At 42.3% G+C, this 72,089-nt stretch overlaps 3 protein-coding genes across 3 annotated transcripts; 1 reads left to right on the top strand and 2 right to left on the bottom strand.

Moving 5' to 3' along the window:
* Positions 1–17,179: 17,179 nt before the first annotated feature.
* On the bottom strand, positions 17,180–18,157 carry LOC135496489 (piggyBac transposable element-derived protein 4-like). Its single transcript, XM_064785850.1, has one exon. The coding sequence runs from the start codon at positions 18,155–18,157 to the stop codon at positions 17,180–17,182; it is 978 nt and encodes a 325-aa protein (XP_064641920.1).
* Positions 18,158–28,145: 9,988 nt separating this feature from the next.
* LOC135496488 (uncharacterized) lies at positions 28,146–32,508 on the top strand. Its single transcript, XM_064785849.1, has 4 exons — positions 28,146–28,177; positions 28,902–29,204; positions 29,403–29,519; positions 30,195–32,508. Exons 2-4 carry the CDS (start codon positions 28,902–28,904, stop codon positions 32,412–32,414), a joined length of 2,640 nt encoding a protein of 879 aa, XP_064641919.1. The 5' UTR covers positions 28,146–28,177; the 3' UTR covers positions 32,415–32,508.
* Positions 32,509–58,843: 26,335 nt separating this feature from the next.
* LOC135497268 (putative nuclease HARBI1) lies at positions 58,844–60,385 on the bottom strand. The gene is made up of 2 exons (XM_064787034.1): positions 59,806–60,385; positions 58,844–59,322 (listed from the first exon to the last, which is right to left on the bottom strand). The coding sequence occupies exons 1-2, from the start codon at positions 60,377–60,379 to the stop codon at positions 58,844–58,846; spliced, it is 1,053 nt and encodes a 350-aa protein (XP_064643104.1). The 5' UTR covers positions 60,380–60,385.
* Between the last annotated feature and the right edge of the window lie 11,704 nt (positions 60,386–72,089).

The raw sequence follows: 72,089 nt of genomic DNA, 5'->3' as shown, positions 1-72,089 counted from the left end.
AAATAAATCAACTTAAATGTAACTGAAAAGGACTTGGAGTAAATGAATCCGGCATACCTAGCCAATGCTTATAGCCTCCCTTTAAATATGTATCTAGAAAAAAAATTAATTTTTTCCCATGAGGATATATCTTAAGAACAATATGGTATAACATTTAAAACTTTGCACTCAACCTGCTTTTCAATTTTTAGTGCGTCAAGGGCAGCCAGCAAATAACAGTATTTTCACTATCCAGGTTTAATGAATAATAACCAGTATGCATTTTGTCTTTATTCAGATGTGGCTGGAGTGAAGAAATGTGGCAAGAAGATCCAACAGGAGTGTAGATTCGAATCAACAAGGTGCCTTCACTGTGGAAGTGAATTTGAAAACTTTGTGGGATTTCAGCAAAGCAATGGCTGCCTTCAATACTATTCCGAAGGAAAACCTATTATTATGACAGCTCAGATGAAAATGGAGAAGACAATGATGACAACTGAGGTCAAATTGTATAGTTTGACTTTCACTAATTTAACGACAATTCATTTACGCATCAACCCTTTAGGTGCCAGACTTATTATGATTAATTAAAGCTTTTGTCCCTGAAAACACTCCACCAGGAGTCTCAAGCTTTCAAGCTTTGTTCTTGCCAGTCTCGCTCTCCTATATACGTTTTGAATGGAAATTAACCATTTCAAAGTGCTTTTAATTGGTCGATGATATCTTGCGCATGATTTAGACTGCATCTTTTGTTTGAATCGGAAAGTGACACTTACCGTATTCGGATCAATTACTTTTCTTCATACATGTATTTACTGATTGAGAACATTCATGGAGGTATTATAGAGACATACCTCCATGGAACATATTACTGTGTATGTAAGTTTTGGGGGCTAACTGAGCAGCGTTTTGAAGTACATTTTAGATTTATGATTTATTATCTATCTTATAAAATTTCACCATTTATGTACATGTAAATGGCCTTTTGTGCACGCTAATACAAAAATAGCCTTCACTCAATACGTAAAGCTACCCCGATTAAAATGTGACATGAGTTAACTTCAGTTATAGAAGTAAGGTGTGTCATTGAAAAGGATTTTTTGTGTATTGCAAATTGTCTTATCACCACATATTGTTCAATTTGTGTTAATTTTGAAATTAAATGATTTAGTAGAATTAGGTTGTTACATTTAGTTCTTGTAGCCTATATGGTAATGATCACTAACAGAGGATATGAGGGTGATCCCTTATTAGATGACATAGACAAGAAAGAAATATTGCATCATTTAAAACTGTTATATTGCTGAAATGCATAGGCCTACTCTGATGATAATTTGTCTATTGACATGATTGAGGTTAATCACACCTATACTTTACATCATCCTGAGATTCAGGTTTTTGATACGTTCCGTCCCAATATCGAGAACCGGAGCATATCGCAGTTATGAGAGGGCCTGCACTTTTCGTATGGAATATTCAGCAAACGGCACACAACACGCGAGGCATTATGGAGAATGGGACCCCGGTAATGACTGTCGACATTATGTATTTGAAAATGAAAATGAAGACAGTGCATTGTCATCCGTCGACCAATAATGTATTGCATCCTTGGAGTAGCATAAGATGCATCTTTATAAAGTTTTACCTAGAGATGGTCCCTGAATCTTCAATACATGGATACATTTGATACAGCAGAATGCCCGAGGTGAGCTAAAAATGGCGACACTGCCATTGGTGAAAAAGTGCTTTACTTCAGTGCTGGACTTAAGGGCACCCCTCAGTACTGGGTCCAACGGTCTAAGGAATTGGAATCTCTCGTCCTGTACCAGATCACCCAGGGCAAGGGCTTCCCACTTTTTTGACATTGGCAGTTTTGCCGAATTTTATTTCAAACCCTTGAGGAAACTTTTACATGACTATATCCTGGAGGCCAAAGGCGAAGTTCGGGATTCAGATGACAAATCCCAAATTTTTGTTGCGCTGCAAGAAAACAGCCACATAGTTGGAAAGTTCTTCGACCTCCGTACTCAGTCGTATTTCAAGCATGTTATGAAAAAGGTTTTTGGGGTGGAGGCATACTGGTATCGCTAAGAATTTGCCAAGAGCAGAGGCATGATTCATTGGCATGGCCTCTGTTGGCAGAATGACCAGCAACCGCACAGAATGCTCTTCGATGCCATCCAAAATGAGCTTAGTGAGGAAGATACGGCAAAGGAACTATCAGACTGGGCTGAAAGCATATTTGGCATGACAGCCATGCATCCAGCAGGCAAGGACGAGCAGGGTAATCCACGCAAGGACCTCTGGCCCCCACTCCGAGCCAGGTAAGTTAGTGCGGGTACAGCCTGCAATAACACGTGACCGACACAATATCCTGAGACTTGAGATGGAGCGGGATCATCCAGTCCTTGTCCAACACTCACGAATCCATACTCAAGCATGGCGGGCAAATGGAGACATTTCCATTATTCTCTCGCACAGTGACCCAGAACATCCATCTGTTGATGAGATTGTTGGCGTTCGACGCTATATTTGTAGCTACGTCTGCAAAGGCAATGAGCCAACTGGAGCAGCATCTACTCCTTTTTAACGACCTGGTTAATTGCATGGACAACGAGAGCACATCGAAGACCATCTGTACGAAACTTCTAATGAATACACAAGGGATGTTTCAGCCATGGAAGCAACATACGAGTTGTCCAGGTTGCCTCTTTACAGATCCAGCCATCAGTTCCTGTCAGTGAGCACAACTGGATCGAGGTTACTTGAAATAAAGGGTGAAACTCTCACAAAAAGTACACCCTTGGACAAGTACCTCGCCAGAAAGAACGAAGACAACTGTTCATTCTACAATTTCATCTCAAGGAAAGGACGTGTTCCTGTGATGGCTGGCAGCATGAAGGCAACATGGGCACTTGCTGAAGATTACGGTTGCAATAATGCTGTTGCTCCACTGGCCGAACTGGAGAAAAATTCCTGACATCAAGGATGAAGCAGGAGAGAATGCTGGAGTTTCTCAACATGGAGTCCTGCCCAACCTTTGTCAAGGCTGATGTAGAAGAAGCACGACAATACGAGCACAGAAAAGCATCAGACTTGGAAAAGTTGTTTGTGGGGACGAAGCTGAACAGCCCGATTGGATGGATCTTCTTCGACCACAAGTCGATTTTGATGTGGTGACTGACTTCAAGTACAATGATGGAGGACCTGAACATGACTGGGGAGTCACATCCATGGAGTACCCATCAAACCTTGGGATTACTGGGCTGGAGAATATCTCGTCTGAAGAAGGGAAGGAAAGCGCAAATGAAAATATAGTGAGTCAATCTCCAGAAAGTGCCACTTTTAAGTCCTACTTCTTTTTTGTTTGTTATATCACATATTTGACTGTGATATGTCACTGAAATATATGCCAGTCAATTAAATCTTTCTATAAAAAATGATCCATCATATTTGATTCATGTTTTAAGGAAAAAAATGATGAAATAAGGCTGAAATGTCATTGGTGTAACATGTCCCAATGCCATATCACTTATGTAATCACCCCAAGGACATGATCAGGATGTGACAAAATCATATATTATTTGTCCTCAGAAATGTACATAATCATTGATTTTCACCATGATATACATTAGCTGAATTCGTTTCATTAAAATATTTACTTGCAGTCCTGATATTTTGTCCATTGTTTTTGTGTCATTGGTGTAACATGGAACAAATTTGGGGGGAACAAAAAAATTAATGCTCTTATTTAGAATTTTCAACACTAGATGACAGCACTCATAACACACATTTTAGAAGTGGAGGTCATTTTGAACTTGGTGAGTAGTTTTTCATCAAATAATCATAGAATGTTGCAACTTTAGGGGCGTGCCTTAATTCTGTGTCAGTGGTGTAATGTGGTGATGAGGCTGAGCAGTAAGAGGATTAGTCCAGTTCAGGCACAGTTTTGTTTGATCTACCTACTCCTTTCCACAAGCAGGAGGTGGGAGCTGTTGGCCAATGTTGGGGGGAGCATTCATTATTTTTGTCTGTTTTGTCATTGGTATAACGGGTCATTGGTGTAACGAGGTACAGCCAGGACAGCGTTACACCAATGACCATAGATAACACCAATGACGGACTCGGCTGTTTCCACCATTCAGGCAAAAGGTTCAGGTAAATGTTATATTATCCAGTGGTTGATAAGGAAATGCATTGTGTTCAGCTGCTTTTAACTTAATTTAAGCTCACCTCCCAGGCGGTGGACTAGCTTTTGCATTGGCGCAGAGACGTCACCGTCGTCTGCATGGAGCCATGACTTGAAACTTTGTATAGGTACCCAGGTATGAAATGAGACCTTATAAAGACCAAATTCCGGTCTGGTTCGATTCTTTGTTTGGTCGCCAGGTGGCTAAAACCAAAAAAACAAAAAGTGCTATCTCCTTTACATCAAATGAGGACAACTTGTCACACATATTTTAGTATTGTCCTTGATTTCAGAATAAGCATCAGGATGCCTCCTAAATCAAATAAAGAAAGGCAGCGAGCATTCAGAAAAAGACGCAATGAAGACCCTGAGAAACGGCAAGCATACCTTGCAAAGAAGAAGGAGAAATACCAGGATGATGTGAAATCCAAGAAGAGAAAACATATAGGCGATACTAGTCTGACAAATCGTGAAAAAAGACAGCAAAGGAAGAGTTGGCGTAAAAACAAAAGAGCAGAACGAAAGAGGACAAAAGTGACTACCCTTAATACCCCTCCACCAACCCCAGAAAATGAGCCTTCCACCAGCAGGTAATACTTGTAAATCACTCGTATTAGAAATTAAATCGACAGCTCATTTTAAAATAAATAATAATAATAGAGTCTCTTATAGCACTATTCCATGGACAATGTCCTTGATCACGGCGCTACCTCTCCAAAAGCTCTCCTGAACAGCCAAGTCTTTGCTAGTCTTTTAAAATGCCATGTTCATGTTGTGCATGTAAGGTTTATAGAATTATTCAAGTCCATGGATTCAATTAGGCCTGTATTACAGGCCTATTGCATCCACGGATCCTAGTCTGGACTTGTAAGAAAGCCAGCGTGAGAGTTATTCAGTTGCATCTGAGTTTATAAGAAGCTTGCTTTCTGTTTTCATTAGCAACAGAAGTCGAGGAAGGAAACAAGTAAAGTGAGATAGAGCAAAGTGCCATCGGGATAACAGAAGGTTGCAGTGCGCCCTTGAAGCAGAAAAGAAGGCAGCTGATCGATACAGAAAAAGGTATGAACTGTTACTGAAGAAGATGACAGCAACACAGGGGAAAGCGACAGGGACACCTAGTCCTAGATCAAAGACCAAGCACTTGCTGCGGCATTGGCACCAAAGCAAAGAAAAGAACAATGTTGCCAGGACTTTGACTTTCCATTACAGTGTCCTTTCTGACTTCAAACAGAGGTACAAAGTGAGCAATGAGCGTGACAAAAACTCAGCGGCACGTTCTGTCTGTGGAAAGATTGTTCGCAAGTACAAACTTCTGAAGATGGCGCAAGACCAGCTTTCCATTGACACTAAAGGTTGGCTGTGGACACCACAGGGTTCTGCAGAAGAGCACAGCAGACGAAAGATATTAAACTCGATCCATTCCAAAGTTAGAGAGTTCTACACCCACGATGATGTTAGTCGCATGACTACAGGAGTAAAGAACACCATTACCAGATGTAAGATAAATGAAACGGCCAGGGGCCATTGTGCTCACCGTAAGTATTTTTAGTAGACAGTTACAGAAAGTGCTACAGTATGTAGCCAAAAATTGTTGTCTTCATTTTTAACTTTGACCTCAGTGACCCTGACAGGTAGGTCAAATAACAAACCAGGGTGATATGTGATGTAGACACATCCACCTGACCATAACAATTTCATCACTCGTTACACTACAGCAATCGGCAAAAAATTATTTCCAAGATGGCCGCCTCATAAATCTATGGCACCAAATAAATCAAAAAATGAAGAAAATGTAAGATAGAACTCAGAAAAGAAAAAAGGAAAAGATGAAAAATAAAAACATTTTTGGCTGTCCTTGACCGGGGTTTGAACTCACGACCTTTGGATTGCCACAATACGAGGAAAAACCCACAAAACATGCAATTTCGGCCATATTTGAATTCCGATCTGGCTGAAACTTGGCAAACAAATCGTGGCTTCTTAGATGCATCATTACACAAAATTAAAACTCTTTACATTGAACAACGACAAAACGTACCAAGAACGGTAAAGTTTTCAACTTTGACCTCTGTGAACTTGAAAGGTGGGTCAAATCAAAAACCCGTAAGATATGTGATGTATCCTTGCTAGGAGTACCTACCATGAAACTTTTATCAAAAACAAATCAGTAATAAGCGAGAAATCACACTTTTTGAGTTTTGAGTTTGGGCCCCCTGGTGGCCAAGTCAATAATCAGACCGAACCAAAATTCAGTGTAAAAGGTCAACTGACCTAGGGGGTCATTTGTTCAAAGTTTCAAGTTCATAACTGTTGCGGTTGAGAAACGTGCCACAGTTACACTCAAACAGCAAATTTACGCCATTTGACCTCTGCGACCTTAAAAAGTAGGTCAAATTCAATAAATCGTGCAACATCTGAGGTAACCTTGTTGGGGTCCCTGCCATAAAAAAATTTCATCAAAAACAATTTGCTAATAAGCAGGCTATTGCACTTCTTACTTTTTCTGTTTTGGCCCCCTGGTGGCAAAGTCAAGAATCAGATCAGGCTGAAATTCAGCACCAGAGGTTATCTGATATAGGGGGTTATATGTACCAAGTTTCAAGCTCATAGCTTTGGTGGTTGAGAAACGTGCCATAGTTACACTCAAACGGCCAATTCACGCCATTTGACCTCTGCGACCTCGAAAAGTAGATCAAATTAAAAACCCGTAAGATATATGATGTATCCTTGCTATGAGTACCTACCACAAAAGTTTTATCGAAAACAAGTCACTAATAAGCGAGATATCACACTTTTTAGATATCCACATTTGGCCCCCTGGTGGCCAAGTAGAGAATCAGATCGGATAGAAATTTAGTGTCACGGGTCATCTGACCTAGGGGGTCATGTGTACAAAGTTTTAAGTTCATAGGCCTAGCGGTTAAAAAACGTGCCACAGTTTTTGAACTAGGATACGACGGACGACGACGACGACGACGACGACGACGACGACGACGACGACGACGACGACGACGACGACGACGACGACGACGACGACGACGACGACGACGACGACGACGACGACGGACGACGACGGACGACGGACACTGCGGTATTGTATAGACTCCCCTACGGTGAGCCAAAAAGCAGAGGAGACTGCTGTTGGACACATTAAAAAATTTGCATCAGAAGTTTCTGGCAGAAAATGGGTCGCAATTGAGCTACTCATTCTTTTGCAAATTGAGGCCCTTTTTTGTTGTAGAGCCTACAGAACTTGATCGCAAAACATGTCAATGCAAGTTGCATGAGAATATTCAGTTTATGGCAACTGCTTTGAAAAAGGTAGATTTACTACAGACAGATAACCTTGATGAAATCTCTGATCAGGTAATGTGTGGTAGTGATGTGAAAGCCTGTGCATACAATACCTGTCCAAAGTGCAAGGATGGAAGATGCCAGATTCTTTATGGTACACATGAGGTGAGTGATGAGATCAGTTATCCACAGTGGGTGGTAAAAAAGGTCCCACATCCGGATAGTGAAAAACGTGCAGATGAGACAGACAAAACAATGACTATTGTCAGCAAGGAGCAGACCAAGAGTACCCTGGAGGACCTAGTTGGTGATTTCAATGAGAAAGTCATACAGTTTAAACGACACAAGTTTAACATCTGGAACCAGTATAAAGTATACAAACAGATTAGAGAGCAGCTTAAAGAAGGTGAGTGCCTCTGCCACGTAGATTTCTCGGAGAACTATTCATGCAAGTTTTCAGACGAGGTGCAATCAATGCATTTTGGTGGAAGCCATCAGCAGGCATCACTCCACACAGGAGTTTACTACACCAAAGATGGAGTGTTCCCATTTTGCTCAGTTTCACCTTCTCGCCAACACGATCCCCCAGCAATATGGGCCCATTTGGAAGCAGTCCTTAGGCAACTTAGGGACCAAAATATCAAAGTATTGCACATGTTCAGTGACGGGCCTGTGACACAATACAAACAAAAATGTAACTTCTATTGCATGGCCCATGAACCATTCAAATATGGCTTTGAATGTATCAGCTGGCATTTTTTTGAAGCCAGTCATGGGAAAGGTGCCCCTGACGGAATTGGGGGAGTTCTCAAAAGAACCGCCGATAGGTTGGTAAGGCTGGGTCAAGATATCACAGATGCCAAGGTCCTTTATGATAAGCTCTCTGAAACTGAATCGACAATCAAACTGTTTTACATTGAAAATGATGAAGTGAAGAAAAGAACGGATCAACTCCAAGCACTTGGTCCTCTACCTACCATAAAAGGAACAATGAAGATCCATCAAGTGGTATGCCTGGCGATAGGTAAGTTGGAGTATCGGGATATCAGTTGTTTCTGCAGCGGCAAGGATGGGATTATAAACTGTGGCTGTTTTGATCAAAAGAATTTTGAGATTCATATCCCTTGCCAGGCAGAACCAGAAGAGACAACATCTGCAATGGGAGTTGTAAGTAATAGAAAAGCTACCTACAGCCTCCTGATAAAACCTGTCAAGTTTACCAGAGAACATGAGAATGGGTTCTGTGTTGTCATTTATGATGAGAAACTATACCCTGGTCGCATCATAGAAGTAAAAGAGAATGGTGAAATTGAAGTGGATTGCATGAAATCCACTGGTAGAAATAGATTTGCTTGGCCGGGTCCAAGAAAAGATGTCTGCATATATTCAGAAGAAGAAGTCCTCTGTTTGATTCCTGAACCAGTTTACCATGAAGGTAGAAAGCCTTACTTCTTTGTTAATCAGGATGTATGGAATGAAATAGAAGACCAATATCTTGTGTAAGGTTCATGACACTGATGTACTGATGACTGAGTAGCTGTCTAAGTTCTTGACATATTTTAGCTGGAAAATGTTAGTACCGGTAGGGTGTTCTTGTTTTCACTTACAGTACAGGCTCGTCTGATTGATTCCAGAGAGAGTATATTGACGTTATCGTGTTGTTAATTATACATTCATGGCAGGGAAACTAGCAAGTTTTGTCTTATATTTTACACACGAAAAGTGTGGAGTAATTTTGTTTTAGTTGCAGCAGGGCACATGCACCAATGAGGCTCTAGGCCCTACTATTGATCTGTAGACCTGATAGTCAGAGATTTAGTACGGTAAATATGTCTAGAACTGGTAGTCTATCCCTTACATGTTTTCACTGAGGTGTAAGGTGAATTATATCCCAAAAATAATTATCAGTTGTCATTGGTGTACCAACTGGTCATTGGTGTAACACGGTCGTCATTGCTGTAACCACACATAAATCCAAAACTTACAGACTCAAAATAGATACTTCAAATGAAACTGTCATGGAATTAGATAAGAGCGGTCATTTGCTAATGTATACATGAGAGCATTTGTGTTCAGGCCCCGTCTCGGCCAGTGGTTGGAATCTTTTAGCATACACCTGTGAGCATTTCTGATGGCCTCGCATAAGGAATGATTCTTTTCCTGACACTAGGGTTCTACATTTGGTTTATCTTTACCATATATTTAAAGTATGACCAAAACTAAATATTTTGGTATGTTTAAGTTCTCTTTGCTGTAGAAACCTGATACTGCATTTGACCTCGCTCTGTCCTGTTACACCAATGACCAAAATCAAGAATGAATGACACATCCTTGGTAAAATTTATATGAATTCCACGTACTACTGTTTGGCCAATAGGATTTTTTAATTCTCAATAGTATTAAATTTGTTATTTTAGTAAATAAAACAATTACATTTAATGTATATCTGTGTTCAGTTGCTCATTTAAAAAAGGTAACTTTCTGGAGATTGACTCTAGTGCTTCCTGATGTAGATTTGGATATGATGAATGAAGATCAGAAATTTGCATACAACATAGTTATGAGCATTCTGTACCGCTACAAAGCAGATCCTCAGGAATTCGCCTCATACCTAAGGCTAGTTGTTGCAGGTACAGCAGGTTCAGGGAAATCATTTTTGATTAAATGTTTGGTGAAAGGGATTTGCACTCTTTTCCAGGAAAACAGGGCTGTGCAGGTTCTTGGGCCAACGAGAAACAGTGCGAATCTCATTTCAGGCACCACATCCACAGCTTTCTGAAGGTTCCCATAGGATCAAGTTCGACGAAGGACATGATGCCACCACATGAAAAGACTGGATCTACCCTTCAAGAACATTGTGAAGGATTACATGTCCTTCTCATTGATGAACGATCACTAGTTGGATGCAAAACCCTCGGATGGTTCCTGTGGAGTTCAAAATGGACTGAACTCAACTACCGGAATACCACCCCACGGTTTGCCAGTCTTTTTTGGTGATGATGTCCAGCTACCCCCGTCTGTGATCATCCAGAATACAAACCATGAGGTGAGGTCAATGCATGCCTTCATGGTGCACTTGCCTGACACAGCTGTGATTCTAAAAACTATAATAAGACAAAAAGATGGGGACGGCCAACTGAAAGACACTTTAAATGCTCTGACTGAGGAACTACAGAGTCACCAGAGAACAGGCAAAATGGCTGCAAGCTTTCCAGTGAGAAACACCGAGGAAAACACATGAACAAAATTCGTTGGAGAGAATGAGTGACAAGGGGCTGTTCGTGTTTCTAACCCATGGCCATGCCAATGAGTGGGAGCACAATAAGATGAAGCTTCTTGAAGCCAACTGTTCCGCCCCAATAGCAAGAATTAAAGCACTGAACACAGGAGTACATAAGAACACCCCAAGCGACAAGGCAGGAGGGCTCCTACCTGGAGTGTTTTTGTGTCCAGAAGCAAGAGTGATGTTAACAGGAAATCTTGCTGTAAATTATGGGTTATTCAACGGTTCTACTGGCATTATCAAAGATATTGGCTCATATGAATAAAAACGGAGCATTTGCTTTTACTCCAATTTTGAAGCATTTACTTGTATCTGTATGAATAAAAGTGTAGCAAATGCTTAAAAAAGGAAGATTTTACTACTCAGGAAGCAAATGCTTTTTAGCATTTAGTATTTGCTCCGGAGTGAAGTGAATGCTTGATTTGTCATGAATAAAGGGAAGCATAATCTATTCACTCCGTAGTATATGCTTTGAATTTTGAAGACTGCCCCAGACATGTCTTCGAATTTGTAGTGAAAGGTTGGCTGTCTACCATGGCTGCTTTTATGCATGTTCGGCAGGAAAAATTGTACATGAAGCGGAAAACGTGCCGTCCGGGAACATATCGTTCCTTCTATCGCTTTGACGAGGAGAATGTTCAATGGATTTCGGACCATTTTGTGCCATATTCGGAGGAGACACGGGGTGGTCGACTTAGTGGAAAAGAACAAATGGAAGTTTTCCTTAGGTACTTGGCAGACCCTGGACACCAACTTGGCGTCGGAGAAGACAAGGGAGTCCACCAAACGACGGTTTCAAAAAATTTTCCAAAGTGCTTAGCCACGTTATAGAGAAGGCCGACTTGTGGATTAAATTTCCCGTTACAATTGCGGATGTTCACCATGCTCAGCAGCTTTGGCAGGAGGAGAAGCAGATTCCTGGTACGGTTGGGGCCCTGGACTGTACGCACGTACAGATTCTGAAACCTGGTGGAAGAGGTGCCCATGGAGATGAGTATATCAACAGGAAAGGAGCCGCTTCCATAAACGTTCAAGCAACATGCGATGCGAAAGAACGGTTTACAAGCGTTGATGCTAATTGGCCGGGATCCGTTCACGATAGCCGAATATGGAAGAATTCACATGTTGCTGTAACAATGGTTAATTCGCGACACAGAGGCTTGCTGTTAGGTGATGAGGGCTACGCCATCGCCCCATGGCTTCTCACACCCTTCAAAAATCCACTGCTTCCGGCCGAGAGAACCTTCAATAACATCCACGCGAGGGAAAGGGTCGTCATCGAAAGGTGCTTTGGCCAGTTGAAGAAGAGATTTCCAATCTTGCAAGGTTGTGCGAGACTGGCACTCCACAAGGTGCCTAGCGTCATCGTCGCATGTATCATGCTCCATAACGTCGCGAAATACCTGAATGATCCTCATGACGACTTCCCCGAGTTTGATGAAGATAGCGATAGTGAAGATGACGATGATGATGATGATGAAGATGTAGATAGGAGAATTCGTCAACGCAGACAGGATAAACGCCGAGCGATAGTGGATTTCCTGAATAATGCCCAAGACTAGGTATGTATAGGTACAAGGGGCCTTAGAAAGGGGCTGTTTTTTCACAATTCCGATGGCAACAAATTAGTCTTTCATGTAAACATAATACACAACGCTTACGAAATATCATTTTTCACGCCCAGATTTTAATTTATCAGACAACTATTATACATAAAGCAAGGTTATACATGTAGCAATAATTGCTGAAACAACTGCATTTTGAAAGCACAACTCTGCGGCAGAAAAGGCAGTCCTGCATTTTAAAATCATTTTACCGGGTCTTTGTGAATAACTTCTTAATAGTCAGCTGGCAAATTAGCCGCAACTTGTTGCTGCTGCATTCGCGCCAATTTCAACTGTTCAAGGAGGACAAGTCTCTGCAACTCCTGGCTTGAAAGTTGTCTGGTTTCTTCTGTTTCTTGATGAAGCATTTTGTTTTTCTTTCCAGGCGGTGGCGGTATAGCATCAGATTGCGGTGAACCTTCCACAACTTTACTTTTCCCCGGACCTTTTCTACAGCTGGTGCTCGCAACTGCATCAGGACGAGGAAGATCGCTCGTAGACTGGCACTTTTTGGGGACGCCAACTGACAATCCGCCTGAAAACAGAACAGTGGCTACCTGGTTACATGTGTACATTCAAAACATTTGCGCAGCTGAACTCTTTTGAAATCGAGCTTTACTGGTATTTTTTTTCGCTGGGGCTGACATTTCTGTATTTTCACGAGATTGCACAGGCCTACTACATGTATACCATCGATCTTATCAATCACAGCAAAGTGCCCCAGTCATTCTCATATAGCTATCATAATAAGATGCAGGTCAAAGTGGAGTGAAATTCATGAAATCAATTGTTACAGTTATACATGCATTAGGAAATGTAGCCTACCTTTGATACAGCTGAAGGTCGGATTTGTTTCGGAATGTAACAGTTCGAGGAGAAGTTTCTCCCAGTCTTTTAATACGCCGATAGGCTGATTGCCCGTTTTTGTTACATCTGTCTTGTCCTTCACTTTCGTTTTCATGTTCGTAATTTTCTTAGAGAACTTCGTTTCGTTTGGGTTCACACCAGTTTCCTCATTAAATATCTTCATGGCTGCTTTGAGTGCAATTTTCTTTCGTTCCTTCACTTTCGGCAACTGCGACTTGGATAGCAATACGGGATATTCCTTTAGGAGTAGGACAAACTTCATCTGTTTGCACACATTCCCCGTATCTCCATCCGAATCAGAATCCGACATTACTATCACGCGGACGGATGCACAAACCAAAAAAGTAATGATGTCTTCTGTCCAAAAACTGTCGGGAAGTGTCTCATGCCCAGGCCACGTCACCTGACAAACCTGATGAACTTCCGATGACAATAGAATTAGGCGTGGAAGACCTGCGTAACCGATTATGAACGTAAATATCGCACTGACCACATATCCCATTCAAAGGAAATGTGACATCGAGCATTGACCTTGAAGCAAATGCTACAACTCTCGGAGCAACGAGTTTGGAGTAAAAGGTGCACTTTATTCTTAGGAAACGAAGCATTCTCTTTTGCTCCAAGCAAATGCTCCTTTTATTTGAAGCATCTACTCCGGATCAAATGCTATTTTTTATTCATATGAGCCATTGTCTACACAGATGGCAAAGACCCCAAAATGGGATTTAATACCCGATGTTGTAATGGTAGAATTCGACAGGTACATTGGACCATCCTACATTTCTGGTACAAAAATAGTCCCAATTGTACTTGTCACGCATCTAATGGAGTGCCCGTAAAATTCATGTAGGTGCAAACAAATTCCCCTGCGACTTGGCTGGGGAACCACTATCCATCAATGCCAAGGCATGACAATTGGTGACGGGACAGACAAGAGCTTTCTAGTCTAGAAATCCTGGCGCTCTGTTCGTTGATCTGTTGCGGGCCAAGAAAGCAGGAGATTCTGGAGGTGAACCGGACTTTGCCTTTCACCCTCATGTGATGGTAAATGAAGACCGGCTCTGTCATATTGTCAGAACTGAGACCACTACTGCAAGAGGGAAGGAGATTGAAAGGATCAAGAAAGTTGCAGAGCAAACATCTGTAACATATGGATATCTCAAGGAAATTCAAATCATTACATAATTATCACATAATGCCATTCAGGAAACCTGGTGCCTAATTCTACTTGTTTACATTGCAATGCATTGTCGATACACTTGGCAAAGGCGTTCCATTTGGCATTTGTATGATTTTTTAAGTATACTTGATGAAGCACAATAATTCTTCATCGTGCAATATTCTCACTTTCATTGGCTCTTCCAAGCTGAAATTCTTTAATCATTTGGTTGGGGGACATGGCGAGGACATGAAGCACTATATAGACCTTCATGCTATATTCTTACATTCATTGCCCCCTGCAAGCTGAAGTTCCTCAATGAACTTTAATCATTTGGTGGGGGACATGGCTGTGTCTAACCGACTTTCTGTACCTCATTAATTTTTATGTTATGAAGCACTATATCTTCAAATAATATTCATCTAACTTCAAGTTTTCTTAGCTTAATTCAATGCACGAAATGTTTACTTGACTTGAGTAATTCTTTCCCTGATGACCAGATACCATTTATCTTACCTTAATTCAGTGCTTCTTCCAAACCAATACTCTTCATTCAATTCTCAATCATTGTATTCCAATACTTCGGTGGGGGACACTGACGTCTCTAACTGACTTATTATATGTTCCTCAGGAGCTGAATTTAAATCTTCTTAGCTTCATTCTTTGTCAGAAATGTTTGCTTGAGTCACTCTCTGAATTTAGGTTAGCTTTATTCATTTTTATAAATGATTACCTGAGTCATTCTTTCCCCGACGACAGCAATAACCAGAATGATATTGCCTTAAATCTTACTCTCATTGCTTCTTCCAAGCAAACTCTTCTTCTCAATCATTGTATTCCAAGCATTCGGTGGGGGACATGGCCGTCTCTAACCGACTTCCTGTTTCTCAGTCACTTAATTTAGGTCTTCTTAGCTTAATTAATTGTCAGAAATGTATATTTGAGTCACTCTTCCCCCGATGACAGGAATGACCAGGATATCGTTTATATTGCCTTCATTTTTGCTTCCATTTGTAAACATTAGCTTTGTAACATGCTGTATATTATTACTTGGTTTTTTATATATGCTGTATAACACATGCGCAGTTTGAGAAATACTGGATCATCTTCCGGCATCCCGTTGTTCGTGTCATTATTTACATGGTACCAGATAAAAAATTTTAAAAAAAACAGGTAAACATGAACGTAATTAAACAACCGGACCCACTATGCCTAGATGGCAATGTTGACTACAACTGGAATACGTTTAAACAACGTCTCGATCTGTATATGCTGGCGATTGAGGCCGATAAATTCAACGATCCTCGCAAGATCGCAGTATTGCTCACCGTAGCCCGACAGGCCGCCACCGATCTCTTCAATACTTTCGAACTCTCTGACGGGGATAAGGTCAAATACGATAAGGTCTGTGAAAGTTTTGAAAAGTACAGCTCACCAAAAAAGAATTAAACGTATGAACGCTATATATTTCGCAGTAGGCTGCAAAAACAAGGAGAAACATTTGACAGTTTTTACACAGACCTCCGCCTCAAGGCAAAAACATGTGCATTTGACGGGTTGCATGATTCAATGCTAAGAGACCAAATAGTGTTTGGGATCAGTGATGTAAAAACTCATGAACGCTTGTTAAGAGAGCCTGAACTGTCCTTAGGTAAAGCCATCAGTGTCTGCCACAGTGTGGAGGCCGCTCGTAAACATGCTAAAGTCCTTGATGTTGGCACAGCCACAGGCAGCGCTGCAGAAGTAGGACTTGTGAATAAAAGGACTGGTGCTAAGTCAAAAGGTGGCGGTGGTGGTCAAGGTGCAAAACGCAAAGCGTACAACAAGCAATCATGTGGCCGTCATGGTACTGGTGGTGACTCTAGACATAAATCGAAATCTGTCCAGGATGCCTGCACGCGTTGTGGAACGGTGCATGCACATGCAAAGGAACACTGCCCTGCTTATGGCAAAACATGTTCGAAATGTGAAAAGCCAAATCATTTCGCTAAATTCTGCAAAACGAGAGAGAACCCAACAAACAACGTCTCAACTGTTGACCAGCAGAACATTTCAGAGGATGACTTTGATGACACTGGTATTGATGAACTATTTATTGGATCAGTTGACAACCAAGCACACAGTGCTCAAAGTAAAAATGACAATGTTGATTCTGAAGTCAATAGTGTACATGTAGGTCAAAGCAGTTCTGTTAACACAGTTGACAATGAGTGGATTGCGTCAATAGTGGTAAATGAAACAATTGTGCCCATGGTTCTAGAGTGTGATTTCAAGTCATTAACTCTTTCAGACCCGGGTGATTTTTTCGCGCGCAACCGCCTGTGCCCGGGCGATTTTCTGAAAAAATACTAATATTCAACAGAACATAAAAAACATTCTACTCACCCTATTCTGGAAAACTTTGCACCATTGTAATCAGCTATCCAAGCCCTTTCTTTTGATGTATAATAAGTCTATATATCCTTTAGGGTTACTTTGTATGTTTTGTCCCAAAATCCTGTGAAATTGTGTCATCTGAATTTTTGGAAAAGTTGCGGAAAACTGTTTTTAGTCAATAAAGTCACCAGATTATGAAAATAATTGTATTTTGTAACTCCTAACTTGATTCCAATTGAAAAGGAACAATGTTCTAACATATTTACAAAGTTTGTTGGGGTTTTTGCCTCAAATTGACCTCTAAATCAAATGGTAGTTTTTCACTGTGTGAAACAGCCGGAAACATGGGACAGCGCAGAGGGCAACCCCACATTCCTCACACCAGTAGGATGTTTCTTTTCGTCTATTATCAGGTCTCCCTCTATTTTCTACTCTTCTCTGATGTTGGGCTTGAGCAAAACAGACTTTGCATTGCCTGGTGGGCTTTTGCTTCTTGTCTGTGGGGGGATTTGGGATGGGAAATGACGAGCAACGAGTCTCGCGGCGTCCCCGTCATCAATGTCATCATCATCCCGGTCGACACCAGCAGATTCTACAAGTTGCTCACAGACATCCTCAAGAAAAGGTTTCAAAGCCACCTTGCCATCTCCCTTTGCAGCAAGCAGTTTGTTGTAGATGCATCTTGCATTGACAAGAGCAAGGTATATCATATGGAAGAATAATTTCTTCCACCACTTTAGAGTTTTTCTTTTGAATGCATAGTACTGCATCATCTGGTCGCTAAGATCTACTCCTGACATGAAGTCGTTGTAGTTTTGAATGGCAACTGGCTTCTGTTTGGGTCTTCTACCCCCTTGAGCTCTTACCATGACCTGCTGGGTGGCATTGTTGTGCTGTGTTGAGAGAATCAACACATCTTTCCGGTCCTTCCACTTCAGACAAAGTAGAGAGCCCTCGCGCCAAGCAACGATATCTCCCTTGTTCCTCAGTTTGTCCTTCACATGAGGTGAAAGTCCCTTTCTGTTGGCCATCACAGTCCCAGTGGCAACAGTTCCCCTATTCCACAGTTCATCATATAGCTTTGGACTGCTGTAGTATCTGTCCATGTACAAAATATGCCCTTTGTCCAGATAGGGATCACAGAGACGCATCACTGTATGGTAAGTAATATCCTGGGTCTGCTGGTTTTCTCGTCCGGTGAACACCTCAAATTCGAAGCAATAACCACCTTTGGATTCACAGACTTCATAGAGTTTTATCCCCCATTTCTCTGGCTTATCTTTATTGTAAACACGAAATGACACTCTGCCCTTGAATGCACATGTTCCTTCATCTAGGCTGATCTCTCGGGTTGGAGACACAGCATCCCTGAATTTCTGCAGAAACATATCAGTTATTGGCCTCATTTTATAAAGAGGGTCATGTCCATCTTGCCCTCTAGGTATGTAGTGTGTGTTATCTGCCACATGAAGCATAGACAGGATAGAACACCACCTATTCCTAGGCATAATGGATTTAGCAAATGTAGTTTTGTTCACCCCTTTCATAGACCAGTAATCTCGAATATGTGGTTTTTTTACAAGGCCCATGTGTATCAAAATAGCCAGGAAGATTTTCAGATCTGCTATGGTGACTGTCTGGTGAGTTTCCACATAGCTATTTACAGAATACCTTTTACCACTTTGTTTCTTTTGCCTATGAAATAGATTTGACTGTTCCTTGACATGACGGAAAAAATCCTGATCAAGAAATTTAGCAACAACTTCAAGAGCAGTAGGGAAGCCATCTCCAAAGTCAAGGTTCACTTTAGGATCTCCTGTAAATGCTGGCAAATCAGGTAGCTCAGCAGGATCACCATCCCAAGGTCTCTGAGGGGGTGCAATACGGCCAGCCCTCCCTCCCCCTACACCGCGTCCACGTCCACGTCCACGAACTCTAACACCACCGCCACGTGTTCGGACCCTGCCCCGCCCTTGGGCCTGCACTGGATCCCTAGGCTGGGGGAAGGGCTTCTTGATGAAGGACTATCAGAAGATGGGGCAGGACTTGCATCCCGTTTATGTTTAGGGGCATTGGCAGGTGTAGCAGTTACTGTATCACTTTCGTTATCACTAATGTCAGTAGATGCATGCTGATTACCTGAACCTGAAGCCTCAGGCTCATAATCTGAACCACTATCCCCATAATCTGGGGCCTGAGCATCGTCAGAGTTTTCCTCCTCACCTTCTGAATCAGAATTGACTTCCAATTCAGAACCAGAATCACCATCAAGCGCGTCTAAAACTTCTCTTGTCGAAAAAAATCGGGACCGATTTGCACTGGCCATGTTGGTTTTGACATGTGTCATTTGAGGCCCTCTATCCGACCGCCAAATAACTAAATATCGTCTGCAAGGCTGTCAAATGATTGGAATAGATCGTTAGTTTCATCAGCTGTGAGTAGGAGGCGTATAGAAGGCTCTAGGAAAGCAGAAACCAGTTTGAAATGGGCCAATATGCCATCACGAGTATACTCGTGCCTGGGCAATCCGTCATGTTTGGCCATCACGAGTATACTCGTGCCTGGGCTTGAAAGAGTTAAAAAACAAACCCAAAGTTTACCAGAAAAAGGTCAAGCTAACAGCTTACAATGGAACTGAAATTGAAAACAAAGGTGTTTGTAGATTGCATGTAAAACATGGTGGAAAATGTCACAGTCTGTACTTTGTGATAGTACCAGAAGGGAAAACTCTTTTGGGTGTGGCTGCTTGTGAAAACCTAGATCTAATAAGACGGGTTAAAACACCTGTTATCAGAATAGTGATGTGGTCAACGTGTCCACAAAGTTTCATAATGGGGAATTCAGTGGTTTTGGAGATATTTAAGAATGATTTGAAGGCATTGCATCATTTCCAGGAAATGCAGATTCCCTGAACCATTTATACCTGGTATTGCACCATATCTTTATGTTCATTGTGCTTACATCACAGTGCTGTGTCAGAAGGAGAATATGTCTTTCCCAAATGAGAAATCCTGCTCCATAGGAACCTATCTTAAAGAGGATTGTCGTGCCCGGCCTTCGGACATCTTTCGTTCTCTGGATAAGAATCAACTGGAAATACTGCATCTTCGATGTGATATAAGTGCCGGTATTACATTGACGTCTGCATGTAATCATCACTATGACAAGTACTTAAGGCTTTATTCATGCAATGAAAACAAGTGCATGGATCCTTTTGCGATACATCCAGAGAAGGCTGTGAAACGGGGATTACGTGAAATTAGTCTAGAGTTTTCAAAACTCCATCCTAATCCAAGACTGATACCCGGCAAGAAACTTTGCAGAGACTGTCGCACTGAGGTGCCAAAACGTGACAGGCCTACAACATCGAATGCGGATACTGATAGTGATACCAATGGTTCAGAGCAAGAGAGCGGTAGTAGCACACAAGGTAAAGTACATTTAGGCATTACAATGTATATTCTTCATTGAGTTGTAATGTAGGAGGAAACCAGGACACCTTCAGAAAATGTAGGCCTACAACCGCACCCTGTAACCGCATGAAGGACATGGCGAACTGCAGTGTTATGTAAACTTGAAACACAAAACATTTTGTTTCAACCGCGCGTGTGAAAATCTGATGCTTGCTAGTAGAAGAATTTCTACCACATTGGGCTTTATCGTAGCTATTTCAATTCGAATTGTAGCACTTGTTGAGCACTGCACGGAGTCCAGAAGTTACGTTCAACGGGCAGGATCTATAACTAATGTACATTATTTTTCAGGTGAAGGAAATTCCGAGATAGAAGATCCAACTATTATGCCTACAGCCAGCACCTAAATGATAGAAACATTCGCTCTGCCAACAGTCAACGAAACATTCTCGGTTTTAGGGAAGACGCCCTTGGATCCCAAAAGGATAAAGCTCCAAGGATACGGTAAACGAAAGCTGGAGCAGCTACAGGCAGGAGTCTGTGATGTCTTCCAAATGAATCCAGACCAGGACGATTATGATACGATTGTCAGTCAATTGAAAGAAAAATTTCCAAATGTTACACGGAGTGAGAAAATATGCATTCTCACACTTTTACCCAAAACGTGGAGCATAAAGCGAATTGAACAGGAATTCAATGTTACGAATTGGATGGCGAGAACGGCAAAAAGGCTCCAGGAGGAACACGGAATAATGGCTTCGCCGAATCCAAAACTCGGGAGTAAACTTGGGAACGATGTGATCCAGGTTATTCGTGAGTTTTATTTATCAGACACCGTCAGCCGTGTTATGCCAGGGAAAAAGGACTTTAAGTCAATATATTCAGAGGAAGAGGGGAGAAGGATACATGTTCAGAAACGTCTCGTTTTGTGTAACCTTAAGGAAGCATACATATTATTGAAATCAGAAAATCCCGGGATTCAAGTCGGACTTTCAAAATTCTCGGAACATAGGCCAAAACAATGTGTTTTAGCTGGAGCATCAGGAACACATAATGTGTGTGTGTGTACGATTCATCAGAATTGTAAGTTAATGTTGAGCGCTGTTGGGGAAAAAACATACCATAACTTGCTCGCTGAGATGTCTTGTAACCCTGGTAAACCAGAGTGCTTTTTGGGCGAATGCAAATTTTGTCCGGGGGTTATTGGCATGAAAGAGAGATTATTGGAGTGACTTTAGCGAGAACTATGCGTTTGTGGTGCAGGATGCCACACAAGGATACTACTGGGCAAATGAACAGGTGACGCTACACCCTTCAGTGGTTTATTACAAGACAAATGACATTATTCACTCTATCAGTTGTGTGATGATATCTGACTGTCTGACTCACGACACAGTGGCTGTAAGTTTTTTTCAGAAACAGTTAATGCAGGTTATAAAATCGAAGGTCACCCCTAAAAAGGTCGTATATTTTTCAGACGGTTCGGCCGCTCAGTACAAGAATAGAAAGAATTTTGTCAATCTATACTTTCATGAGGAGGACTTTGGTATGCCAGCAGAATGGCATTTTTTCGCAACTGCACATGGGAAAGGCCCATGTGATGGAGTAGGTGGTACTATAAAGAGACTTGCATCTAGGGCAAGTCTTCAAAGACCTATTGACTGCCAGATTAAGACACCACAACATCTCTTTGAATGGGCTAATGACAGCCTTCCAGGTATCATTTCCATATGGTGTCCAAAGGATGACATTTCCGAGCATGAGGTTTGGTTAAAGACAAGACTTGGGGATGCGATCACAATAACAGGAACGCAGAAATTGCATTCTTTCTATCCAGCAGATGAACCAAACAAACTTTCCGTGAAACGCTATTCAAATGCATCCAAAACTAGTAAAGTCAAAGTTCTAAAGGGCAACAAATAGTTTGTTAGCGTACTTGTGATATTGCTTTTTTCCTTTGGACAACAGCAATGCTAAATCAATGTGAAATGCTGTCAAAATGCGTTCTTTCCACTAGGACAAAAGTAAAGGAAGGCTCTCAGTGGCCATACCAAATGCACTGAGCCTGCTCGGTCCTTGTCTAGTATTTCAATGGTGCAGGTTACTGAGACACTGTTTATAGCAAGATCTTTGCACAAATAGTGTATAGTGTAATAAATTGTGTTGGTGAATTATGTATGTGCAAGGTTTTTTTTCCTTTGAAGGCCACTCATTCATGCAGTTTTCCTTAAATATCTCCAAAACAACTAAATTCCCCATAATGAAACTTTGTGGACACATTGGCCACATCATTGGCTAAAACTTCCTAAAGTTTGAAAAAAATTGATCGATACTCATACCCTAAAAAAGTACGTCAAATGTCAAGGTCACATCAAATGACCTTGAAAATTGGATGACCTTGAAAGGTCATCGTGTCACATATCAATGGAAAGGGTATTGCCTACCCTTTCCAATGATACAAAATTTATGCTTCTCGGGTCCAGGAGTAGGGAGTATGGTTCGATTTCTGATGCGGGGTTGCAAAATTAGGCCAAAACAGTCAGATTTTCAAAATGCTCTAGAGCCGTGAAAAAAAACCGGATGAAGCTATAATTTGGCATGTGGCCATTTCTTAGCGGTGCCCACAAGTGTGCAAAATTAAACCGAAATCAGAGGGGGGTCGGCGAAAAATTGAGTGGAATGGCATGGAATGACCCACATGCTGTATAACGCATGCGCAGTTTGAGAAATACAGGATCATCTTCCGGCATCCCGTTGTTCGTGTCATTATTTACACCATTCCAAATCAAAACTCTTCTTTCAATCACTGTTGTGTGTCAATAGTTCAGTGGGGGACCAGATTGTCTCTAACCGACTTCCTGTTCCTCAGTCATTGACGTTGTACTTCAATCATTCGGTGTGGTACATGGCCCTGTATCTCATCAACCTTCTGATTCAAGTTAGCAAGGGAGCTTACTCAGCAAGAGACCAAATTCCTACAAAGTGGAACAGTAATGCATACCATTTGCATTGAATGTAAGTGATAACCGAGCAGTCATGGTGAGTGGGGACAACAGACAATAGATTGTTCCGGCAAGTTCAAATTTCCCGCCCGTATGACGTACCCGTATCGAATTTGTTTATGACGTCATCAGTTTGTGCCATCTTCTCATTACGCACACGGCTGACGAATAGGTATTTACGTTTGGATCGCATCAGTCGCTGTACGTATTGGTTTTTCGGCTTAATTGTGGTATATTTAACTGTTTCAAATCAGTAATATGGTTTTACAGGTTGTGAAGATCACGTTTGATGTGTTTGGATTTGTAAAATTTGTAAATTTGGTGAAGAAAAGAAGGATTTGCAAATGTTTCCAAAATGACGAAAAATCACTATAAAATGTACACACAAATCACACGCAGGCCGACTTCGATTGGGACTCGAGTTTTACTCGAGTGACCCGAGTTGCAATCGAAGTGCTGATATGACTCGAGTTGCCGAACTGTCGAACAAACATGGCGGCAAAGTTACCCGACATGACTGACCCCAGCCCCGTCGAGAGTGGAACTCGAGTGGACAAATTCCAAGATGGCGGAGAAACTAGTGTGAGTCGATTTTTGCGGCGAAAGTTTGTTAAATAAATCAATTTTTAATGGTTTGAAGTATTTTTCTTGTGGCTTTTATGATAAATTGCGAATTGTAGCGTGTCGGTGATTTGTTTAATCGGTTTCGTTTAATCAAATTAATGTGTGGTAGGCCCGGTGGTACTGGTAGGGCATGCGTGCATGCAGGCACTGCATGCAGTCAGTGCTGTACATTTTGCTGTATACGTGGTCAGGCAGTAGGCCTAGGCCTACATCTGAAATCTCATATGCTCTGAATTCATTCATCTAGGCCTATTGATTGTAGTCACTGTGACTGTCACTCACAGGTGCCAGGTTTGCCTTTTTCATAAAATGCCAATACCGGCTGGAATGCACACTCCATGACCATGATTGGCATTGCCATGGACATGGTCGTGGACTTGGGGTTCATCCCCCGCTCCGACCCTCACAGTCATACCACAAACATACGTTGAAGGACCCAAAGTCGCCACTTTCATCACATCAGGCATTTAACTCGCCACTTTCGCCTTTACGTTACTTCTGCTTGGCATGACGTGGCGAGTTAAAAAAAGCCTGTCGCCGTGAATGTGGCGCTTTTAAGGCTTACATTCATGACAACAGGCTTTTAGGGCTTAACAGGGTTCGTCCGGGTCATGGAAAACCTGGAAAGTCATAGGATTTCATTTTTCTTCAAAAGGCCTTGAAAAGTCGTTGAAATAGAATAATTTTGTACAAATTCATGGAAAAGTCATGGAAATATGTAACAATGTTGTTTTTAAAAAAAAGAGCATGATTTCTCAAACTATCTTGTTACTTTCTTACGTTTGGCACTTCAGCGATCAGACATCGGCGCAGGACTTGTCGGCCACGTGCTCCGACCAACGCATACATTATAAATGCTTGTTTCGACATCAGCGCCGCCCCGTGATAACAAAGGAAACTCACACACGGGGATTCCCGATCGAGGTTCCTTGAATCCTTCTGCATGCATTGACATGTACACGTCTTGTGTATTATGAAACCTGGGTACAATTGAAATGTTTTGGCACTTTCGGTATGTAAATGACCGTGATTTTGAGATGGATATGCCAGGCAACTGTTGAATTTCGTCTCGATTGTAAGATTGTAAGAGGAGACGGAGTGTTTTTATCGCATAAAGAATGCCAGGAGGAAGCGTTTGCTCCACTGACGATAGTGAGATTAGTAACGAAGACAGTATAAGCACTGTCTTATACGAGGACCGGGATGATGAGCCAACGACAGAATCGACCATGATGTCACCTCTTGCTGAGGAGGCTAGATGTGGTGTTTCCGGGGTTCCGCCCAGGTTATGTGTAATTCGTGCCATTGAAACATTATTTCTGAGAACTGGGAGGTCGTTTTTCGTTTTCTCCAATGAATCTGACATGTGGGTCAAGTGCAACAGGTAAGAAATAAATGTCAGTCCGATGTGTATGATACAGCACGTAAACAAGTCTCTAGTTCGGCCACTGTTCACTTGCTATAACACATGGATATACACAAGGAATATTCCTTGTGTATATCCATCCATGTGTATTGCAAGTGAACAGTGGTTCGGCCATTTTTTAAAACTTGGTCAATGATGACGAAATTTGACCACATGTTGACCACTTCTGTCTTTTCTTTTAGGTGTGCTGACAAATTTCATCTACATTGCCTCATTCAAAATGGGGTTCTAACCCTGTACAGTGCTGCTCTCAGCTTCCTTGATAACTCTGGATTCTCATGTGGCTGTCTGTCAGTAGGACCGAATTTGTGTTGTGTGTGACAATCTATTAACTTTAATTTGACATTATATCGTAAGAATGTAAGAGGAGACGGCGTGCCTTTTATCACATAAAGAATGTCAGGCACCTGTTCGTTTAACGAGGAATGGCTACAGAAGCCGGAATACAAGGGATGGGTGCGGTGTGTGGATGACAATAAGCATAAGGCAAAGTGCGTTGTGTGCACCAAGCCGTTTGATGTGAGCAACATGGGAGAGGCGGCCTTGAAGTCCCATATGGAGGGAAAAAAACACATTGCACGTGTAAATAATAGAAAAAAATCCACCCTGATTTCTTCATGGGCTGCTCCCAATTCTCTGGTGAGTACGCCTATGGCTAGCGGCACTTCCAGTTCCACTACTACGCCAGAGCCAACGGGTCCGATTCCTGTCATGAACACTACTAGGCCTAATAATACTATGGATACATTCGTAACACGATCGGACACACTGAGTTCTGAAATTGTTTGGTGCCTACATGTGGTGTCCTCGCATTCATCGTACAAATCTTGTGAAGGAAGTGCAAAACTTTTCCAGAAGATGTTTCCCGATAGTGTGATTGCCAAGGAGTTTGGATGTGGAGAGACTAAGTGCGCTCGACTAGCAAGATGGGGTATTGCTCCTCATTTCAGGAACCTGTTGACATCTGATGTTAACCGAGCTGAGGCCTTCGTTTTGCTCTTCGATGAGAGCCTCAACTTTCAGAATCAAACAAAACAATTCGACATGCACGCTCGTTTCTGGCAGCTTGACCAAGTATCCACCAGGTATTTCGGTTCAGAATTTCTAGGGAAGGGCGATGCAGCCCATTTGGTGAAAACTTTCCCAGAATGTACCGAAGAAACTCTTCAACTTGGTAAGCTTCTGCAGATAGGCATGGATGGGCCAAATGTCAATCTGAAATTCCATCGTGAAATGGTATCTCACATAGAGCAGAATTATGATAAACGTCTCCTGGACATAGGTTCATGTGGGTTGCACCAAATTCATGGTGCATTGAAAAATGCAATGGAAAAAAACGAGGTATTCAAAGGTTTGCAGGATTTCTTCACCAGCCTCTTCTATTTGTTCCATGATGCCCCAGCTAGGCAAAGTAAATATGCGTCTGTGACTGGTACTTCAAAATTTGGACTGCAGTTCTGTAAACACCGTTGGGTAGAGAATCTGCCGGTGGCCAGGCGTGCTTTGGAAATCTTGCCGGATGTCATCGAATATGTCAAAGCTGTCCAGAAGAAAGACAAAAGGGTGACAAAGCCAACTTGCAAGAGTTACACAGTCGTTGAAAATGCTACCACGGATCTTATGACTGTTCCTATGCTGCAGGTTTACATCTCCATATGCAGAGAACTGCAACCCATTCTTGTCAAATATCAGTGTGACAAGCCCATGATACCTTTCCTTGGTGCAGACATATTCAACATGCTTAGGAGTCTCATACAGAGGTTTGGAAAACCAGATGATGTTAAAGCCGTGACCACTCAACGCAAGATGCTGAAATTTGATGCCAAGAAAAGCCGGTGTGATGTGAAGAAGGTAGGTAACATCTACAGAGAACAATATAAATCGTGTACAGTGTATGGGGGACTAACAGGGCAATATCATTGTCCAAACCTATGACTGGACCAGATATTTGAAGCAGTACTTCAAACGGTTCAATGGTGTGAAGAGTCAGCAGCACTTCAGATTCGATGCGAACAATCCAGGTGTGGTGTACACCAAAGCATTCTCAGAATCAGATGAGGAAGCTTGCAACTTGCTGAAAAACAACAATGTGCCCCCACAAGATGGAAGACCACCAGTTAGGCCAGCCAGGGGCCTCAACAATGCAAGACAAGCATATCTGTTCAAAGAGATTCGCGAGTTTTGCACCCCGGAAACAAGAGACCTTACATGCCCTAAACCAGCTACTCTTTCAGACGAAGTCCAAGAGCTTGTCACTGCAGAGCCAGTGCCTCAAGTTGCCATGGTGACCAAAAAAAAGCCTGTCCAAAACAAGAAGGCAACAGCAAAACAGAAGACAATAAAGTAACTTTCACTGCCTTGTTAAGGACTTTTGAAGATAACAATCACTGCCTTGTAAGGACTTTTAAAGATGACAATCATGATGAAGAACTTTTCTACAGTAAACCATGGAAATTAGAGTTTCATTGTAAGGGCGCGTTCTGTGTGTGAATTATAAAGGGTGTGGTCAATCCAAGATCGCCGCCCTGGGGTATTCTAACTATGGTGAAGTTAGAGGTTCACTTAGGCTACCTGGATAAGGACCTAGACAAGATGGAGTACTTTTCCTCAATATTAACCATGTAAATATTTTCATTGTGTGGGCGCATACTGTGTGTGAATTCTTATGGGTGTGGTCAATCTAAGATGGCCACCCTGGTGTTATGTAACCATTGTGACGGGTCAAGTGAGTTCATGTGTTCGAGATTTTGGTAGTTTTAATCAAAAAAATTGTAGTACATAGAAATTCTAACAAAGTTTTTCATTCTTAATCAGTACCTTGGTATGCCTTGAATCCAACACCATAAGCGTCTTCTATTGTCGAGCGTAGTATAAATTGAGCTCCCGGGCCAAGGAGAGACCACTTCGTATTTCACATTCGTCGCACTCGGACCGGGCTTTATTCCTTTGGTATTCTTCGGTGTAAGTAGAATTTCTGCCGCTTTTGTGCTCTCGATTTCCTTTGTCCGTATTTCGGCTACGCCTACTGTGTAGTCTCCGCTTTGTGGCCTACGTGCTCTGGCCTCTACTATGCTTCTGTGCTTTCGGATCTTGCTTCTCTTGGATTTGGTGTTCGTCTTTTCCCGTATTTCTCGTTTATGTCTATGTTTTATATGTTCTGTTTGTCTCTGCTTAAATTGTTGGTCCGTGGGTATCAACAAGCCCGTAGGGGTGCAATGTGTAAAGCTTAAATTGTTGGTCCGTGGGTATCAACAAGCCCGTAGGGGTGCAATGTGTAAAGCTTAAATTGTTGGTCCGTGGGTATCAACAAGCCCGTAGGGGTGCAATGTGTAAAGCTTAAATTGTTGGTCCGTGGGTACCAGCAAGCCCGTAGGGGTGCAATGTGTAAGCTTGAGTTGTTGGTCCGTTGGTATCAACGGGCCTGTTGGGGTACGCTGTGTAAAGCTCAAATTGTAGTTCCGTAGGTATCGGCAGGCCCGTGGGGGTGCAGTGTGGCTTGCATAGTTGTTGCCCATGGGGGTGCCATGTATGGAAGTATAGTTCGTGGATGCTCTATCGGCGCGTGGGGTATAAACGTGTCAAAGTTTGTGTCAAGCCATATGCGGCTCCAGTATAGCAGAGTGCGGTTGTTGAGTGCTCAAATATCAGGGGTTTGTTTTGTAATGTATTATTTCTTGTGTTGCAGATGGTTCAGCCGACTACCCTAAAGAAAAAGCATTCCCTGGTGGGGAAAAGTTTGCTGCCGCTGTTCGCACGGTTCAATGGTAGCCCTGATGAGCCCAGAGAGTTGGCTAGGATGGGCAAGGATCAACCTTTGGAGAATCTGGATTCCGATGGTATCGCCACAGCCTTCAAGAAACTCACCGGAGAAAACATCGGAGACGTCCTTGCCGCCCTCGGCAAACAAAGTGGAGCTGGAGTGGCTTTATTGCACCATGCAATTGTGCTAGCGAACGAAATCGGCCAGCCAGTAGGGCAGCCCCTTAGGGTAAGTCAATAGCTTCAGTCCTATCGGTTGTGCGGTTAAAGTGGGTGATTATCTGTCGGCTATGTTCATGGTCTCTGGAAATGGTTATGTGAGCATGTGGTATAAGATGCGGCTGGTGTGCTCTGGGTGGTATGATTTCGGATGGGTAGAATGTTATGTTTCGGTGCTTGTGTTATAACAATGGTTTTGCTATTTCAGGACCCGCCCATCACTCCACCGGGTGTTTCGGATGATGTAAGTGAGCCACCGAGGAAGGTGCAGAGGATAGCGTGCCAGGCGACCGTAGCTGATCCAGTGCAGAAGGCAAAGGCGAAGGTGAGGTCCTTGGCATTACATGAAGAGCCCAATGAGTCGTTGATGTTGCTGTACCTGGAGGATTTAGCGGCGGCTGCTACTTCTGTTTCGCATAAGGACATGGAGTTGTTCGACGATTTATATCGTCAGGCAAGGCGTTACCAAGGAAAGGTGGACATGGCTAATGTTATCTTGACGGTGTTGGGTGGTGGTACGGGTGAGCTTATCACCAAGGCCATTAGTAAGTCGCTAAAAAAGGTAGTCGAACCGAAGCCGATTGAAACCGTGAAACCTGAAGAGAGCCCAAACTCAAGCCCGTCCATTCAACATAGGTCACCTTTAACGGATTTGTATAGCCAGGTTGCTGCGGTTGCATCTTTGCAGCAGATGATGAATCCGCTCTTTGATTCCTATAGGGGTGGGGCGTCAAGAGGTGCCCGGCGCGGCAGGGGTAGGGGAACGGATTCCTCTCCTCCAAATAATTATCAATGTTATTTTTGTAACTCACCAGATCATTTTTATCGTGATTGCGATAAAATGAAAGAGGCATCGAAGATGGCAAAAACGAAGTAGGTCCCCTCCCGGAGCATTCTGCTCTAGTGGAGATTTACATCTTCACGTGGGTGGGGGGCCGGGCTTCGCGTCCGTCGGATTTGTCTGCTGCGACTTTTAAAGCTACTGCTCTCTTTGTTTTAGGGTATGGACATTTTGGGTTACGAAATCCAGGATTGGGAATTCCAGATTCCGTTTGATCCGCAGAGAGCAGTAGCATCCAAGCATCTGTCGCCGCTGTGGACAACTCTGGATGGGCGTGAACCTCGGCTTTCCACCCACCAATGCCCGGATTTTGAAAGCGTTATAAATGACGGTGTATGTTTTGATTTGAACGAGCTGCCACTACGAAACCCTGATCATTTTGTAGCAGGTCAAGTTCATCAAAATTTAGATCAATGGCGGGAAGTCATTGGCCATGTTTCTGATACTTGTCCTGTTTCTAGCCAAGTATTATCATGGCTAACAGACGGTGTTAATGTGGATGATTTTTTCAGGCCATTTAAGGGCAACTTTAAAGGTGAATCGTTTGACTCGGATACCCCGCCTTCTCGATACTACCCGAATTCCAACAGTTGTCAGCAGTTTGGGGAGTTTATAGCCTCGGAGCTTCAGCAGCGTGTTAAAACGGGGGCAATGGAATTAGTTGGTCGGGTGGGCGAGTGTCAATTACCATCCATCATCATGCCGCTTACTGTCGAGCCTACAAAACCACGGCTTTGCATAGACAACCGATACTTAAATTTATGGATTAAGGATTCTCCGTTTCAATTGGAAACGCTTAAACATGTTTATAGGCTAGTTGATGAAAATGCGAGAATGGTCTCAACGGATGAGAAATCCGGGTATGATCATGTTCTCCTGTCCCCTTCCAGTTCATCTTACTTTGGCGTACAGTTTGGGGGTTGGGTTTTCCGCTGTAGATCTTTGCCGTTCGGGTGGAAGTCTTCCGCTTATATCTATCAAATGGTTGGGATGTTTGCAACAACGTATTTGCGCACATTTGGCATTCGCAATGCTCAGTATATCGATGATAGATTAGCCGTAGAGGCAGTGTTCTCTACTTCTAACGTAAAGCATCTTCCAATAGAGGTAATTGCTTATGCTTTGTTGCAGCTATTAACGAGATTGGGTTACACATTTGCAATTCACAAGTGTAAGCTCGACTTTGGGACGTATCTCAAATATTTGGGGTTTATGGTTGATTCAGCTAGATTAGCTTATATTCTCCCGGACTATAAGAAAGTTAGCTTTGGGGCTTTGCGTGATTATATCCTGTCGTGCCAGCAGATCAATATCAAAACGTTGCAAAGATTTTCAGGCAAATGTGTGTCAATGTTGTTGGCAGTTCCAGCAGCTGCTCTCTACACTAGAGAAGTAAATGCGGCAATATCAATGGGCCTAAAAAATAGTAGGGATGTTCAAGTTTCTGGCAAGTTACGCGCTGAAATAGAACATTGGAGATTTTTAGATTCGTGGGGTGGTTGTTTGAAGTGGCGTCGGGAGTCACATAAGCAGATTGTTCTCGCAACAGATGCATCGCTTTTCAAATACGGGGCGGTGGTCACAGAGGGTGAGCATGCGGGTTTGAGCTTTTCTGATTTCTGGGACAAGGATGATAAGCGGCCAATAATTTTAAAAGAAGCTGATGCTTTGTTAAAATCGTTGCAATCCATGCAGCCTGATTTGGTTGGCAAAAGAGTGGATATCTTGACGGATAATAAGCCGCTCATCTTTGCATGGAAAAACCAAGGTTCAAAATCTTCTCCTTTGAATGATTTGTTGAAGCTCATATTTCAATTCGTCTTTCAAAATAGTATAGATTTGAGGCTTTTCTATGTGCCATCTAAGCTCAACCCTGCAGATGCTCCATCTAGATCACTAAGTTCCGATGACATTACGCTCGCAGACGAGGTTTGGACCATTGTCCAAAAGGCATTTGGCCCGCACTCTGTTGATCTCATGGCGCTGGATTCCAACGCCATGTTGGATAATAATCGGTTGTCTCTGCGACATTTTACTCCTTCACCTTCGCCATTTTCATCTGGCATCAATGTTTTTGCTCAGAATGTGGCAAAGGAGGGCAACCCGTACGTTTTTCCACCAGATAATCTTGTATTATCTCTTTTGTCGTTCTTAGCTCAGCAAACAGTGTCTGCTTTGACTATGATTGTTTTGTTAACGCCGGAGGCTTCCATTGCTTTGCCAATCCTCCGTGCATACTCTATCTCTAAGATATGCTTGGGTCAAAAAGGTCAAAAAAGAGTTATTAAGATTCCTTCAAAGCTGGGATATAAGCTTGATGGTGATGGTTTAAAATACCCTTTAATTGCCTATAGGCTTTCTTTTAAAAAGGGTAATTAATTTTTCAGATGGCGAGTCGGCGGCGTCTTTTGTCGGGCATCGATTTGCAGGGCATAAACAATCGTTTGGATATCTTGGATGAGCGACACTTGAACTCCGAAATGGTTAAAAGGAAAACGAGTGGGCAGCTTAGTTTGGAGCATTTTTTTTTTTTTTTTTTTTTTCTCATTGTTGCCTTTTCATGTCAATATTCAGTCTTGTACTCCTCAACATCTAAGGCGGTATTTGGTTTGGAGGGATGTGGATGGCAAAACAAAAGTTCATGATGTAAAGTGTCTGTTTTTGGGAGACAAATCGTTATCAACATGTCTTTGCCCGACAAGATTAGCCCATGGTACTCTTATAACCATTGTTCAAAGATTATCAAAAATATTTGAGGAAGAAGGCAGGGGGAAGGAATGGTGTACGAAATCGGAAACCGGAAATCCCGCAAAATCAAATGTCATAAAGCTGTACTTGAAGCAAATTTCGGAAGAGCAGGCTAAGGCCCAGATAGTTCCAAAACAGGCCAAGCCGTTATTTCTCTCTAAATTGGAGAAAATCTCTTCTTACATAGATAACCAGTTGTCTAGGCCAGATATCACTTTGCGTCAGCGTTTCGTTTTGTTTCGAGACCAGGCGTTCTTTAAGTTACAATTTTTTGCGGGTGACAGGGTTTCCGATTTATCGGGCGCTCCTAGTCAATCGGTTAGATATCTTGCTGATAACACTGGCATGGCTGTTTCGCATACATATACGAAAGTCATAAGAGGAGATGGGAGGTGTAACACCTTTGTTATCAAGAGATGTGATAACGCGGCTCTATGCCCCGTAAGCGCACTGGAGCGCTACTCAGCTTGGGCCAAAAGCGCTGGGGTAGATCTTTCGCTAGGTTACCTCTTTAGGCTAGTAAGTGACTCGGGTAAGGTATTAGATCAATGTGTCTCATATGCAGTGATGTATTCCCGCTTGTTGGAGTATTTGACGACGCTCAATATCTACGAGGGGGAGACACCTCATAGTCTCAGGTCGGGTTGTGCCATAACGTTGAAGTTGTCCGGGGCGGCTGACTCCAATTCCCAGACTATGAGGCATGTTGGTTGGTTCAAAGAATCTTCATGCAGTTATTACAGTCGTGAGGATTCTTTGAAAGAGCCGGCGCAGTTGGCTCAGAGGTTAGCTTCGTCACCAGCTTTGTCGGGAAAGATTGAATCTGATTACCAACGCTATGCAACATTTAACACTTTGAATCATGCAATCTAGGTGTCGTTTTGTTAATGTATTGGTCTTGGTTCGGATAATCCATTTCTGTCGAGTGTGTCCATAATTGTATCACTTTTAAGGTAGCGTTTGTAATTGATAAACTCTTGTCAAATGGGTTGAAGGTTTATATTTTCTGTAATTAAAGCGGATATTATAAAAGTTTCTTCTTCAGTCTATGTAAGTTGTCGTTCCTGCCATCCCATGATACCATGAGCTTTGCCTGTGGACATCCATGTGCTGTTCATGGTTTTGGGTGTTGTGGGGTGATGGGTGATGGGGTGATGGGGTATTGGGGGAAAAAGCTGGAATGGTGATATGGAATGTTTTCGGGAATCCATATCAGGTTGATATTCAGGTTTTCCTCCCAATACTTTCAGCGAGATAATGGAAGACGCTTAGGATGTGTTCACACCATAAGCGTCTTCTATTGTCGAGCGTAGTATAAATTGAGCTCCCGGGCCAAGGAGAGACCACTTCGTATTTCGCTTTCTAGGATCTCTGGGCAGAAGCTTTTGCCCCGTATTCTACGGGGATTGAGCGTATGGCCGTTGGGTGCCATGTTGGTCGCCTCGGCCCCAATTTTATTAGCTTACGTTGTCTTTTGGAACTTTGGGCTGTGGGGATCGGAGGATCCTTTTGCCCACCCCACCCCCCCTTTGCGGTCTTTTATTTTCTCGCCCCTGAGTATCAGGTTGATATTCAGGTTTTCCTCCCAATACTTTCAGCGAGATAATGGAAGACGCTTAGGATGTGTTCAGTCCAAGTCCAATAGAAATTAAGAAAATGGGCTTCAAAGTTGCCTAGTGATTTTGGTCGAAATAAGTCAAGTAGGGCAGAATTCCTGTTAAATTATGCTTTCTATAGTATAAGTCCACCATCCTGCAAAAGTTGACAGCTGTATGTCGAAAAATAACTTTGGTTGCTATGGACTTTTGAAATGAATACTAACAGGCAACTTTAAACCCATTTTTCTCAGAAGAGACTTTCACAGGTCTCGACCTTAAAATGGCCACTAATATCATAATTCTTAACCGATTTCAAAAATCTCTTCAGTTCTGGTAAGCTTATGAAGTACTCTTTAAAGAAATGCTCATAACTCAATTTTCATCTTTGGAGAGAAGAGCCTGATTTTGCCAGAGCCACTCACATGTGTTCACTGCTCCAGATTGTTTAGAGATACTTGCTAAATACAAATCAAATCATGCATTATCAAACAGCAATGGCTGGAAGTTATGTCCAAATGGCAAGATTGTATCAAACATGCATCCTCCTGAATATGTGAGAAGATCATTTCAGTTTGCTTTTTCAACATACATCTCAGAATTAAAGAACTGTGAAGGTGTTATAATTGTTCCAAGTACAATTTCACGAGAGCAAGTACAGGATCCAAGAATCACAGCGATAAATAGGGACACATTTCACATAACAAAAGTAGAAATTGCTCCTGGAAAATGGTTCAGTTTGCAAAGCTGCCGTACAGCTTATTATGAAAATGACCCCTGTTTTTATTTAGCATTTAATGACTCAATCTACTGATACCGTGATAGGCATTGCATTTGCTCTCAACACATATGAAAAGGTTTGTGTTTTGGCTGTGCGCAATCTAATAATTTTTTGCCCAACTTGCGAAAGTCACAACTCATTTGGCTCCTGTCATTGAAATCGAGTCGTATTTCTATTTGCTATACGAGTCAGATGCATTCATTTAGCAACTCTTTCTATGGCATGAACTCATCAAGCACAAAAGTTTGCGATGAATGCTACAAGAAAGTAGCCCAACAAAACTAGACACTTCTCTATTCCTGTATATTACTTATTTGTGACCCGTGCTAGCAAAATGAGTCGGAATGCGCACAGGTCAATTCCGAGTTACAGTGTAAACTGTGTGAACATACAGATTTTGACGAAAATGAGAATATTGCAAAAATGAGTTCATTAATACACCATCTAACCATCCCACATATCAAAATATCCAAAAAAACATTTTAAGTGACCGTATTTTGATGTTTTGTATGAGGCATGTATAGCCAAGCAGAATTAAAGTAAGGCTAGATTCTTTCCGGATATGGTATATTTATTCAACTAGCATATTCTGGAGCATGTTATATACACGTTTACACACGCAACCAAAAGAACCGAACAAAAAGAAAAGAAAGAAAAGGGCAATGACAGGTCACCTTACGATCCCTGTAATACAAAACACAGATTGTGAGTAAAACATTAAAATTAAGACTTTATGCAAACTCTACTACATAACTATCTCAAATCAATTACTTGGTGACTCAACACTGTCAAAGTTACACAGCACAAATAACCTTAGAACATACTGAACATTGATATTAATTCATAATTAATGTCAATTCCACTTCCAATCAGTTATTGATCTAAACACAAGACAAGACTTAAACAATGCTTAAACATAGTTTCCTCATGGGCTCATGAATCAATGCATCCAAATCACGAAATTTTGAATTCTAGAATGGCTTAGACGTGATTTCCCGGCATCTGGAGCGCAGATTTCCTGCCGATGCGTGCGGCAGTTTAGGCTTGAATAATGCCGTTTTTCGGTTGTAAAATATCATCTTTAATCATCTCACTATAAATAAAATACGTAGAGCTTCAAAAATTCGGAGATAACAAAGCTGGTAGCATGTTGATCGGCAACCTCAATCAACTAAGACTGAAGTAAGCTGAAAAAATCGCTTAGCTAGACTTACATTGCACCGCTTACAAGCAGACCAAACGAGAGAAAAGGACTGCGTAGGCCTTTAATATCTATATGATAATCAGTGACGATTGACCCTGCTCAGCTGATAAGTATCCATGCCCACAAATCGGCAGACCCATGCAAACGAATCAATGAATTCGCACGCAATTTCCTCCGTCGTCACCAGCATTTAAGACCTATTCCAATCTCAACACTAGAGCCGCTGATTTTGTTGTGCGTAGCCCCATCCAAGCATCGCGTGTGTCGATGATTGACGTGAAATTAGGACAGCTTATTCGCCGCCGCTCAGTTAAAAATAAATAATTTAGTGGATGCGGTGCCAGATCAAAGAGAAGGCTACTGACTCTCCGCCGCCGAGGTCAGCGGCTTGCATTCACGGCGCATTGTTCGATCTGGTTGTGGAGCGTGGAGCCGGTCATTAATGACATGTATACTCCCGCTCCTCGAGGTGATTGGTCAGCAGCGTACGATGACCATATTTGTCTCGGGAATTATCGTCAGGGTTCGGTTTTTCCGTGCATGCGCGGTGCGAAATTTAGCACGTTGAGCTGTATTCAAAGTGAAGTGCTGGTAAATTTTGACGATAACCACGTCGCCTAATAGCGATTAACGTGACTGCCGGAGACCTCGAGGACTAGGAGGGAATTATATAGAACAAGTTACGCTGGAGGAAGACAGTGAGTGTGCCATTTCCAAGGTTGCTAATAAGGTTTGCCGCGCAATTATTTCATTGGTCGCCGTGTTCCGTCCGAGGTTTTCTGCGCCATAAATTATTGATTTTCTGTCAGGAGTGGGTTCGCGATGCGCAAGTTTAGGCCGGCGGGAAGGAAATCCGTCCGTCCCGACACAACTGCACAGTATAAAGGGTGGCATACAGGTTTTATTCGTTTATCAGATGCATCTCCGGGCTTCTAATTTCGTTTTTTTTCTGGGGGAGACAAAATAGCGATGCAGGTTATAAATCGGGGCGGCGTACTTTTTGATTGGGGCGGCAAAATTTGATGGGCGCGGACTTCGTATATTTCAGATTCAATCGGGGCGGGGCGCCCCGATTGAATGGCCCGTGGAGAAGGCTGGTTTAATGAGGATGAAGAGGTTGAACTGAGAAAGATTGAGACTTTCGACTGCGGCTGTGCAGCTTCTAAGAAAGGACAATGTATGAAAAAGTTGGCCCGTAATCTTGGGCACAGTATGCGTTTGAATATGCAGGAGATGAACGATTATGAGAAGAACCTTGTGATCATTGTGAAAGTCAGTGCCACTCTGAATAACTTCGAACGAACCAAGGGGACCAAGAAGAAAACTACGAAACAGCGTAAACTTTCCAGTGGCTCTTACACAGTTGAAGGGACAAGAATCTGTCGGGATGCCTTTAAATTTGTTCACTGGTAAGTCAAATCACTCTATCATTCTGCTACATAGTTTATGACACCAAGAATAGTGCTGACTTGATACAGATCTTATTCTTATCATTGCGCTCACTTAATTTAATTTTTCTTTTCAGCATTTCTCAGAATCGTCTGACTGAAAGCATAAAGTGGTACAAGGTGAATGGACTCACTCCGAAAGTGAAAAAGAGTGGAGGGAAGAGAAAGATGGTCCGTTTCCTGACCCATCATGATGTACAGAGGGCTGTGAAGTTTATCTCCAACTACGCCGAGGACCATGCCATAATCCTGCCAGGCCGAATTCCCGGGTACAAGGACTTCAAGATGAAACTTCTGCCTTCGTGTACCACCAAGGCATCTGTTTTTCGACTCTATAGATCTGCCATGAATGATGCTGGTATGTAAAATTACATGTAAACATTATAATGAGCAATGCAAATTTTATTTACATGTATCTTATAGTAAACTGAACGCATTACTACCTTTATATTTTTCAGGTCATCGGGCTGTAAAGATCACCACCTTCCGGAGACTATGGAATTCTCTGCTTCCATTTATCTTCCAGGCAAAGCCGATGACCGACCTGTGCTGGGTATGTCAAAAGAACAATTATCAGGTCTACCGAAGCGCGAACCTTCCTGATATCGTGAAGACTGCCAAGCTCAAGACACAGGAGGAGCACCATCGCATCGTAGACATGGAACGCGAGCATTATCGGATGATGGTTGCCCAAGCGAAGGATACGATCAAAGACTATGAGAACATTCAACTTGGACCCAATCCACCGTGCTCAAGAGACATTCATATGCATTACTCGTTTGGTTTCGCACAACAGGTCCACCTACCGAGTGATCCGCTTCAGCCAGGGCCTGTTTATTTCCTGACTCCTAGGAAATGTGGTTTATTCGGCATCTGTTGTGAGGGTATCCCACAGCAGGTAAACTACCTGATAGATGAAGCGTCCAGTTCAACCAAAGGCTCCTCCGCAGTTATCAGTTATCAGCTATCTGCATCACTTCTTCGAATACTATGGCATGGGGGAAGACCATGCAGACATGCATTGGGACAATTGTACCGGGCAAAATAAAAATAAGTTTGTCCTGTGGTATCTGGCATGGAGGGTGATTCATGGACTGCACAAAACGATAACGCTGAACTTCTTAATTACTGAGCATACAAAGTTTTCACTGGACTGGTGTTTCGGGCTGATAAAGCAGAAGTTTAGGAAGACACGTGTTTGTTCAGTTGCCGAACTGGCGGATGTAGTGAAGAACAGTACGGTGAAACCCATCAATCTGCCTCAACCAACGATGGCTGGCAAAAACAACATCGTCCAGCAGTACAACTGGAACCCAAAGCTCCAAGAAACATGCAAGGCTGTCACTGGTATCAAGAAGTTCCATCACTTTAGGTATGTCTTTATTTCCTGCTGCAACTTTAATTCGCTTTAATTATGGGAGGGCCAGGCATAAAAGCAATAGTGATTTTCTTGACTTTCAATGACCATGTTCTAATTCTTATACTTTCAGATTCTGCCATACCAGACCTGGAGTTGTCTTCTGCAAGGAGTTCCAAGACCCGGATGAGGTGGAGTTCTGCCTCCTGAAGAATGTAGAAACTCTTCCGACTGCTGAGATACCAACCGTCGCAAAGCCACCTGGGTTGCCGGCCGCCAGACAATGGTATCTGTTCGAGAAGATCCGGGAGTTTTGCAGTGATGAGACACAGGACATCACCTGTCCTAAGCCAACTGTCGCCAAACCAAAAGCTAATGGTAATGCGCAGGAGGAGGATGAAATGGATGTGGATCAGGAGCCTGCCGCTCCTGCAGCAACACGTGGACGGGGACGTGGTCGTGGAGGACGCGGTCGTGGAGGACGTGGGCGTGGCCATAGCGTCACTGACATTGAACCACCTGCTAAACGTGGTCGTCGTGGACATTGATTCTCTTCTTTGAACATTGATAGAACAAGGCCTGAAGTGAACTATGAACTTGTAATGTCAAGTTTTGTCTTGATTCATTGATTCAATTTTTTTTTGTTTTTTTTTTTGGGGTATTGTTGGCCCCCCACCCGCATCACTACTGGTAAAGTTATGTAGATAATGTAATTGAAAGTCCTGTCTATGATTTTGATAGGATGTATAATGACTTTACTTGTCTATGCGATCAGTACCCCAGCTGTTGGCGCGTACCTAGACAGTTGGCCCGTTCAGCACTTCTGGTGGCGCCACCTACTCATGTGTGAAAATTTTGAGATTTTTTTTCCTGCTAATTTCCCCTCTTATCATGCTTATAGCATAATATGCAAAAACAGTGTGAAAAGATAGCTCCATTTTGTTGTTCTAAGGGTACCCCTAACCCACAGCAAGTGCCCAAAACTGACCGTCAAGCAAAAATTCCCCTATTTTATAATGATGAATTTATGTACATTAAAGTGACTCCAATAAAGTTATTGTTATATTTTTCCATTTGCTATTGGTCTTGACCTGATTTGTGCCAAATTTGGTGATCCTACATAGAGTTTAAAGGCATGGTTGCTATGCAGTAATAGTAAGGGACTTGAGCCAACTTTAAACTTTGTTTTTCTCAAAACTGACATTCTCAGTCTCTGCTACTTCAAAATGACCCAGCTCGGTCAATTTTTGTCCGAAACCAACAAATTATATATCATTTTAAAGGTATTTCTATGAAGAATATGAAAACATAAGTAACTCAGTTTTGAAAATTTCCTCATTGTGACTCATTTTGCTAGCAGGGGTCACATTTTCAGTAATAATAATGGAAAAGAACACAATGGAACTGCCATATGCAGCAGCTGCTGCTAGTAATAAAAAATTGACCTATGCCAATGTGGTTGCTGGAAAAAAGCCTCTTCCTATTGTTGGTAAGTTTTTCTTTCTTATTCTTCTTCATGCTTTATTTTTCAATGCTATAACAAAAAAAACCCCCACTTTACGAAGTTAATGTAATCTCATAATAGAGTAATGTATTTTTTCTTTTCAGACGACCTGATACCGAGGAGGAGTTCACGTCCAAACCGAATGAAGGGGTGAAAGTGGAAAGGAAGAGGCAAAGAAAGGTGTGTAGTAAATAGATCTGTAGATGTCTTGATATATGCCGAAAAAAAACATGTGTATTTATGCTTAATTTATTGAATGTGTATGCTCTGATGATTACATCTTTTTTCTTCATAGGCCATTTGTAGCTCTATCTAAAAAAGAGGTCGTTTAAAACTCGAGGTGAACTGTCAACGCCAAGAATGACAACTAGAAAAACGAGTAAGTGTGTTCATAACTGTTCGTGTTCCTGATTTGTAATTTTTTTCTAATTTTACATGAAATTACTTAAAATGAAAAAAAATTCTCTTGTTATCTAAATCACAGCAATAACAGGACTTACACTACCGACAATAGCAACAACAACAACAACTGAGAAGGATGTTTGATATAAACTTTTTACATTGTCCTGAATTGAAACGAAACTTTTTTATTCAGAAGTTACAACAATGCCACCAGAAGCAACACCCTCACCACCATCAAGAACAACAACCCCTGGAATTGATGAAGAAAGAAAAATTGGAACATTATCCCGCCACTCTCACCACCTGCAACGCAGTCACCAACAACAACAAAAGAAAAATCAGGTAAGTCACTTTTCAAATTTCCTGATTTGTACTCTCATCGAATTTTACTTTCGCTTGAACTAAACAAATTCTCGTGTTTCAGAAGGAGCAACAGCAAAGAATAACAGCTAATGAGGAGGGAGAGAAGAAGAAGTTAAAATGTGGGAAAAGTATGTATGAAAAGATTTTCTAAATGTCTTAACAACAACCGATACATTTCTATAGTTATCAATACGTTACTGAATGTACATACTTTAAACATTGCTCCTTTCTTTTACAGGACCATTAAAGCTCTATTTTACAAAAAAATATGCTAGATCGACCACAACCACACAACTCGAAGTATCATCAACAACAACTAAAGTTTGTAACAAGGAAATGTCGTGGACACCACCACCTCCACCACCACCACTACCTCGACCTGAACAAGTGCAAGGAAGGGTTTCATTACCACAATCACCACCACCACCTCCAATTGAAGAAAAACGCGAAACGAGTGAACGAACATACAGTGATTTTATAAACATTTTAAATGATTGGGTTTTGAAGAGAGCGGGTGTTGGGAAGATGACCTCCCAAAATATTATGAAGGGAAGGAACGCAAGGTATTTCTTGAGGTAATGATGCCTTATTTAAATCCTACACTCTTTTTTAAAAAACATCACCTAACATACCATCGTCATCTGATGCTGGTTGTCAGGAAAATGTGGCGCAGGAAACGCCTCCTTCACCACCTCATCAATCTGTCATAGTGGTGACGGATCAGCCGGATACTGTACGGGATAGTCCTCATTTAAGGGATCTGCTGCAACGATCCAGCAATATCGATTTGGAACACGAGGAAGAAAAAATAACTCCTTCACAAATTTATCGTCCCGATGGTAAAGACCTGAATGAGGTGCTTTTTGTTCCTGAATTTCATCAGTGTGTTGCTGGAGATCAGGAGGCGATGGAACAAAAACATCCGACAACTGAAATGCCTCAACCAGCTGATGAGGATGTTGTTCTTGTTCCAGACTCTCCTGATCTAGTGAAACAGATGCCTGTCCGGGAAGATAGCAAAGAAGAAATACCTCCCCAAACAGAGAATTGGAGGGGGTATCATGCACACCAGAAGACCTTGCTTTGCTAGACTTCTCGGACTTGCTATATTATCAAGAAAATAGGAAGTGCCATTCAAAAAGAGACAAATTACCAAACAGATTGCCTGTGACATATGATTTGTCAGATGGGGACATCCTGAAATATCTTTCAGGATCATTTCCAGATAATCAATCAAATGTAACAGGCTACCAATCAGAATCACCACTCTGTACACCAATTGTAAACGTGGATTCTGATTCTCCTCTTCGAGGTCAAGTAGTTTGTAATCTCTTTGATGAGATTACGAATGGGAAAGTGCAACTTGAGGGGTTGCAATAATCACAACTTTGGCAGGATGTCCAACTCCAGCAGTTTCTGGAGTCGAACATCCTCACCAAGGCTGAGGAGTGTTCATCACATACAACTAACAAGTTGCAAGTGGTGAACGAACCTCATACCTCTCAAGTTGCATCGACATCCTCCGCTTATGTCAGGTCTGATCTTACAAAGCAGAAGCTTGACCTCAATGGGGGGAATTCGAAGAAGCGACAGAGGAGACAGGACAGCGACAAGGATAAAAACAAATACATTGTCGATTATGAGAAAAACGAGGGAATCCAATTCGACAGGGGGTTAATTGGTGTTAATCCAGGACTACAAAGTATCGCTAAAATCTGTTTGAATTCGCTCTTGGGGAAATTTGGGCAGAGATCTAACTTCACAAAGACATTATATACCGATAATCCAGAAGAGTATGTCAAAAAGTTGATTGACGACAGTGTTGAAGTAACCGATGTTCAACTTGTGAACGAAGAGTTTATTCTGATGAAAATTAGAGAGAAGGAGGACTTCATCGAAACATGTCCGTACACGAATAGTGTTATTGTTGCATATACCACCGCTCATGCACGCTTAAAACTGTACTCTCAATTAGAGAAGCTGGAGCGACAGGTATTATATTTTGATACGGATAGTATTATATATGTCGTTGATGAAACAAACGAACAACATTACAATCCACCAATGGGTGATTACCTCGGTAACTTTAAAGATGAATTAGACGGTAAAACTATAGAGAAATTCATCTCCGGCGGTCCCAAAAACTACGGTTATAGAATTAAAGGTAGCGGAGAGACCGTCTGTAAAGTCCGGGGATTTACCTTGAACTATGCAAATAGTCAAAACATAAATTTTGACTCCATGAAGAAACTTGTGGAAGCATTGAACTTTTCGGACAAGATTACGATCACAAATCCTTACAATTTTGAAGTGCTTTCGCCTTTTGATTTTGAAACGGTACAGGAAGAAAAGAAATACGGCTTGGTTTATGACAAACGTTACCTCGTTGATGATTTTTACACCCTCCCATTTGGATATTGATTCTTCACCTCTTCGTTACAACAATAAGATAAATTTTGTTGTAGCTATATTCTTGAAAGCGACACTGATATCAACCACAGATTGATTTGAATTAAAATTTGCAAGAGCATATATCTGTGATAAAATGTTTATACTGGCATAATTTATGGTGATAAAACAATGTGATATTTAATTCATTCTGTGCATTGAAACTGTAAATATATTGATGATAATAATAATAATAATATGAATAATAACATTAACAACTGTAATAATGTTAATATTTTATGAGTTTAATCTTCTTCATTTCGTCGTCGTCGCCGCCGCCACCGCCGCCGTCGTCGTCGTCGTCTCCATCATCCTGATTGACAAATTGTTTTTTTCTTTCTGTAATCGAATCTCAAGAAATTCCGTCCGACCCGCCCTCTCAAAGAAAAATTGTATGATATTTAAATATTTTTGCATTTAATGTATATTAATCTGTGTATATACTGTGGTTTTACTTTTATAACATAGTGACCTTGACTAGTCTGAAGTATAAATTCTCCCTACTGATCAGTTTTCATAGGCATTACAACATGTGTAATCACATCAGGGCAATGAAATGAATGCCAGCAGAGGTACACATTGACCCATTATTGAATAGTCCTCATAGTGAATCCATTTCAATCAGCATGACCCTTCTTTCTTCATTACTCTGAAACCTTATTACCAAAGGCAAAGGCTATTTTGGAATGCGTTTCATACCGCTGACATGTTTATTTCCACATCTTTTCAACTTTTGCTGATGTCCCCTCATAATCTTATTTGATTGTTTTAAACATGTTAAATGTCCAGTTATTCCAACATTAATCAGTCGTAATACTGGTGGTTTTTATTAACGTGTGCATGAAGCGGAACTTCTTGTGAAGTTAACCTAAAAAAACGTCTGTCATGTAGGCTTTATAATTACATAATCAAAAAATTCAAACAAGATAAAAGCAGGTGCATTTGCACCACATGTTCCTCAGAACTCATCTAACACAGAACACTAAACATGTTGAAAATCGCTGCCTTATCCTTGCTGATCCTGGTGACAGCCATGCATCAAGGTGAAGACGATGAAGCTGATGTAGCCGCAAATGGTATGCCCGACAAAATGATGAAGAAAATGCATTTGCAGACCAACGTGTTCCCCGTCGACGCCAGAGTTATTCCATTGCGGAAAAGGTCCGTCGCCTGCTGGACTTCCATGGGTTACATCAAGAGGGGAGGGTTCTTGATGCGGCAGAGTATGCACGAAATAATCACATCCCATACCAGACGTTCCGCACTTGGTTGAATAATGAGGAATGGATTATTGAGCAGGACGACCAGAACCGGGGTCAACGCAGAAGAGTGAGAGAGGGCCATGGTGGTTTGTGGCCGACAGTTGAAAACCGCGTCCTAGGACGAGTTCAGAACACGAGACGAAGAGGATTGCCTGTCTTGCTTGCTGATATCCATGATTATGGCATCGAAGAATTCGATTACTATTGGGTAGAACTCCCTGAAAATGAACGAAATCAACTGGAAGCTTCAAGAGCGGAAAGAGCACATTTCCATGCATCAAATGGGTGGGTTAACAATTTCAAAAAACGCAAAGGATTAACCCATCGAAAACGGACAAAGAACTCGACGACAATACCAGACGATGCTCCGCAACGTGTAAAGGAATTCATTGGTCGTGTGCGAAATTCAGTCAGAGAATTCAATGTGCAACAAATGGTTAACATGAATCAGACATTCGTACAGTTAGACTTTCCCCTCTCTACACTTACAGTGCCAGGGGTGCACGGCAGATCGATGTGAAAACATCTTTGGGCAACCACAAGCTTGGCTGTTCAGTGTCCCTAGCAATCGGTAGCAATGGGGAAAAACTTCCAGCGCATGTGACCTTTCGGGAGCCTGGATTTGTCCGACAAATTAGAGCATTGCATGAAAACAATGAACTACCAGAAAACGCTGTTTTTTCCAGTTCTCGCACTGGTTGGGTGAACAATGAAGTGTTAATAGACTGGTAAGATCATGTGCTATTTCCAAATGCCGGGGATCTACAGGATGCTATTGGTTCCAAAATGTTGATTGTGGACAGATTTCGTGCACACCTAAGTGAAGCATTCAGTATCCCAGTGATTAACCATGGCCTCCTATTAGACTACATCCCAGCAGGCTGCACTTCCCTGGTGCAGCCATTAGATTTAGTAGTCATGAGTCCGTTTAAGACGCTGGTCAGAAAATATTGGAAACAGTGGAAAGTCTTAAACACTGATGATGATGGTGTATCCCAACGGATTTCATTGTTAATTTTTTTGCAGATCATAAGCCGTGCCTGGGATGAGGTAGACCCTCATTCAGCAGAACATGCATTTGCTGTAGCAGGACTCACGGGTGAACAAGTTGTAGACCTAAATGATTTTGTTCAAGTAGAGGGAGAAGAGCCAAATGATGACGATCTAGAGTTTTTTGACGAGCCACCTGCTACGGATGATGAATTTGAATTTGAGTAATTGATTGGTTTTTATTTCTCATTTTTCCGGGAGCAAACGGAGGAATGTTTGACCTTGTAAGTAATTTTTTCAGAAGTACAGTATATGTAATAAAATACAGAACCAAACGAAAATAAAGTTCTACTTGGCCTATGTTCATGTTCGTAGATGGAAAAGTGTCCTATTTCCATATTTCAATGACCTAAAACCAATTTGTCTGGTGTCATAATGATTTAAGAATGAATGAATACCGTGCACGGTCATCTGAATGCCTCAGTTATCCATTATAAGAGGGCCTATGCAATACATGAAAAGAATTACCGCTACGAGTTGGGAGAATTTATACTTCAGATCAGTGAAGGTCGCTATGTTATAAAAGTGAAACCACAGTATATTGATGATGTATATATTTGGTAAATTTTCAATTAATTTATTCAAAGGATTGCTGTTTATGTTAGTGAGTATTGATGTATAGGCGCAGTGGACACCAAATTGCCACGTCAACATCATTGATGCATATGTTTGTAAATATTCGATTAATCAATTAGTTAATTAATTGCAAGGATCACCATTACGATATTTATTAAACTCGGTATAAAATCTCATTTTGTTCCTGTGTCAATCATTGTGTTCTGATGTTTCAACATGGATATTTCCAGCGGTGACCTTCTTTTGAAGCACCCATTCACATGGCTTGTGGCTGGTCTAATGATGTGTGGAAAGTCTTTCTTTGTACAAAAACTTATTTCCTATGCAAGAGATATTATCCATTCACCCCCTCAAAGAGTTGTGTGGTGTTATGGAAGTGAATGGCAGGAGTCATTTGCAAATTTTCCAAATGTTGAATTTATCTCTGGACTACAGTTCACGTTTCATCAGGTGCACGTACCCTACTCATTATAGATGACTTAATGTGTGAAACAGATGAAACCAAAATATTCACAAGGGGTTGTCATCATCAAAATATTAGTGTAGTCTATATAATCCAGAATTTATTTTACCAAAGCAGAGAACAAAGCACCATTAGCTTGAACTTGAATTATCTTGTTATTTTAACAAGAAGCCAAAGGGCCTGGCGCTCAGCCGAGTTGATATCATAAATATCTTCCCGGTGTTTAGTTCATTATGCATGAAAATGGCATGCTCCATGGTATTTGATATCCTTTTGCGTTCACTACGGTACCAATGTTTTTGGTTGACATAATTATGCCACTGTTCATTCCTCAATCCTGACCATAATTCGGGTGAAATCATCGTATGAAAATATTTACCGAAACATGAAGTTTATGCCATGAATGAGGATACTCATTGTCATAGCCTCGTTTACAAGTACGAAGTATTTTCCCGCGAATATTCAAAACTGCTTGGCTCCTTGCCAGTTAAATAACATGTGACTATACACAAAATAGATAAAAAAATGATTTACAATTTCCATCAATGTTTTCTATCAGGGGAAACAAGCTGATGATGATCAAATAAATCATTCATGAGAAATCGTTTTGTTGCTGAAGCTTGCATGACGAAGTTAATGCTAAACCTTTTCTTGTGCTCTACTGCGCCACCGTAGTTATCTATTTAGACCAGCGATGACGTCATTTCTGGTGATTCCCTACGTTGTCCAATGAGCACTTTTTAAAATGTGCCATTTGGTATTGTACAGTATGCAATGTATTTTTTCAGCGCTGCCAGTTGCCGAACAGAATGCCGTAGCTCCCTCAATTTCCAATCAATTTTTATGGGAGTGACATTATTGTATTGCTTAGAATGTCTACTTTTTACTCATGAAAGAATCGTAGAACTAAAACATAATAGGCGAACAGAATCATGCTGATTCACTTCACATACTGTGGGAATTCTCCACTTCAAAATACATCGGCGATGTCATCGCGAACAGAGCATGCACTTCCGATATCGTTTACACAGAAATGTGGCCAAATTTTCAAGAACTAATTTCTGAATTTAGTCCCTAAAGACCTTATGACTACCACTGAAACGAACTAGTGATAATATCGCCTACCAGACTACTTTTTAAGCAGAAAATTGGGTACTTGAGTGTCATTGAGCTCCAAGATTATTGCACATGACGTAAACAACATGCCGCCATTTTGTCTCCACTTCGGTATTTCGTACGCCGCTTATAATGCACCTTCTCAATTAAAACCAACATAATAAGGCCTTACATCGTTGATTGAATAGGAACACCACACAAAACACAATAAAGTGGGGGTACAATCGATTACGAAGCTGAAGTGAACAGTGATTTATTCCTGGTGCTACTGCTTTTGTTGTGTAGCTGCCATGTTTTGAGAACTGGCTAATAGGAGACTTCATTGATGGCTGACGTCATCGGGCGGGAATTTGAATCGGCAGAAATAATTAAAAGGCAGGTAGCGCCCTCTCCTGTTAAAATTTTGAACTTTTTCTCAATAAAATAGATTTTCAAGAATTTTATCTTAATATTAGAGCATATTTCGACTAATTCTGCTGCTCCTAGGCCGATATAGGCCAGTTTCCTTCATGCTCTCTCGCTCGCAGGAAGTAGGTCGAATGGCGACAAATTTTGTTTTGAAAGTAGAGTTTGACCAGAAGTATCCAGAAATGCAAAATTGAAGTCTCTAGGTCATACGGTTACAAAATGTGCACCATGGGTTTAACGGACGGATGGATGGATGGACAGACGGACGCCACTGAACAACTTATTTGACAAGCTCGGCTGACTTAGTCAGCTGAGCTAAAAATCCAAGAGACGTTTCTCAGATAGCACATTTGGTAAAGCAAATTTCTCCCGGCAACACCAAAGTCGTAAATGAGGCATTTAACGATGCGACAAGGCCTCCTTTTGGTTACTTATTTTTAGATTTTAAACCTTCAACTTCGGAAGATTTACGATTGACCCTTTCACTGCCGATGCCGCTGCTCGGCACAACGCTAATTCCTACTCACTGTGCCGATGTCGCCGCTGTGCGACATTTTACCCTACCTCAGAAGATCGTCGATTAAGAGCTTGCTGATCAAGTTTGTGCAAAATACGATAGATGGCGTGGTAGAGAAGTGAACACGCTTCAAAACGAAACTAACTTCCGTATTTCGAACAATGCAACTTTATTGAGTAAATTGAGGTTGAAATGGCGAAAAAATTGAGTATTGAATATTAGCATTTTTGACACACTGATATCAAGTAAATCACGTCGGTCCTCCTTAAAAAAAAGCAATCAAGTGACGTCACTCACAGTCGGAATGAAGATTCAGTGAAGATTTCCTCATTTGCCTACCGGTCCTCCACTCATGCCGCTAGCTAAGGTCATTCATCTCATGATAGAAATGTACTTATATGACATCAGCGGCACTTACAAACCATTACGTCGATAGCTGCTGAACTGTCTTTGCCTACCGTACCGTACCTTGCTGCACTCTCCAGTGTTGGCCCAGATCGTATTGAGTGTGTCGGTGTGCTGCTCGAGGTGGTCATGTACACGTGCATGCATGTATGCTATATACACGGTACTTTAATTACCACGGAGCCCTACACAATTCAGTTGGTTATACTTTCCTGTTCGTGCGTCTCGAGGTGGTCATGTACACGTGCATGCATATATGCTACATACATGGCAGTTTAATTACCACGGAGCCCTACACAATTCAGTTGGTTATACTTTCCTGTTCGTGTAAGACGCACGGCCGCTAACCCAATCATGATGACTGGCATGTGAAATTGACAAGTCAAAATGCATAGACCTGCCGTACCTACCATCACTAAGTCAAAATGCATACCGTAGGCCTACCCACCATCACTGCAAATCATAAATCTGTGTACTGTAGTAGTCAAATTGCATACCCACCATCACAAATCGACCCTCTTTTTTATACTATTCCCTTCATTTTCTTCACCTCATGCCTGTAGTGTAAGCTTCACGTAATCACGATCTATCAACCATCGAGAGTTTACAACGATCTTGGGTAAGTCAACCATCCACATTAATTTCAACCAATGATACTGCGGACAATGACAGAAGCCAACATGTCTGTTACGTAATAGTTCATCTGTTCAACCCAATGGCCAATGCTTTTTCTCTAACAGAGCCATAAATCACATTTAAACACCTCACCCATAATCGAAAGGGTGCTTCGTTTCTGGCGGCCTTCTCACTTACACCACTTCCAATTCTTTTTCAGTAATCTCAACTTGCATCCATCTCAACTTGCATCCATACTGCCACCAGTCTCCATAGTGTCTCACAGACCTCATGCCTGTAAGCTTCACGTGATCACGATCTATCAATCATCCACAGTTTCCCAACGATCTCGGGTAAGACATCCATCCACATTTATTTCAACCAATGATACTTCGGACAATGACAGAAGCCGACATGTCTGTTACGTAATAGCTCATCTATTCAACCCAATGAAACAATCCTTTTTCTCTAACAGAGCCATAAATCACCTTTTAACACTTAGCCCATTATCGAGAGGGTGCTTCTTAATGAACATTTCGACTCTTTCTGGAGGCCTTCTCACTTTATACACCACTTCCCATTCTTTTTCAGTAATCTCAACTCGCATCCATACTGCCACCAGTCTCCATTGTCTCACAGACCTCACCTCAAGTAAGTTGTTACTTGCAATTCTAATGAACATCATGAACATTTCCACTCTTTCTCGACTAAAGGCCTTCCACTAACACATTTTCAACAACACGGTCAATTTATAAACGTATTTCCTTCTTCCAGATGGCTTTACTAGTACGACCACACTGCCAAGCTGCTAATGTTTTAAAAACACTTGGATGAACAAGCATTCGCAAAATGGTTGATAGACCTGGGAGATGGTAATATTCCCCCAATACCTGCATCACCATCAGAAGACTCCATTCTTATTCCACCAGAGTGCCACACAACAACAGACATTGTAACTGCAGTTTTCCCTACCGTCACTAGCTATGCCCACCTAGAAACTTCGGTAATCCTCACGCCAACCAATGACGCTCCCCTTAAGATCAATGACAAAGTCCTTGCAAAGTTGCCCACGGCAGAGAAGATATATCTCAGTCACGATACAGCAATTTGTGACTCAGAAGCAGAAGCATCGAATTACTCGATAGAATTCTTAAACAGCGTAACTCCATCTAACATGCCACAACAATCATAATTCTCCTCAGAAATTAAGACATCCACAAAGGTCTCTGTGACAGTACTCGCTTGAAAATACACAGACTACACCAACATGTTCTTAATGCCAAGGTCCTCACTGGCAGCAGCAAAGGAAACAGAGTCCTCATCCCAAGAATCCAACTCGCACCATCAGACATCTCCTTACCGTTCACCCTTCAACGCACTCAATTTCCCATCCGTCTTGCCTATTCCATAACAATCAACAAAGCTCAAGGACAGACGTTTGATAAACTTGGAATATACTTGGAATCTCCTGTTTCATAGTCACGGGCAACTCTATGTTGCATTCTCAAGAGCCAGATCCTTCAAAGACATTTCCGTGACAGTATGCCCAACTACAACACAAGGACTTCACAACAACTTCTACCACACTAGAAACGTTGTCTACAAGGAAGTACTTTAAGGCAATCATGTTTCACCATACTCCTTACAGTTCAAAACCTCCCTTCCCAAGCAACCAATGACCATCTTCTGAATCACGACTCAATCACATTTATTCCTTCCTTCTGTTTAACAGCTTACATGTCTTGATAATTACAATTACATGAACAACAATAGCTACACCTTATCCTGCCTCCACTCTCTACAACAACCTGTCAACATGTCCCACCTGCACTGACATTTCCCTTTCAACGGGTAACATGCTAGTGTTTCATAATCCTGCAATCGTTCATTATGATATTTCCCTGATAATACAATTGGGCACTACACTACAAAGCTGAGCACTGCTATACAAGTGGCAGAGGGGATGGAAGACTCACTGATAAAGTTATCGACAGACTGCAGATTTACTATACAAGAGCTGTACGGAGTAACGTGGGTGATCCAAAAAAGATGCGAATCATCAGTCCTTTGTACTTTATTGCACAGCTCCTCAACTGTCAACGATCCCCGTCACAGATTCTGCCCAGAAGGTGAAAATTCTTGGTGTTTTTTTAACCGAGCTGTTGCGAAGAATGAACAGCCTGATCCCCATGCTGAGAAGATGAACACCAGACTCTCCAGGGACGTAGCTGATCAAGTTAGGGATACATATTTCTGGCTAGCTGACAGGGATATGATGGAACGATGTACGCGTGGTATGACACACGATCCTATTGAAGGATTGCATGCATTGACATGGAGGAGGTGTCAAAAAACTGTTTTTGTAGATCGGGGTCGTATTGAGGAGGCAACAGCTTCAGCAGTAGGCTATTACAACCAAGGTGGCAGCTTTATACAGTCAGTTATACATAGTCTTGGAATTCAGCCTAGTCATGATGGAGACAAAGTTCTAAAAATCATTGATGAAACTCGGGTCAGGAAAGCACAGAAAAAAGCATCTGATGAGGCACAACGCAGGCGGAAAGTATGTGAGGCAGCTATACGCCAGCAGAACAGAGAACTACAAGAAGCTGAAGTTGTCACATATGGTGCAGACATTCATGACAACCCCACTGTGGACATGTTGGATAGTGACTCAGAAGCCGAGTAACTGTTTTTCAACATAAAGGATTGCAGAGTGAAATTTGTTAGCACTTGATACAGACTTGCATGGGATTACTTAGAATGTTATGTAAATATTTACCTGTGGGCAATGCCTACACAATGCATTTGGAAGACTATTTAACTCTTGATCAAATATGGACTAGTATCGGAATATCATTAATATCACTTTTGTGCATAATAGGAAAAGAGAAGCAAAGTTGGAATATACTTTTCCTCTCTTTGGTTTGTATAATATGTTTCAAATATGCATGTCGTGCTATGGTTATTTGTTTTTACTAATGCCATTTTTATTATCTTATATCATGTACAATGCTTTAACGAAAATAAAAAACAGTAGCATGGGCTACTTGGCACATTCTGGGGATTTTACACCATATTCAAATTAGGTCACTAGGTCAGGTCAACTTTGAAACTTCTCAGACACAAAGTAGGTCAGTAGGTCAATAAGTAACTAGGTCAAAAGTTCATAATTTTCCCAAGTAGCCCATATACTACTCATATGCTCTTGTCAATTTAGTAGTCATGCTTGTTTGGTTTCATAACTGCTCTATTTAATTGAATGTTTTGATGAACCTGTTATGGTTGGTTTGAGTGCAGCTTGCTATCTGGCATTTGGCCTACATTATCATGTAATACTATGTAATCTAGCTGCCTCGTTGAGCATTAGGCTCCAGTTGGTTCTGTCATTCATTGGATAATGTGGTTTGTTATCATTTAGGCATTGGAGCAAGGGACTTCTTATAAAGAGCTGGTTTTTATTGGTTGATATTGTGCCAGGGGACTTTTAGAGCTGTTTGTTGGGGTTTTGTCAAGTATCAAAAGTGCATCAGTGACATAGTTGAGCCATTTATCTTTCCAACGATATGCCGTTTTATGAATATAATGTATCTCATGTCCCTAAAATCACACTTTATAAAGATGGTCTGGTGTCAGAATATTGACCAGGCCCATTTACAGGATATTCCAAAAAAACTCCATAACGAGATCTTAAGTATATTACGCGAATAACATATGTGGGAAATGTGCTGTTCCAATATGCAATTCATGCACTTTGAACATCTCTGAGCATCAATTGGAAGTTTTTTAGGACAAAACATTCTGTATTTGGGTTCAGTTTGATATGTGAGCACAGATAGGTCAACTCGAACTCGTAGTTACCAGGGGGTATTGATGTCGATGAACTGGGTAGAAACTTGGCAGGCAGGGAATGGTATGGTATGTCAAACTACATTTAAACAAGGTGATTTAACCAAGGTGATTTATTTCAGCTGACTTGTCCGTGCTCTATACTCTGGCTCTCTCTGATTTTGAATTGGAAAACATCAGACAAAGAATATCAATTAATATCCACGAGGGCGACCCCCTTTGGCTGCGCTATATGGAAGGGGTCTAAAAAGACGAAAGAGTACGGCACACTGAATATAACTATTCGTGGCAAGAAGTACCAGCTGAGCGCTCATCGACTGCAGTATTATATTTCTAGTACCGCCAATGGCTTGAAACTTAGTCCCCATATGCATGTATCTCACCGCTGCCACAAAAAAACGTGTAAACAATGAACATCTGTCTATGGAGCCGGTGTGTGTGAATAATCAGAGAAAAACTTGTGTCAGTGAAAGCCAGTGTTCTGGACATGGTACTTTCAACGATTGCATACTCAAATAAGGTGATATCGTTCAAAAAATTCGCACTCAACAACAACAAGCCATAGGCGAATATGGGTCGTCGTCTTGGCTAGGACTCCAAGATACCACAACATGGGAAGGATGCACGGAATGTCACTAAAAAACGCATAAGAACCTGAGAGATATTCTAACAGGAGCCGATATCAAAGAAAACAAACTTTGTAAACCCAACACTGGCACAATCAATGAAACAGAAAGACAAACCCTCTTACTGTTTGCACCCCCACCAACAAAAGGCAGCAACAAATGTAACAACAGCAAATGCGCCAACTGCAAATATATGCAGAAATCAAACTCAGTAACCAGTAGAGTCACAGGCAAAAAACATTATGTCAAACAAAACAACTCAGAAAGGGTCATCTACCTCATTGAATGTGTCAAATGTAACTATCAATATGTGGGCCAAACCAAAAGGACACTCAAAACCAGAATGAATGAACACCGTTCTGGCATAAACAATAAGAAACCCACGTCTATTGGCACACACTTTAAAGCAGTAATCACTCTTAGTCCAGCCAATCTAGCCCAAAATGGGGGGTAACCTAGGACTAATTGCAACAGAAATGAAATAAGGTTTTTATGATAGAGTAGGGTCTACTACATGACATACTAAAAATCTAGGAAAATCATTTCAATGGAACATGGTGAATTTTTAGATTCAATAAAGTGGGCCTGGGAATCTATGGTGCAGTTAACGAAAGTTAGAAATGAGCAGAACTTCCTGCTGTACACGTTGCATCGCCGTAGAGCCCGACAATACTATAATTTGATGAATGAGGTGGGTGACTCGTACACGATTTGTTTCGATATAATGGAAAATCAGGTTCTGCCGAAATCGCCGATCGGTCAAACTTATTATTCGAGGCAGTTGTACTATTATGTGTTAGGCATTGTTCATCACCGTGGGAGAGGGCAGCCGCAGGGCAAAGACGACATCCATCTCTACACCTGGCTTGAGCATGAAAAACAGTAATACGGTAGCTTCAGCTCTGCATGATTACCTCAGTACAGTTGCCCGGCCTGAACTTCGCCAAAAGGAAACACTTCGCCTGTTTTCGGATTCTTGCTATGGGCAGAACAAAAATATAAACGTTCTGTCGATGTTGTTTGCTCTCTGTAACAAGCTGTACCCTAACCTGAAAATAACCTACTTCTTCCCCATACGTGGGCACAGCTACCTTCCAGCAGACAGAGCTTTTGGTCGAATTGAACAGGACATACGCAAGAAGGAGACTATCCTACTACCCCAGGAGTACAATGAAATTGTTAGGAAACACGGTGTGGTCCATGAGTACAGTAAAGATTGGAAGTGCTATGACTACAAAACTGAGGCAGCTAACTTCACTAAGACCCAGAGGTCTTTCAAAATCAGTGATGCACGAGTCTTAGCAGTCTCTGGTGATAAGCTAGGTTTTAAGTCTGTCTTTGTTGGTGAATTCTGTGAGCATTCACTTCTAAAACGTGGAAAAAAGTGGTCCCAGGTCAATCCTTCTCTTCTGCCTGACGTGAACTGTGTCAAAGAAGCTAAGAAGAAGGACGTCCTCAAACTTCTTGATGAACTTGGTGTTTCACAGACTGTTAGAGACTTCTATGAGGATGCCCTGTCCAATGTTGGGGACCAGGGCCCGGTTGTTCAAAGCCAGGTTAGTTTAGCGGCCGCTAAGTCTTAGCGGCCGCTAAGAATCTCTTAGTGGCCGCTTCTTAGCGTACCGCTAAACTACCGCTAAGTTAGGTTGTTCAAAGCTGATTTTGAGTGCTGCTAGCTGGCAGTGCATTTGGCGGTACAGTTCTCCACAATGCACCCTAATCACCATTTCCTGTAGTAGTAAAGATGGCCGACAGTGACAGTTCTTCAGGTGGTCAAAGCCAGGAAACTTCAAGTAAAAAGCCCAGAAACTCTAATTTCACACCAAATGAAGTGGCTCTGTTGACACAACTGTGTGAGCCACACGTTCAGATGCTGTCCGGAAAGCATTCGAATACAGTGACACAACAGAAGAAGGATGAGATGTGGGCCAGGATCGCCAAAACAATAAATGCCCAGGAGTTTGCCAAGAAAATCCGTACTGTCAAGGCCTGTAAGAATAAGTGGCAGAAGATGACATCAAACGCAAAGAGTGTGGTGTCACTGCACAAAAGAGAGTGCAGGAAAACAGGTGGAGGACCAGCCCCCAAACCACTCGATGCGGTGACAGAGAGAATTGCGAACATCTATGGTGCCTGCCCAACCTGGACGGGCATCCATGGGGGCATGGAAACAGCAGCAGCTGGACCATCCACCACAGCCACAACAGCCATGAATTCCTCAAGTTCTCCTCCAACAGCCAGTGCCACAGAGCTCTTGGCTTCTTTAGCCAGAGGCGGTGATCCCCCCGAACCAGCAGTCATGATCAAAACCCAGTTTGAAGGTAGGTGAGCCAAGGTGTTGCTGCTGTATTTTTCCATTTATCCATTGAGTTCAACTTCACTTCACTTCAAAAGTATAGGATAATGAAAGATTTTCAATATTAATACCCAATGTTATGATTGAATAGTCTAACTATAAAGTGTGCTTTTTCAATTGGCCCCGACCCGAAAAGAATTGGTGATAAAAATCACTCATTCAATTGCTTTTGTTATTGGTTGCTCACTTTTTGGGGCGTCTGCTAAAACTTTCCAACTTTCGGCCATTGTTGGCACAGTGCCAGCAGATCCCAGAAAGAAAATGGCAACTTGCAGTGCTGCGCCATGTGTCCATGTAAATCGAAATTGAATCACCTACGGTTCATTTACTGTGCAAAATAACACAACAAAACCTCATCCGACCTGCACTATGCACAGTTATAAACAAATTAAACAACCTCTTACCAGTTGTGAAACATGGACTCCGTCAATATCAGCATTTGTTTGTCCAAAACATTGCATTCACATGCAAAACTTTCAAGAAGTCTGAAGTAATATGACCTTGGCCTTGACCATGTTGACATGACACTAAAATAGCTTGTCCGTAAGGTGCTGCCATCTAGTCATTGGCACAGTCAATTATGGGATGCCGATTGTAAAATAATTCACATTTAGTGCATATTGAATCAAAGCATTTTATAACCAGTATTTTCTTCTAATTACCAGTACTTGTGGATTTAAAAAAAAATTTCTTAGTCCATTTCTTATCTGTATTTGTTAATTTCAGATGAATACGAAGACGATGAACTGCAGCAGATCATTGCAGAGGCATGTGGGACGACATTTTCGGACAACTCGGACGAAGAACAAGAAGCTCTTGCAGAAAGACGCAATATGGCCATTGCCATTGAGAGCCGCCATTCAAGTGGAAAGGGCAAATCTAAAGGCCGAGGAAAAGACAAGGGAAAGGGGAAGGCAACCAAGGCAGTCACCACCGATCGTGTCCCAGAACTGGAGTTTGATGTAGTGAAGACCTGCCGCTGCATCTGCCCTTTGCAGCATGCCCTGCTAAAACAGGAACTTGCATGTGCTGCATTGAATGAAAAGAAGATGAAATTGGAAATTTTGAAGTTGGAAAAGGACTTAAACCAATAAATCATTTGACAGCTTCAAAGGACCCAGTCTCATGCTCTTATCATTCAATGTCAGACATTGTGAATACAAGTACAAATTAGTCAAATATTTATTCAGCCTTTGGAATACTGTAATTCCTTATTTTCAATATATTTTCAATTCATATTTACAAACATTTAAATGTTGCTTTATAACAAAGCATAAGTGGCCAGTTTAAGTTGTACATAAATAATTATTACAAGTACATTTCACCGTCTCTCGTTATTCTGTTGCAGGTTTCATTTCCAAAATGGTGATCAGTGCCATCGAATTGAGTGATAAGTTTGCCTATACATACACAAGTACCTAGTTACCGGTATGATTGTGAGAGAATTCCACTGCTAGAATAAGTTTCAATATCAGTCAACAGTCAGGGATCTGTCCTTAGCTAGTGGAGGCCTCAGTGTGCTGTCAAGTGGCTCCTGACTGATTTTACAGTATCTAAAGAATATACAAGTTGCTCCTCCTCCTCAACAGTTTATATAATGAATTCAAGTGGCTCCCCCTGATTTTGTTATTTTAATATTCAGTGTACTTTAAAGGCTGTTTACCGACTGGCAAAATGTTGCAAAATAAATGCAGGGGTCATTGCTGAGGTTGTGCCTACTGCTGAAAGAATCGTTCTGTCACAAATCTGCGCACAGCAAGTCCATCGTGGGGGCCCTGGTAGACATGTCTTTCGTGTGGTTCCCGCCGTGGACGCCCTAGCAGGGGCTCTCTCCTGTCTATTGCAATGTTGTTTAATACACAGCAAGCAATGATAATCTTGCAAGTGCGTTCAGGGCGCATGCGGATTTCACCATGAAGACAGTGGAACCTTCGCTTCAATGTCCCAAAACAACGTTCTATGGAGTTTCGCGTCTTCTTCTGAGCTGTGTTGTATCGCTTTTCCGCCTGTGTCGTCGGTCTGAGGTATGGTGTGAGCAGAAATGGCTTACACGGGTAGCCGGAGTCGCCTAACAAATATCCTTCTCTCATGCCTTGGTTGTTTTCTGACAGGTGCTGCCCAATTTGGCTTTCTTTAAATATGTGGGAATCATGAGTTGCTCCTGGCCATCTTGCTACAACGTTAATTAGTTTCCCTGAAAAAAAGACCAGATTTTAGTCCTCCTATAGGGGGATGATCATGGTCAGTCAGCTGTTTACAAAACCTTGTTTCAGCCCAAGTGAATGCAGGCTTGGATGTTTTATTTCAAACTACATAAAATCATAAATCATGATTTTTTATGAAGCACACTGTAACCCCAAATGTTTGGAGGAAATAGCTCCCCATAGAACTTGTGTTCAGTGTGCATCACTGTGAATTGACACTTGAGGATGTTGTTTTGCACTCTAAAAACATTTTATGATGCTGAAAAGAGGGACATGTTTCATGTACGGAGAGAAATGGTTGATTTATTTCACTAGTGGTACCTAATGTAAGCTGATATTTGGTCCTCGATCTTATGTGAGATGTTTTGCTGCTGAATAGCCATACATGCCAGGGCCAGTACATTATGTACATGATCATGATGTAGGGCAGATGGCATGCATGGTGTGGATGATAAATTGTATTTGTAGCCTACCTTTGTGGTCACAAATGCCTTGAGTGTTTATGCTGTGATATTGCTTTCTGCAGACAAAGGTTGATTCATAGGTAGGCCTTGGACCAGCATTCTCCAGTTCACGGTACCATTGGGGTGTAGATGGACCTTGTATCTTGACGTGCGTGCCATCCAAACATCCAAGCACATTAGGGAATTGGCACATTTCATAGAACCCAGCGTGAATTACTTCCCTCTCCTCGTCATTAGGCCATTTAATGAACCGATCCTTCAGTCCAGCAAGAGCATTGGTTACTTTGACAATAACTCTGCTGCCTGTTCCTTTGTCAAAACCTTGCAGGTCGGAAATCACCTGCACGAAGGATCCTGTGGCATAGAACCTCAGGGCCAACATCACCTGCTGCTCTGGGGACAAGCTGTGACTTCTTTTAGTTGGTCTCTCCAATTGGTCTCTAATTAGGTCAGTAATGTACTCAATGCTTGCCCTACTGAATCTATACCTTTGTCTGAGGTTGTTATCATCAAATATATCAAGATCACTGTCTTTATGCCTGAATGTTCTGGCTTTTCTTGCAAGATTTGGGTACAACAACATTCGATATGCGGCCATCTTGTTGAATCTGCTGCTTAGCGACAGCTTAGCGGCAGCTTAGCGGAACCCTAGGGGTTCCGCTAAGCTGCCGCCAACTTTAGCGGTGAGATAGCGGCAGCTTAACCTAACGGTGCTTCCAACAACCCAAACTTAGCGGCTTCTAAGATAGCGGTGAGGTAGCGGCCGCTAAAGCACCGCTAAGACTTAGCGGTGCTTTGAACAACCGGGCCCAGGGCGTTAACCAGGACCTTGAGAGTGATGAAGATGACTAAGGCTTATATTACTTTCCAAGCTCAGATCAATTCAAATATTTTGCTCTTTGTAATCTGTTATTTTTTGTACTGTTTTGAGGTAATTCCTCATCAGTTGTTTGGAGTTGAGGACGAAGTAAGTGCATATGCCAGAGCTTGGACCTTACACTGTAAAACATTTTGGAAGGTTTTGACTGTTTTGTACATTGAAATATGTTGTTTACTGTTCCATTTTGAGGTATTTTAGATTGCTTGTATGGAGTTGAGGTCTAAGGGAGCAAACATGCCGGACCTTGAACTGAGGGTGTTAAAAAGGGGTGTCAGCTTTTAATTAGCCTCTCTTGACATTGTTTTGCAGTTCAGACATTGTGTTTACACCTATCTGATGATAACAGCACCATTTAATGGTGATTTCAGGCAATGCCTTGATGTTTGACCCTATCTTTGGATTTAGAGGGTTTTGCAAAAAAATCGAATATGGATTTAGCTGGTTTTGCAACCAAACATAATTAGTGTGTTGATGAAATTAATTAATTTAATAAAGATAGATTTTTGAAATTCTGACCTTTTATTCAATGAGACATTAGCATCTATTACAATAGAAATGAACAGGGGGAACACCGATGTACATCCCCCTGCAAAAAACCTCATTTAAAACAAAAGGCCTCAGATGGATTTAGAGGCTTTTGCATCTGAACTCTTCATATGAAAGCAATGCTCCAGAAACAATTCGGTGACAACCTGATAATCACTGATATTAACGGCGTCGAAAATGTTGTGACGTTTAGGCGCAAAGCTTCGTCGATCCTTGGGAAGTTTTTCCAGTCAAAGCAACTTGACAGTGACTCCGAAAAGCTACGCTTAGTCAAAGCTGCGGCATCCCTAATCAAGAGTGATGTAAAGAATATTGTTCAATCTAGAGACTTGTGTCCGAGTACCCTTGAGATGTCGTCGGTTGAAGAGACAATGGCATTCCTGCCGGATTCATTGCGAGTCTTTCTTGATGCTCTACTAGTCGGAAAGGACAAGACTTTGAAAATAAGTTCAATTGGTCAGGCGCTAATGCAAGCAACACGTCCCAGGGTTCTGATCGCCCCACTGCAGCTTGGGCTCGGCATCCAGATGCATACACATTTTGCATCACGATTTCTGATAGATACTTTATACCAGCATGGTTTCAGTTGTTCCTACCCAGAAGTACAGAAATACGAACGAAGTGCAGCGATAAGTGTTGGTATTGACATCCCAGGCTTTGTCCCTGGTCACTTCATGCAGTATGTGGCAGACAACGTGGACCACAATGTCAGGACACTGGATGGTTCTGGTACGTTTCATGGCATGGGAATCATAACCACTGTCACACCTAAGATAGGTCGTGCTGCATCAGTTATCAAGCGTGTTTCTGTGACTGCTGATGACATAGCTGCAGTTGGGCGGATTGACATTCGTTATTTCACCCCGGAGAATGATGGAATGTCTTCTTTGAAATATGAACAATTTCAGAACGTGAATGACAAAGACAACTTGGCGAAGGTTGACCTGCTGTGGAAAGTTTCTTTCTTGGTTCAGCCTCATCGCCCTGGTTGGTCAGGTGCAATGCAAATGATATCACATGGTGAGCACCCAGATCCTAAGTGGATGACCTAGATGGCGCGAACTGAATGCAATCAATTCAGTCTTTTGCAAGGAAGCGGCGAAGCCGGTCTCCGCTTCAGCAGTCTCCGGAATGCTGGGCAAATTTAGAAGTGATAGCCTGTGTGGCGATCGAAATAAGGTGAAACTGTGTGATGGGACTTGGTGTCCTAGACCCATTACATGAGGGAAGGGTCGTTCTTTGTGCTAACCTAAGGGCCTGTGTGGCCTTTTTTCCTTTGTGAAGAGCTTGGAGTCTGTGTGACTCCCTATGTGATGGGATTGGAGTCTGATCTGTGTGACTTCCTATGTGTAAAAGAGCTTGGGGTCTGTGTGAAGCTCTAAAAGTATTGCTGGCCTAGAGGGCGCGGCAGAGCGAAACGATTTGGCGGGACTGGGTGTCCAAGACCCCTTGCTTAGAAGGAATGGCTTGTAGCCCTCTCTGAGGACGAAACCGCCTGTAAACAGAAAGGGTGGCGCGCTAGAGTTGTACGCGTGTTTGTCACCCTCAAAATCTAATGTTTTCGGGCTGATCTGCCAGGTAGACGGCGAATGTGTCTTCGTGAGGGCTGTGGCTTTTGCAATTTTGGTGTGCCCGGATACAGCCACTAGCACATGCAGTATGGGCCCACAGAGTCTGTCTCTTTTCTCAGCAATCCCATGCCATGACTTTGGGGTCGTGGACATGTTATCTGATCCCTCATTGTCTTTTCTGGGACATGTCCCGGGATATCCGTGTTGGGTAGGCAAAGGTCGCGAACTAAGACTGAGGTGCTGCCAGCAAATATGAAATAGCCGGGCAACGGGCTAGCGAGGTCACGTAGGGTCGCAGGCCCTCTTCGATTGGCGTATCGATTGACAACAAGCTGGATGGCTGAAAGGACGGTAGGGCCTTACAACCCAGTCCTTTTCTTTGAGAAGTGTACCCAGGGAGGTAACATCTCCTTAGAGGTATTGAATACCTGACTCTGAGTCTCCCGTATACAGTCAAATGGCGCGCAACCATTCACTCGGGCTTGTGTGATGCTGACTCCACTGCCTCTGGAGTGTACTCTGACTAGGCCAAGGACAAATTAGAAGAGTTGAGTTATTGACTCCTAAGATGACACATTTGGTTGTGCGAGACGAAGTGCCTAACAGTTCCCAGCGATGGGTAAAGGCAGGTTAGCTGGGGTCAGCAGCCTTGACTTCATTTTTTCTTCCCAGGCCTAGGCTAATGACGATGAAGACTAACTAGGTAGCCAATAAGAGGGGGTTTTGGCTGACACGTGATTGGGTGTAGGCCAGTAGGGTGTTGCTTCCTGGTGCTTCCTTTGTCTTTTCCTAGGCAGTTGAGCTTTGCCTCTTTAGTTGACAGTGAGTCTAAATATTTTGTGCCCCCTTTTCTGTTCATATTCTAAATGGCGTCACCTCGGAATACTCCCCCATCAGGGGATCAAAAGCCTCAGCCGGGCCTTTCAGGGACAGTGGCGAAACCAGAGGTGTGGCTGAAGCCAGGTTCGTCTCTAATAGGACGGGACATGCTACAGCTTCTAATGCAGGTCCAGGCATTGGGTGACGGCGACGAGTTAAAGGCGCGGCCGGGCACGATGGCTTCGTTTGGGGAGAAGCATCTGCTTCAGAGTTACTCTGGAAAGGAGCTGGGGACAGCTTTTAAAGGATTAACAGGATACGAGATCGGGGTAAGTGCTCTCCCTACCTGGGTCCGCTATAGGACGTTTCCCTATTTTTATTGACATGGCCAGTATCTAACGGGAGGTTTCAGCCCGCTCGCAGCAGACAGTAATGAGGACGGCAGAGCGGCGGTATTAAGACGATAACTGAAATATATCGGCATCAACGAGTAACTTTATGATGCCTAGGGTATTAAGGCTGTGGTTGATGAGATCATCACCCTTTCTGCCTAAAGTTGTATAGACTGATCGAGGCGGTATGCTACCCTTGGCACAGAGTCACAGTAGACGTTACGTCCCTTACTGTCTATGCCTACCTCGCACGGGTGCAGGCAGGTCTTGATGTCAACATAAAAATGGCGCTTTGCCTTTACGTGTAAAAGCACAGACCTTGGGTGCCAATGGTGGGCCATCATGTTGATCATGCCCGATGATGTGGGTGTTGCTCTCAGTTTTATCAGATTACTGTGCGGTGACGCCCAATGGCAGTCGGGTCTTCTTTCGGTCAGGTGCAGTTGGTAATATCATGACATATTTCTATCGCAGGTGGTGATGGGCATGGCGCACTTAGATGACACTATATGGTCAAGACAGTTAGTGTGTCACACGGCGATAAGATACGCCAATAGCGGGAGGCAGATGGTGAGCGCGCCGGCGCCAGCAACAGCTATGTCCGGTACAGACAGGCCTGACCCGACGCCGGACCAGCCTACGCAGCAAAAAACGGCCACTAAGAGGGTAAGCCAATGTTCTTGCGCGGGAGTCAGGACAGGTCTTGTCTTGGGGGTTGGCGACATTCGAAACAAGCGGTTACGACGGCGTTACAACGCGAACCTCAACCTGTAAGGCCAGAGCGGGATACGTTGCCTAAATGCTCGAGTTACGAATTAAGTGTTGTTAGAAAGTGAACACACCGTTACAGAGTTGGTGATGGCTTGGGCTCTTTTATATTTTCAGGCGGCGCCTGATGAGGACAAACAAGCCGGGCGGCTGGACTCCCTGGAGGCGGAGTTGAAGAAGTTGAAACAAGCAAAAGGGGCGTCTTCGGCGGAAACGGCGTCGGCGCAGGTAAGGGCGTTAGCGGAGAGGGCAACGTCTTCAAATGCCGCCTTGATAGCTGGCATGGAAGTGCTGGCTGACACAGCGGCTATCCATGACGTAGCGGAAAAAGATCATTACAAGATGGCCTTAAAGGCAGTGAAATCCAAGGAAGGATTGGACGTTCCACTTCATGGTCTAGTGATTAAATTGGTGGGGTCGGACACGGCGAAGAAAGTGAATGGTAGCGTGGACAGTTGGCTGAAGGCGCAGAAAAAGAATCCTAGGTCCGCGACCAACGTTGGTGCCCCATTCGCTGCATCTATGGCACCGTGGGGGATGCAAGCGGGGGGTCAATACGGGGGAGCATGGAGGGGGTAAGGCAGAGGGTATGGGGGTAGGCCGCGCGGCGTTCAGCAGGGAGGCCCATTGAAACCTCGCCTGTGTTATATCTGTAGGTCCCCGGACCATTTGGCAGCAGCGTGTCCCAAGAATAATGCACCGCCGGCAGCAGAATAGGCACGTGTCTGGCGGTAGTCTAGGCTTAGAATAATTAAGGCAAATTAGCTATCAATTTCGGGTAGTGTTGCTCCCGAATTAGTATTTAGGGCTAGGTTTAGCATCTTCTATAATGTGTACCATAAGGTTTTTGATTTGACTGGGATGCACGACAGCTTCATAATAGGTCGAAAGTGCACCTGGTCTGCCTGGTGTCGGCTTAATGAGTGGGTATGCAAATGCATAATTCATCTCTTTGGCTCGCGGTCTATGGGTTCTCCTCTGTATCCCTAGGGACAGCTAAGTCCCAGTGGCTCGCCACGCGGGGGTAGAGAGGGGGTTCCCTTGCAATCAGGGGTAATGACAATTAGTTCAAGGCTGATTGTCTCTTTCAGGCTGTACAGTATGGCGAGATTCCTTCGTGGGAACGAGATTCTGGTTTCAATCCTGCGGACGCGGTCAATAGCAGACACAAGCAGGCTTGGATTGATTGCAATGGACAACCCCTCCCTACTCCAAAGTCACAGGCTAGTCCATTTAAGGAGCCGTGGGTGCAAGACGGAGCGGGATGGGAGAACCTTTTGTCGGGTTTGTCGCTGAGGGACCCTGATCAGTTTGTGGCGGGACAACTTCACGAGAATTTACAAGATTGGCAACAAATTACTACGTTGGTTAATAATGGGAGTTCAAAGAGGGTGCTAAGTTGGATTCAGAATGGGGTGGAGGTATCGGAATTCTTTCAGTCATTTAAAGGGAATTTCCAAGGCCGGTCGTTTGATCATGATACACCCCCGCCAAGCATGTTTAGAAACCACAATACATGTGCACAGTATAGTAGGGAGATCTCCAGGCAGTTGGAGGATAGATTGCGAAATGGTTCCCTGAATTTGTTGGGCCGTGTTGGGGAAGTAGAACCACCTAAGGTAGTCATTTATCCTAGTTATGGTCCCGGGTACAAAAAAGAATAAGTTGTGTCACGATGAGCGGTTTTTAAATCTGTTCATGAAGGGGGAATCCGTTAGTCTGGAGACATTGGCGGTAGTCCCGGGGCTGTTAGCTAAGGGTGACGTCATAGCGAGTACAGATGAAAAATCAGCGTGCGATGGGATAAAGCTCACGGCGAGGTCGTCCACTTATTTTGGTTTAGAGTGGGCGGGTTGGTTTATGACTTATGTGACATTGCCATTTGGTTGGAAATTGTCTCCGTTTATATACCAGACAATGGGTATGCAAGAATGCAGATGCAGATTCAAGCAGGGATGATATCATTCAAGCAGGGGAAAAAGCTCTATTGTGTCTATATAAGGCAAAACCAACTGACAACTTAGATACGCTAAGGCACTACAGGTTTCAGGAGTTAGTATCAAGAAGCACAAAGGTTGTCCAACCAAAGTCGTTGCCACCTACTACAGCAGCTGCTAAGTACCATAGCTTCCGTGTGTTTCACCAAATTCAGGCATGGAAAGATGTCAACCTTGAGCCAGAAGATTGGGGTTGGAGGATCACAGAGGGTCACATGGTCCCCATCATGACTGATTTGGAACCTGCTCCCAAAGTATTACTGGAAGTGATACGATGCAAGTGCAAGACGGGGTGTGGAAAACGGTGTGGGTGCAGAGGACTTGGGCTCGAGTGTACGCCCGCTTGTGTTGAATGTAGGGGTATATGTGAAAATATGACGAAGGAGGACGTAGACGAAATATCAAAAGATACTGATTTGTGAAATGCTCATAGTTCTAACTGATTGTTGTGCAGTCTGATGTTAACCAATCCTAGGAAATATGCTTCCATGCTTGAAATATACCAGTTAATGGTATTTCAAACCAACTGTCTTTTAGCATTTGACTTCAGAGACATTTTGACTTTGCAGCTAAAGGACCTAGTAGACCTGGGGTAGACGTACCAACGTTTTGAATACAAAGGATCCATCAAATAAGATAAAACTGTTCTAGTTGATAGAATAGACTATGAAATCATGATACAAGACGAAAAAAATGTATTCAAGCTGACCAATACCTTACTGGGCTAACATTTCATAGGGTACCTAATTTCGCCAGTACCCCAAATATCACCAATATTCGACCCCGCCCAAAAATATTGTTCCAGCAAATTGATTTTCCTAGATTTTTAATATGTTACTCTATATACAGATTAAAAACTATTACAAAAGGTTTCGTTTCTGTTGCAATTATTCCTAGGTCAAACCTTAGATTGACTGGACTATCTATTAATGACCTCCATATCTATGGACTTGAAAAGTTAACTCAAACTAATAATGAGAGAAGTTGTGCACTAGAAAATCGTCTGCTAGCTAAATAATCATGCTGGATTTATACTATACGAACCGCTTGTCCCCTTGGTCTAAATGTCATGGACCAACTGGTATCAGTCATCGAATAAATATTTTTCAGATGCCTGACTTCGTAACCCACCTTTTCAAATGGCGTGGAGTTACTTTCAGCTCATATTTTTATGTAATTCTTAAAATTATCTCTTTGTAACTCGCTGCATCATTCACTTGAACCGCCATTTTGCTTTCTGGAACGCACATCTAGAGCCACCTTTCGGCCGACTCTATGCACTAAATTTCTAGGAAGCCACGCCCCCACGAACCTCAATCAATGAAATCGCAGATAAACAACAACAAACCTGAACACGTTGGGATATCGCGGCTGACTTTTGTTGGGATGTAGCGTAAACTACATTCTCTGTTCGCAATAGTATTTAACCTGGTTGACCAAATTTGTAAAGTCATTCATTGAAAAAGTGCCAATTATACGAAACGTCTGAATAGACTGGAGTCGTTACATTTGTTTATTTAAACCCACACTAAAAAACGCATAAACCATCTCGAAATAATTCATTACATATTTCGACACTTTGACATGCATCTTTTTCTAGTGAACATACAGACCTGTATCATCGCTTATTGTGACGAACTCGGATATCAGTCCGCTAGAGAAACCCGGCCCGAGAACAACCCATTTACCGCCATTTCCTGGACACAGCACACCCTCGCCGTGCCAGGCTAATCATTCCACATTTTACTATGCTCCAATGATTACCCAGTCCCCAAATGTTTAATCACTATTACAAGAATATTGTAATACTTTATCCAGCAAAAATATCGCATTTTCTCTCGATAGAAAATTTCAAAATGTTAAGAAATCGAGATTCCATTAAAAAGATCCGTCATATTTGGTAATAATAATAATAATTTATAATAATAATAATAATAATTTATTATTTTTATAGCGCTACTTAAAAATTAATTGCCAGTAGCGCTTTACAAAAGTACATTCATACAGTAATAATAGGAAAGACATTTAAAACATGATTAAAACAATTACAGGACAGTTTAAAACATAGTTAAAACAATCAGTGATAAAAGGCTTCCTTAAACAAATATGTCTTGATGCATTGTTTAAAACTTTTAAAACATACAATCTGCCTAAGATGTGTGGGCAATGCATTGGTCAATTAATACCCTTTTTTGATAATGTTTGTCTGCACTATTTTGCGAAGGGCTACACACTTCGCGGCAGGCTGTTTGGATATTGCCTGTTCACTCAGTCTGCAGCCAATCAACAAGCAGCCTGAGATTTGAATTTGTTGCGACTTCTTTGGCATGCAAATTGGACACAGCAGATGGGCTAACCACGCGACATGGAGTCTGGAACATGTATAGGTCACGCCTGCTGATTTACAATCAATTGAAGAAAGAATAAGGCGGCGCCGTAGGTTGAATATACATACTCCGGATGCTACTTTTTGAGTTACGCTCCGCCTCTGACACGTCAGGAAACACGTCAGGAAATGGCGATCGCACGCTGACATTTAGCGAAAATTCCCAACTTCCATCGGTGATTATGAAAAAAAATAACACAACGACACGGAGAGATACAAAAGTATGTATCTAATAAGAGTCTTAGTTACGTGATACGCGTGAGATATTTGATTGTCTGTGGTTTTGTTTGGTGCAATAAGCGATTTTATTGGGGCGTGTTTTCGTGTGCGTGGTCACGTATACAGAATGGTGTTTTGCATAGCATTACGGAGTTCCCACACTGCCTACGATTACAATTACGATTGCAATTTGTGTATGACGTCATCGATTTTTGATGCTACGTCATGCCTGGCGAAATCGTATGCTTCACATTCGTCTCGTTTCTACGAGGATTGCGGGTGGTCTTCGTAAGTGCAAAACGACTTCCAAAAAGCCCTTGTCCCACGCTACTAATCTGATAGAACCAGAAATATTTCATTGAACGTCCTTTGAATATGTTTGTCATACTTAGGAACTGCATGTAATGTGATCAACTGTCATTTTGAGCGAGTTTGAGCGCCGAGAAAAGTGGTTTCGAAATCGCACTGCCAGCCATGTCTGAGCTGTACAGTACAGTACATTGGCCATTGCGATCTATTGCAGTAGGCCTGTACACTATAGGGTTGATGCAGGCACTGTAGATGACATTGATAGACTCATTAATGAATAATCATTCAATTGTGCCCCCCCCCCCCCCCCCCCCCCCCCCCCCCCCAGCTACGCCCCTGTATGATCCTGTGTACGGTCATTCACGGGGTCGGATTCACTGGACCAGTCCAGGCATAGGCTACATCATAGCCTGACATGTCATAGGGCCTAAACCATGTAAACAAAACCTCGAGGCCAAGCAGCATCAACATGGTGGCAAGCCTATTCATAATTCATCCTCATTCTTTAGCTCGTCTTCAAGGATCGATAGGCTGGGCCGGTAGCTCTAGTCCTAACCCTGGGCCCTTTGACCCAATGTTCCAGTATCAATCATACCCTTGTTTACAAACAAAGACTTGGCTTCAGGTAAAGTGTAATAACATGTACATGGCTTGCCATTGTTGAATTTCACTTCCTAGCTGTAATAGGCCTACAAGTTTGGTCAGAAAGTTGGTTGAACCGAGGCCCATCCAGGCCATGCGAAACATTTGTCCATATCAAGCACTGGAAAACATATTGAAAACACAACCTATCTCTTTTACTCCTTTTTAATTTTCAGAAAAAATGCCCAGCAATACTGTTGAAAGTGATAATCAGAAAGAGAAAGAAAAGCAGTTCCCTCCTGTCCAGTTTTATGCAGAGTTGGACGTTCTCTTGCTCAGAGAAGTTTATTGTAAACGCATAGACCAAAATGGACAGGGATGCAGAGAAGAATGGTCGGGGATTCACAAAATTTTAAATGGAATTTTATCGGAAAGGCAGAGGAGCGTGAGCCAGCGACAGTGCAAAGATAGAGCAAGGTTGCTTGTGAAGAAGTTTAATGCCTCTGAGATGGAGTCATTGAAGAGGTAAAATGAGAGCTGGCGTTTTGATTTATGCCAGCAATGATTTATGGTTACGGAAATAGAATCTGTCTTCCATTTGACCTGGAAAATTTCATGTTCTCCATCGCCATATTAAATTTAGTGTGATGAACATCTTTAACAGGTTTAATATACTTATTACATGTATACCACTCATTAGAATTTACATGTACATGTACACAGAAAGCCCACAAAAGAGGATGGATCTGTTCATCATTATGATTAATATGAATGATGACCATTTTTATTAGCTCACTTCTGAGAAGAGTGAGCTATTGCTTTGGCGTGGCGTCTGTCGTCATCGTCGTCCCTAAACTGTTGAACTTAATGTCATCCAATTCCCATGTGACTTGTACATCCACTGCAAATGGCCTGCATTAACATGGCCCCTGGACCATTCATATAACTTCATGTTTTTAAAACCTCTCCTCCCATTTTCAGCTCGCTATAGACGAGGAATACGAGAAAACAAATGTTCTGTTGGAGGTATAGTCAGCTTGGCAAATGAATCGGCTCAAGTCAAGTTAAATGCAGCTGAAAAGGTAAACCAAACAAAGAAGCTGCAAGAGACACAGGGGAAATTTATCAGGGATGAAGCAATGAAATATCTGAAGGAGAAAGAAGGTGAGCTGCCAGGTGTGCATTAATTGCTAAGAAATCTATGTAGGCATGATTTCATTTTAATCTTTCCCTGTATTTAATAGCTGAAGGGGACTGCTGTGTCTCAACTAATTGCGCGTCACGAATGATTATTTTTAGCACAAAATACTACAGTGTTTGCACTGGCTTTATTCGGCATAAGGACTCAGAATTCAGATACTGAATTAAGAACTCTTCAACTTCTAATGGCACTGCCAAGTAAGCAAATGACCAAGTAAAGTACTGGTCAACTCATCAATTCAGAAAAAGTAAATATCTGTTTTTCTTTTGTGCAGTTGGAAAAAAGTCAGGTTTAGAATCCTCAGCCATTTATCCGTTTGGCATCTGTCGGCCAACATGAATTTTGCACTTCCTGAACTTTTTTCAGGTGACAATGCTGTGGATGGTAAAGAGAGTGATGATGGCACAACCCCTCCAAAGAAGAAGAAAAAGAAAGAGGCAGTGTTGTGTTATGTTGAGGAAAAACTGGCTGTGGAGTCCGAGTTGCGGAGGGAAGAACTGGCTCTTCAGGCACGAAAGCTTGAATTCGAAGAGAAGAAATTAGAACTTGAGGCCAAAAAGCATGAGAGTGACTGTAAAAAGCATGATGCTTTGATGGAAGTTCTCATCAAATCTCTTAACAAA

The sequence above is a fragment of the Lineus longissimus genome, chromosome 12 (assembly GCF_910592395.1).
Source record: "Lineus longissimus chromosome 12, tnLinLong1.2, whole genome shotgun sequence".
Classification (NCBI taxonomy): Eukaryota; Metazoa; Nemertea; class Pilidiophora; order Heteronemertea; family Lineidae; genus Lineus; species Lineus longissimus.
This window is presented reverse-complemented; position numbering and strand designations above follow the sequence as displayed.

Bases quoted from the DNA above. Each gene is read 5' to 3' on its own strand.
- LOC135496489 (XM_064785850.1), bottom strand. From the start codon at position 18,157: ATGAGGCCAATAACTGATATGTTTCTGCAGAAATTCAGGGATGCTGTG.
- LOC135496488 (XM_064785849.1), top strand. From the start codon at position 28,902: ATGGTTCAGCCGACTACCCTAAAGAAAAAGCATTCCCTGGTGGGGAAA. The intron at 29,205-29,402 runs GTAAGTCAATAG...TTGCTATTTCAG, and splicing joins CAGTAGGGCAGCCCCTTAGG to GACCCGCCCATCACTCCACC. The intron at 29,520-30,194 runs GTGAGGTCCTTG...TCTTTGTTTTAG, and splicing joins TGCAGAAGGCAAAGGCGAAG to GGTATGGACATTTTGGGTTA.
- LOC135497268 (XM_064787034.1), bottom strand. From the start codon at position 60,379: ATGTTGTTGTACCCAAATCTTGCAAGAAAAGCCAGAACATTCAGGCAT. The intron at 59,323-59,805 runs GTAGGCTACAAA...TCTTTTTTTCAG, and splicing joins AGGCATTTGTGACCACAAAG to GGAAACTAATTAACGTTGTA.